The sequence below is a fragment of the Amblyomma mixtum genome, chromosome 3 (genome assembly GCF_055824585.1).
Source record: "Amblyomma mixtum isolate Tamu chromosome 3, ASM5582458v1, whole genome shotgun sequence".
Taxonomy (NCBI): Eukaryota; Metazoa; Arthropoda; class Arachnida; order Ixodida; family Ixodidae; genus Amblyomma; species Amblyomma mixtum.
This window is the reverse complement of record NC_143014.1, coordinates 408,713,201-408,784,097: the sequence shown is the minus strand read 5'-3', so window position 1 is coordinate 408,784,097 and position 70,897 is coordinate 408,713,201. Positions and strand designations below refer to the sequence as shown.

Sequence of the window (70,897 nt, the reverse complement as noted above, 5' to 3'; positions counted from 1 at the left end):
CTGCCCGTCGCAGAGCGCAACGCAGAGCTAGACGCACAGGCAAGCCTGAACACTGGACTCTCTACAATCGCTTAGACGCAGTGTGTCGCCGCCACTCCAAGCGCCTACGACGCCAAAGCTGGGCCAGACTCTGCCGCTCTCTTGACCAGCCTGGCTCTCCTGCTCGTGGCTGGCGTACCCTTTCTGCCATGCTCAACCCTAAGGGCCGAATTCTAAAACGCTCCTTACCTAAGACCATTTCCTTACCTTACCAAAGGAGGCCTTCATGCCCCCTAAACGTAAGGCGCCCTTCGAGGGCCACCCCGAATTCTGAAAGCTCCCTTCACGCCACTTCACCCTCCCTCACGTAAGGAGCCCTAAGGGGCACCCGGACCCTTCTGTTGTCGAGGGTATATGCTATAAATATGAAGAATATGCTAACATTTGACAAAAAAAACTAATTGCGTTTAAGAACCTACATTTATATTGATATATCCGGGCACAATGCGAATTCTACTGCTCACGTTCTCGCTGAAAGTTTTGAAAAATGTTGCACGCGGCGGAGAAACAGGCTCCTCTGGCAACAAGGGCAACACGTACTTGCTGTGTGCGCCGAGTGCGGTCGCAGGTCGTCGTGCCGTGCTCGGCCGAGCGTACTTCACCGAAGACGAGAAAGACCTCTATCGAGCTTGTAAGCAAATATAGAAATGCAGTGGAATGCAAGAAGACTGATGCCGTCTCGCTCAACGCGAAATCAAGAGCGCGGGAGCGCTTACGCTCGGACAACAACAGTATGCTCAACCGTGGCCGCCGCGATCTGCTCCGGCGGCGGCGCACGGCTCAACGTTCGCCCACGAGTAGTCGGAGAGCTGAAGAAGTTGTGGGACTGTTTGAAACGAAAGCTTAAAAAGGAGAACGCGAGGCAAAAAAAAAGAAGTGACGCGACGGGTAAGTTTCCGTTTCTTCTTTAACATTCCGTTGTGCAATGTTGCGGTGGCCGGCGCCGACCTCGCTGCTTGAAGTCGAGACCAAAATACTTTGAATATTTTGGAAGCTACTTTGAAAGCAAGGAGCGTTTGGTGCAATTTTTCAGTGCTGCTATCACCGTACCACGCATTTTGCTTGTAGTAGAACCTGTGTAATGAACGCAAAAGCTGAAATGATTACTAACAAGTTAACCACTGTACTACAGTCGCGATCATGATTACCTGCGACGCTCTGTCGGCCACCTTCTCCGGGTGTGCGTTCGATAGAAAATACAGAACCAGGCATGCGGGCACGCTGCTCGACAGCTATATTTAGAACTTTACAGCAGCACCCGACTCGCATCTATTCGTGACGTGAGCTCGTACCACCTGAAGCGTGTTGCGAGTCATACCGAGAGCGACAGTACATCGTATTGATGCTAAATCAAAATCGTTTTGCCGCTTTCTGTAACTTGCGGATACTCCAAATGCCTTACTGCTCTGTTGTCCTGGAATGCAGGCAGCTGTTCTGGAATGTGCATCTGCATGTGCTAGATTCCTCAGCCCATTTGTAAAGTCACAGTATTCTGAAAAAGCTCATGTGTCTGAAAAGGTAGTTGTAATGTTTTTTGTGGCTTATTTACTGTCTTGATGCTTTACATTAGATCACAGCAGCAAATATTTGCTGTGCACAGTGATGTGCTGTCAGTCTTTGTGCTTAAGACGCCAAGGAAGGAGGGCTACTTTCGTTCAGTGACATTTATTTGCTTGATTTGAGCAAGAACGTATTGAAATGCTTTATCACAATTTCTTGCAGAATACACACAAGACAGCCAAGCTAATGGCAGCCCAACGGATGGATGATGCGCTCCACAGCTCGCCAGCACCTGCTGTCCGCAATGCCAGGCTGGCAGCCGAAGTAGAGGAGGCAACTCCCCGGCCTACACGCAGCGACAACACAGGAATCGAGCCAGTGGTTCACCATCGGCAAAGTGGCCGTGTTGCTGCAGTGGAGGAAGCTCTGTCGACAGTACCTGAAAGCACGGCTTCAAGCTACAGAGGATGAGTGGACACAAAGGAGCATTGAACATCAATCAAGGCTGAAAATGATTGTAGACGAGCATGTGCTAAAAGAGCAGCAAAACACTGATGAAAGGCACAAAAGAAATGCAATTCATTAGATGAACATGCGTGTCTTGCGAGAAAAAGAAAAAATGCAGAAGCTTAAGCAAGCTGTACTTGCCAAGCAACTCGAGGCTTTCTCTGCAAAGCAGCACTGAATAAAATCATTGTACCTAGTATTGTGCCACTGTCATTCAACCCTTTATCAACTCTTTAGGTCATTTTAGCATTCCTGCAGTATTGTCAGTTCATGCTGATATTCACTTGCAATTGCAAAGCATTTAACACACAACTTTACCTCTAAGCAAAATCCGTCTCACTGCCAGCTCTACTCTAGTTGTTTGTGATGCATCGCTGAATAAGTCGTGGTCACAGCTGGGTGCCCAGAAGGTTGTCAGGGGGGCATGGTCTTGCGTCAACCTGTTCGGGCTCATCGCCATTTGGAACTGGGTCCCTCAGGGAACACGCAATGTTATCAGTGCTGCGCATGCCGTGATGATGGCAGCTGACTGCTCAGTCTTCGTTTTGAGCTTCTTTCCCAGGCACAAGAACCTCCTCTTCCACACTCCAAATGCTCGCTCTACTGAGTTCCACGTCTTAATATGGCTCCTGTTGCACCAACTGGGAGCATGAAAAATAACACATGCATATCACACACTGGTGTTGCAAAATTGCTTCTCTTGCCTATTCTGTGTGCAAGTTTGCGGGTTCCGGAGTGGTGTCATCAGAAAGGGCAAACATGCATATCCTTGATCTCCAAGAAGGACACCACATACTGCCTTTTGTTGGTAGCTCACCATCACTCGGCTGTTGCAGAAGATGTGGTTATCGTGAACAGAACTGGGCCAACTTGACACAACGTCGTAAAACTGAAGTTCAGGGCATGCGACAGCCTGTAAAGGAAACAAGGAAAGGAAGTTCAGAACACTGTGGCATGTGAGAGAGAGAAACACTTTACTTAGTGACAAATTAAGCACTCAGCAGCTCCTCGGCCAGTCGTGCCAAGGCTAAATGGGCAGCCAGCTATGCCAACCCGAGCCCACGCAGGCTAGGTTGACGGTAAAGGGCTGTGGGAAGTAGGGGCATTGCAAGGCTTGTGGCATGTGTGAATAATGCCAGGTATACATGAAACTGTAGTGCGCCCTTTTGCCTTGTAAACTACTCTGCAAAAGTGCGCCTACACCAGGCTCACAACATTTTTGTGTATGATGTTCTGTGCATGCACCTGTATGCTGTGTGTGATCTCTCACGTGAAAAGGAATAGGCTGTCAAAGCCAGACAGCTAAACGCCTTTCCATAGGTTCCCATATGAATACTGCTTGGCACTTCTGCCTGCTGTGGAATGGCAAGACACGCTACCACGCATAGCATGACATGCACATCCTTGAGGGATGTGTACCGTTGAACACTGCCGCAAACCTTCACACACCAAGAGGCACTTTTCTGGAGACACATTTCTTGCCAACGACAAAAATTGTACTAGATGTGAAATATCAGTCGATATTGGTATAAATCAATATCGATTGAGTGTTTTCTTTAAATTAGAAACCGAAAATAACGCAAGCCATATTCGACATCTGGCAAATCTGAAAGAAAAAGAGGCGATTTACCCTTTTAGAGAGCCTAAACCTAGTTGGTGCCTATACTGCGCATAAATACTGGTAAACAGCACCTGCAATATACACTTCCTTCACTTCTAAATGCATACAAATTTGCCAATTTCAACTTGTTTACCTGCACTCACCGTGAACTGCATTGCTTATACATAGACTGTGTTACAAAATGATTTTTTTTTCTTTAAACTGCACTAAGTGGTGTTTTTGCTTTCTCTAATTTGTACTGTTTTTTCATTGTGCTTGTTGTTGTACTGCTAAAAGGTACCAAACTTATGTAATGATGTTTGGATGACCATGTAAATTGCACATATGTACAAACGACAGGTAAGGTTGTTCTGGGTGTTAATAATGTGTTTTACTGTGACTTTTTTTTTTTTCGTCGCCTCTCACTGCTGCCCGGCATAAGGGGGCTGCGGCTCAGTCAAGCTGTCTATGACAGCTTTATCTGAAACTCCTCTGTCACTTTTTGGAGTCAGAAATAAAAATAATTGATTGATTGATTGATTGATTGATTGATTGATTGATTGATTGATTGATTGATTGATTGATTGATTGATTGATTGATTGAAATGTTACTTACCTGCACATTTGTCGAGAAGAAACCTTTCCTGCTCCTGTACACTTTAGCGTTGTCTCTATCGGGGCTTTTTGTGGGCATATGCGTACAGCCAATGCACACACTAACGCCGGGGAAACCTCCGATGCCGTAAAATCTTGTCATCGTCGGCTTTGTATCAGAAACACTCGGAAGGCGGACGTACTTCGGAAAGAGACGCACACAGATCATTTACGTCACTACCCAAATGCTACTGCTGACAGCAGGCTGAGAAATATTCACCAAATCTCCCACCAGAGTCTGCATCGCGCCACTTCCGTAAAACCGGTGCGTGATGAGGAGCTTCAAGTGCGGTCGGTAGCGGAGATCCTCTGTTGTCTGCACTCGCATGTATCTGTAGCTCTTGAAGAATAGCCAGCACACAGCTTGTTTGGAAAAGCGATATCGGGCCAAGAATTCCTGGTCGTTGTAGCGCTCGAGAGGGTACAGCCCATCGGCCAGACGCCGTTGTCGCGAAACCGCGGCAGCTCGTACACACGGCAGCGCAAAAGTTAACGCGCGCGGCGCAAAAACCTGACGTAGCTTTCAAAGCTGCCGTTCTGGGTGACGAACAGAATTGCCTGCATTACTCCCTGTTTCCAGCGGCACAGGGATGTAGCACCTGGACGAACTCGGGAACACCGTGTTCGGGAAAGCCGAAGAGCAACGGCCCGACGCGCACACATACGCAGCAATCAGGAAAAAAAAAAAAAAAAGAACACGGCGCTCATACGGCGCTCGCCCGTGCGCGGGCGAGCAGCACGGGCGAACGCCGCAAAAGAGCGTGCGCAAACGACCGTCCCGCGTGCAGAGTTTTGCAGAGGAGCTTGCCTTCAGTTAGAGGAGCGGGGTTAGGAAGCATGAAGGTAGCATGCCGGCTACCTTAGCGTAGGGAAGCACCAAGGAGCCCTTAACTTAGGGCCCCTTAGTAAGGGACGTTTCAGAATTGACAAAAGGTCGCCTTACGGTGTTTGAGGCGCCCTTAGTAAGGTAAGGAGCGTTTTAGAATTCGGGCCTAAAACTCCACATCTCCCAGTACTGGGTATTGCTGTTTCCCTTGGCATTTCGAATTTCGCGTTACCCAATCTCCTGGCAGACAACTTCGCTCCAACTGTACGACTCCTCCTGTCGTTTCTGTTCGCTTCACCACCATCTCAGCTCGTATAGCCGATGATGTTCTAGCCTTGTGCATGCAAGACTTCACCATTCATGAGCTAGAGACGTCCCTTTCGTCTCGGAAACGTAGGAGCGCCCCAGGCCCAGACGGAATAACTTATCAGATTATAAGGAATTTAGATACTAAAGAACGCGGTCGTCTCCTTGCAGACTTCAACTTCGTTTTCGCCAACGGAAATTTGCCCAACGCCTGGCGCACTGCTACAGTCGTTCCTGTGCTCAAAAAGGGCAAACCTCCTAACAACATCCACTCCTACCGCCCTGTCTCTCTAACCTCTGTGCCTGGCAAAATTATGGAATCCCTCTGTAGAGGGCTAGCATGCGCCATGTGTTTATTCCCCCTTCCCCCCTCCTTCCTTCGCGGCTAAGGAAGGGGGGCTTCGTCGTTGAGCGGGCCCCAGGGAGATATGTGGATGCGCGCGGTCTCATTAGGAGCGCCCATCTTTCTGTCGCCTTTGGTGTCGCCGCTGCAGAACCCGGAGAGCCCCCGGCGGAGGGGGGCGGCGAGGAGAGCGCATAGCGGGCAGCAGCCGGCAGCAAAGCGGGCTCACCCAAGCCTCCCATTGTCCCCTTTTTGGGGGAGGACGTGTGTTTTTCGCCGGGGCCGCTTTGTACCAGTGCACAAAGAACCAAGAGCGTAAAAAGGGCAAGCCGCCGTTTCATCTTACGCCGACAGCTCACCGCGACTTCACAAACACCACTTGCGGCCCAATTAAGTTTCGGACGCTTCGTTCGGAGGTCGACCGCTTTTCTTTTGAGAAGAGAACACTGCCGAACGAGGCGGGGTCCGGTGCGTCCGGATGAATGGGAGCTGTGGGCGGCGGTGCAGCGGGCTGGCGTCCGGGATAGCCCCGAGGCCCGACGACAACGCGGGCTCAAGAAACGGGCCGCGCGCAGAAGACGCCGCCGCACAGGGCGAGCACTGACACCTGCTTAATTGGGGACAGTGGCGGCCGCTTGACTGATGTCGCCGCCCCGACCCCGGAGGACAACTGGTGGCTTCGGCAGTCCATTGTGATCCGACTCTTATCGGAAAGTAGATCTGCGCTCCCGGGCGATGTTTGCGACAGTCGCAGCTGGGTTGGGGCCGACAATTGCCCTAGTGCCGGGAAGCGTCAAGGTCACGGGGACTGGGGAGACAAATGTACACGTGGGAGTGTCTTGCTATGTTGTTTTGTGCGTTTTGCTTCTTCCTCCTTAGGGGAGAGAGTTGGTCTGATATAGTGGGGGTTGTTCTTATGTGTTTTGCTTTTTCTTTCCATAGGGGAGAGAGTTTGTTTACTACGGTGGAAGTGTGGGGCGGAGCACGTAACCCGGGGGGCCAATCCGTATGTGTGTGAATTCTCGGAATGTACGGTGTTTTAAGGGAAAATGATGCCCTTTTTACAATATGTACATTTGAGAGAGAGTTATGTGCCTTAAGGAAGTTGGAGGGCGGACCACGCGGCTAAAAACCAATCGTGTTAAGGGTTTGACACGATTGGATGGTGATGAATGTGGGCCGGGCCCATGTGCCTTTAAAACTGGGTCCCGGAGCCCGAAACGGAGGTTCTGGGCTACGGAGACAGATGTAACGCATCTTCGGCTATGCCGGGTAGGGGCCTCCCCTAAATGTTAGCCAGTTCCATGTTGTTGTTGTGCTCACTGCTCAACTTGTATATATATATGTAAACTATTGTATATAAAGCTTCAATTTATATCCCCTGCAAGTTCTCTGTTGTTTGCAAGTATAATCTCCTATAGACCTTCAGCCTTCAAGTAATAACAAGCCGTCTCCGACGGGGCACCCCTGGTGCAAGGGAAAGAAGAAGAAAAGAACCTATTCGCTTTTGCTATCAGAAGGAAGCAAGAGCGAAACTTTACTGGCGCAGTCGACAGGATCCTGTTGCTGTCTGAAGAAAGCGCAGGAAAAAGGGAAGGCAAAGAAGGGGAGACGTCCAGACATCAACAAGTCGAGCATCGGCGGTTTGGGAGGACGAGGCGCAGGCGGAGAGTAGCTGCAGCGGTCGAGGAAGCCAGGTCCCGTCATCGGAAGTCAACTGCCATCGTCTCCAGTGGAGCGGCGACAGTCAAGGACACCGACGGCAAGTGGCAGCTGATCGCAGGCGGACAGCTTCAGGAGCAAGAGCCAGCAAGTGAGCGGCAGGGACCTCAGCGACAGTCCAGCGGCGCGTAAGGGCTTCCGGTCAGGAAAGCAGCGCGTCGAGGTGGAGACTCGACGATCACCTGCGGTTCAAAGCAAGGTGACGGCGACGGGCACCGGTAAAGCGGCGGGCGACAGCTCATCGCAGCGTGCGGAAAGCGGCTGTGGGCGCGACCCCAAGGAGCTGGCCATGCGGAACGACGCATCGAAACGGTGAGTTTCCTTGGTCGCATTGTTCACGTCCCGGTTAGTGTGTTTCGAGCCGTTAGGACAGTCGAGGAGTACGGAAGCGGTATGGAGGGCCATCTATGCCGACCCACACTCAATGTGAGGGACCAATTGGAATTATGGAAGGCGCGCTTAGCGGACCTGCAGGCGCAAATTGCAGAGCAAAATTCTGGGAAGGCGCTGCCTCAAGATTGGGAGGTGGTAACAGCAAAGCTTGAGCAGCTAGGGCTCGAAGTGGCTAAGGTCAGGGAGTCTAGAAGAGCTAGTCAACTAGCCATACAGAACTGCTCCGGGTCCCGAGAGGTGAGGCCGTCTGCGCTGGAGGGCAAATTGATATGCTTGTCCAGCGCAGGCCAAGAAAGAAGCAGGCAGGACGCTGTAAGCAGTCGGCCGGTAGGCAGAAACACCTCTTTTTCCGAAAAGACCGCAAAAAGTGCAGGAAGTGAGGACGAGGTTCCTGAGGGGCGCGAGAGTATCACAGATTTTCCGCCACTGCGGGCGGCTCGTAACGAAGGGGAGGAGCCAAATTCTGATGATCTGGGGGTAAGCGAGACCAAATTGACCGATAACAAACAGGACAGCGGTCAAATTGTTGCAGGCTTGATGGCGGAGGTTGTGACCTCCGACATGTCAAAAGAACGAGACGAAAACGGCCAGGCAGAAGCAAGAAGGGAGTCAGCTTATCGGGAAACTGAAATTTCAAGTGAAGGAAGCACCCTGATGGAACAGAGCGCCGCGGTATTAGAGGCAGTGATCGCGCACTCCGACGAGGAATCCGCTCAGATCAGCTCTACCCCAGATGAGGCCAGGGACGAGGGCACGAGTTCGGGAAGAAAAACCCAGTCTCTAGCAAGCTGCGAAAAAGAGGAGTCCGTTCGGCATGAAACGGCCAGCAACGAAAGACGGAAGATTGGCGAGCTAACGCCAGGAGGAGAGCTACCGCTGCGGCAACGGCACACTGTGCCGGGCATAGGGCAGGAAGTGCCCAGGAGCGTTATTGATGCCAAGAGCCTTTCTTCGGAGGCAGAGAATGAAGGTGGGCCTGCTGGGCCGACCAGGGGAAGTACCGCGCAGTTGTCGAACGCACCCAATGGGTGTCTGATCAGGTCAGGTGAGGACAGGGAGATGCGTAGGGACTGGCCGAAGGGCAAAATAGGGTCAGGTGACTGCGAGGAACCTCATGCCGTCTCAGACGAAGCCACGAAACCGGCAGGAGTAGATCAATCAGGGAGCGGCAATTTTAAGGTTAGCCCGTGCATTAAAGGTGCAGATGGCTCCAAGCGAGGCATAGTGCCAGGAGGCAGGTGCGTGGCTTTCACGCCGAAAGTCGGCGCGTGGAGCAATACGTTCCGTGCGGCAGTACGCCAAAGCAAGCGCAGCAAAACCGGCCGCAGTGGTATGGTTACTAGGCCGACCAGGGGCTACGCTCCTTACGCTTCGCGCGGTTTGTACTGGCACGCCGGAGAAAGCGTACCCTCAGGGGCATCACGTGCGCGGGGATTCGGACCCATCGCGGACCAGGATGTTTTCGATCCTGGAGGGCAGCAGCTTTTGAATTCTCGCCCCGTGGCGGCACCAGGCGCATGAGCTGAGTGACCGTTAGCCGTTAACCGTGTTCGTTGATAACACATCACGGCTCGAATGCACACAGGGACACTCGGTGCGACCAAGGAGGCTCACGCGGCCACTCGCGGACCTCATACGAGTGCTTCAGTTGCAAGTGTCTGTGTGTATGTGTGCTCATTCGCGAGCAGGACGGGGCTGTGCATGCAGGTGTAACTGGACGCGGCGCGACAGCGTGGACTTCTGTCAAGGCGCTGCATGTGAATGTGTGAAACGCGTACGCACGTGTGTGGCACTGACTGTAAGCACAGCCAATGGACCGGGACACCCGTACTACGACCACAGCATGCATGAAACGTTTTTACTTTTGAAGTGCGTGCTTAGTTTCGTTTTTGGGTTCGTTGTAGGTAAGCCACTAGCCCTTTTGTTTGTGTGTTTTATTCATCTAAGCGTGCTGCAACCCTTAGATGAATTTTGAGGGGGGCGTGTAGAGGGCTAGCATGCGCCATGTGTTTATTCCCCCTTCCCCCCTCCTTCCTTCGCGGCTAAGGAAGGGGGGCTTCGTCGTTGAGCGGGCCCCAGGGAGATATGTGGATGCGCGCGGTCTCATTAGGAGCGCCCATCTTTCTGTCGCCTTTGGTGTCGCCGCTGCAGAACCCGGAGAGCCCCCGGCGGAGGGGGGCGGCGAGGAGAGCGCATAGCGGGCAGCAGCCGGCAGCAAAGCGGGCTCACCCAAGCCTCCCATTGTCCCCTTTTTGGGGGAGGACGTGTGTTTTTCGCCGGGGCCGCTTTGTACCAGTGCACAAAGAACCAAGAGCGTAAAAAGGGCAAGCCGCCGTTTCATCTTACGCCGACAGCTCACCGCGACTTCACAAACACCACTTGCGGCCCAATTAAGTTTCGGACGCTTCGTTCGGAGGTCGACCGCTTTTCTTTTGAGAAGAGAACACTGCCGAACGAGGCGGGGTCCGGTGCGTCCGGATGAATGGGAGCTGTGGGCGGCGGTGCAGCGGGCTGGCGTCCGGGATAGCCCCGAGGCCCGACGACAACGCGGGCTCAAGAAACGGGCCGCGCGCAGAAGACGCCGCCGCACAGGGCGAGCACTGACACCTGCTTAATTGGGGACAGTGGCGGCCGCTTGACTGATGTCGCCGCCCCGACCCCGGAGGACAACTGGTGGCTTCGGCAGTCCATTGTGATCCGACTCTTATCGGAAAGTAGATCTGCGCTCCCGGGCGATGTTTGCGGCAGTCGCAGCTGGGTTGGGGCCGACAATTGCCCTAGTGCCGGGAAGCGTCAAGGTCACGGGGACTGGGGAGACAAATGTACACGTGGGAGTGTCTTGCTATGTTGTTTTGTGCGTTTTGCTTCTTCCTCCTTAGGGGAGAGAGTTGGTCTGATATAGTGGGGGTTGTTCTTATGTGTTTTGCTTTTTCTTTCCATAGGGGAGAGAGTTTGTTTACTACGGTGGAAGTGTGGGGCGGAGCACGTAACCCGGGGGGCCAATCCGTATGTGTGTGAATTCTCGGAATGTACGGTGTTTTAAGGGAAAATGATGCCCTTTTTACAATATGTACATTTGAGAGAGAGTTATGTGCCTTAAGGAAGTTGGAGGGCGGACCACGCGGCTAAAAACCAATCGTGTTAAGGGTTTGACACGATTGGATGGTGATGAATGTGGGCCGGGCCCATGTGCCTTTAAAACTGGGTCCCGGAGCCCGAAACGGAGGTTCTGGGCTACGGAGACAGATTTAACGCATCATCGGCTGTGCCGGGTAGGGGCCTCCCCTAAATGTTAGCCAGTTCCATGTTGTTGTTGTGCTCACTGCTCAACTTGTATATATATATGTAAACTATTGTATATAAAGCTTCAATTTATATCCCCTGCAAGTTCTCTGTTGTTTGCAAGTATAATCTCCTATAGACCTTCAGCCTTCAAGTAATAACAAGCCGTCTCCGACGGGGCACCCCTGGTGCAAGGGAAAGAAGAAGAAAAGAACCTATTCGCTTTTGCTATCAGAAGGAAGCAAGAGCGAAACTTTACTCCCTCGCACTCAACCGCCTCGAGTGGATTGCCGAAGCGACCCAAGCTCTCGCACCGGAACAGAGCGGCTTTCGTGCCTCTCGCTCTACTGCTGATTGCATCTCTGAAGTAGTTGCATTCCTTGAACAAGCTCGACACAATAAGGAGGGCGCGTATCTTTTACTTTTGGATGTCAAAAGCGCTTTTGACTCCCTCTCGCATGCCTCCGTACTTGACGCTGTACGCGCTCTAGGCGTGACGGGAAGGCTCTTCCGCTACATCCAATCCTTCCTGACTGACCGCTCCTTCCAAGTCAAGGCAGGTGACGCCCTCAGCACTCCTCGCTCCCTCACTTCTGGTGTCCCACAAGGCAGCGTTCTCAGTCCATTTCTTTTCAATCTTGTGTTGGCTAAGCTTCCGCGATGCATTCCATCTCTCCCTCACCTCCGTTTCCGCGTCCGCGTCTGCATATACGCTGATGACATTGCCCTTTACTGCCGCGGCCCCACAGTACAGGGGCGAGCCGTTCGTGCACACCTTCAACTTGCTCTTTATGCCGTTCGAGATTTCCTCTCCTCTGTCGGCCTAACCCTATCGCCCACCAAAACTGAAGCTCTCGTCTTCCACCCTCGACCTTATGCGCGGAGGCTAATTCCTCCCCTAACACTCGACGGCATCAACATACCTTGGAAGACTACTGCTCGCTACCTGGGCTTAACAATCGACACAAAACTCTCTTGGCTTCCAGCTGTGACTCGCCTAAGGAAGCAAGCGAAGCAAGTGGCTGCTGCAGCTAACAAACTATTAGCTAAAGGCGACGGTTGCTCACCAACCCTCGCACTCCGCTTCTACAACGGCATTGCAGTTGCCCGGTTTCTATATGCCCTCCCTTACTTGAATTTGAGACCTCGTCTCTGGCACTCCATCGATGCTGACCAGCGCAGTGCAATCCGCAGCTTCTTGCGCCTACCGCACTTCTCACACGTGGCTGCCACATATGCAGAATCTGGTACCTACCCTGTCTCCCTCCGCGCCCAGCGCGTTGCTTTGCATGCGATTGCGCGCATGAGAAACACATCCAGCACGGATTTGCTTATCTCCCGCATCCTCGCAGCGCCGCACTCAAAAATGGGACGCACACTTCGATTCTTCGACACCCACATCGCGGATCCTCCTCCCCGGGCGGCTCTACCATGCCCCCCCCCACCGCTTTGTGCCTCTAAATGTCCGCATCGACATTCCGGGCATTAGAGCTAAGCGGAACACGCCCCACTGCGCTCTCCGACAAGAAGCCGCTGCTCTAATTGAAGAAGAGCTTCGTGAGAGCACGCATGTTTATACAGATGGATCGGTTCTCGAAAACGGCTCCTCTGTCACCGCAGCTAGTGTCATTCCCAGTCTCCGCCTAACGAAGCAGTGCCGAATTCCGTTTCGCGCATCTTCCACTACAGCTGAACTCGCTGCACTCAACTTGGCTGCGGATTCTATCCTGGAAACCCCAAGCCTCCGACGCGTCGCTATTTTATGCGATTCGAAAGCAGCTCTCATGCTCCTAAGGCAACGTGTGCACCACCTACCTATCGTCCGGGCATTAGACCGCAAGCTACGCGCTGCTCAAGACCGCGGCGTCTCTATTTCCCTACACTGGCTCCCTTCACATGTTGGCATTAGCGGCAACGAGCGGGCTGACCAGCTAGCGAAGTCTGCACACGACGCAGACGTTCCTTTCTCGTCCGACGTCATCGCATTCGACGTCGCACGCTTGGCAATACACGAGTGTATTCTCAAAAAGCATCCCGACAGTCGCGTCGCCTCAGGAAGCCCCCCCCAGCTGATTCACTTCAGTGACTTCGGCATTCGTGAGCGCGCGACTCTCCTTAGAATGCGCATAGGTTGTGTTTGGACAGCTGAGCGCCTTTTCCGCCTCCGCGACACTGGCACCCCTTTCTGCCAGAATTGCGGTTCCATTGAGACCCTTGTGCATATCCTCTGTGACTGCCAGTCTCTCGATGCCCCGCGACAGACTCTCCGCGATGGCTTTCGCGATCTCGGTTTTCCATGTACATGTCTGAATGACATTCTCTTTCCCAAAGGTCCACGCGACAAACTTCGCCGTGCATTTAACCTGGTCCTTGCTTTCTTTGACCAGACGTGCTTACGAGCACGACTCTAAATACTATTTTCACAGCGCGCATCTCTGCCCGCTCTCGCTCGCCAGGCCATCGCCTCGGCGCGCCGCTCCCACGGCTCCTGCGCGCGTCTCCGCTCGCATCGGATTCGTTCGATCTCTCCTCCAATGAGAGGCCGCGCCTCCCCGGAGGCCCCGCCCCCTCTTCTGGCATTTCTCTCTCGGCGCGCGACGCTCACGGCGCAACGGCGGTGATTCCCTCACAGAGGAGACAGTTGAACGCGCCGTGTCCCCACATTTCAAATCATTTTCACCAAGAACCACAAGAAGAAGAAGAAGGCGCGCGACGCGGCCGGTTCGGCCGCTCGCTCGCCTCGTCGACCACGCACCCCGCTTTCACCGCGGCGCCTACAGGCCCTGGCCGAACTCGTGCTGGGCAGCGTCTGATTCGCTCTCCCTACTTGAGACCCGCGTTCCCCTGGTCTCGCGTCTTGTCCTGCCCTTGGCCTTGCATCACCTGCCTTTCACCCGGACCCTTTACATCACTATCCTGTATATTCCTTCTCCCCATCGAGGCGCAACGGCGGTGATTCCCTCACTTAGAGGAGACAGTTGAACGCGCCTCGACCCCTCTTCCTACATCATCATCAAGAACCTCGCCTCGCCTCTCTTAACGAGCAGACGCAATTTATCCTGCTCCCGCAGCCATCAGCCCACTCTTCTAATATTATCTTGCAGCATTTTTTGTTATCGCTGCTGTATTTCTTAATTTCTTTTACCCCCTTTTTTTTTTTGTTGTCCGCAACGGACCATGGAGAAGCTGCCTCCAACTCCTAGCGCCCGGCTTCCCGGCCGCTACCATCGTCGCGCCGGCAGCGTCGGCTGCTCGCGCATGCTTCAACAACTTTACGTCGAGGCACAGAAGATTATCGAGTCTCAAGACGACGCTCGTCGCCTACTCTCTGCTGCTCACCGCTCCCCCAAGGCTGACAGCAAGACTGAGCCAAGTTCCATCACACGCAAGCCACTCAATGCCGAGTCGCAGCCAACTACTCAAGTAGCACCCGTCACTCCGACTGCTGCACTTCCAAACGTGTCCACCGCAAGTGGAGAAGACACAATAGTCTACTATTTTATGAGCCCCGAGGGCACTGAAATGGCACCTGCCTTCATCCAAACCACAGAGCCCATCGAGAATCCCTCTCAGTCCTCTCCATCACCGCTTCAACTCGCGGCAACCGATGCACAGGCGCAACTTTCCAGTGCATCCGAGAACCCCGTTACTCCACCTCCGAACTGCCAAAATGAAAAAGTAGAGGCCCTGCAACTCACACCTCAAGGCCAAGAGGATTTTCCTCCTCTACAGCCAAGCACTGCGCACCTTCAGAGCAGCCAAACGCCTCCTCCACAAGAAGGGAAGCTCGCTGTAGCAACGCAGACTTCCCCTCCCAGCCCTCGCCCTGGCATCAGCTGTTCTGAAGCCAAAGAAAAGAACACTTTCACCACCTCCACTCCCACAATAGTGGATGCCTTCTCTGAAGAAGATTACCTACAAGCCAAGCGTGGCCCCCCTCAGCAGGATCCCCCCTCGCCCCCTCGCCCCTCAGACGGCGAGAACGAAGCTCTCCCTTCCAAAGAGCAGGGTCGCAAACCAGACAAAAGGAAGAAGCGCCGTCTCGCCTTCCGTCCTTTTGAGCAAACCAAGCCCAGACAGGCACCCCCTTCGGGAGCTCCAGACATCGCCCCCCCCTCCACTGGTCGCTTTTCAGCGCCAAGGCCTCAGGAGTGCAGCAATGCGAAGCCCGCTACTGTTCTCTATTTCCCTCTGGGAAACAAAGGGACATTTAAGAACACTTCGCGCGACGTACTTGCCGCGCAACTATCCCACCTTCCTGGTGTCACAGCAGTGCGTGTCAACATCAACCGCAATGTTTGCGCCGTCGACGCCCTTTCGACAGCCGATATAGCTCCTCTCCTCGCCGTGGAAGAGATTTGCGGCGTCAAGGTGCGCGCCAAGCACCTTGGCCCCAAAACCTGCACCGGCGTCATTTTTGGGGTTGACCGCGGCCTCTCCGAGGAAGATATTGCAGCTGGCCTCGACAGCAAGGTCCCCGTCATCAGCTGCACACGCAGTGGTGCCAACATCATTGTCCGCTTCGCTGGCATCGAACCCCCACAAGAGGTGGCCCTATTCAAGCTCCGCCGACGAGTCCGCGCCCGTCTCCCTCGCCCGCTACAATGCCACAGCTGCGGCATCTTCGGGCACACCACGGCAACTTGCCGAAACAAGGCTCGCTGCCTTCGCTGCGGCGGTGACCACGCCACCGATAACTGCGACGCCCCGAAACCACGCTGCGCTAATTGCCGCGGCACGCACGCAACCATCGAGCCCCGCTGCCCACGCTGGCAACACGAGCGACAAGTTGCCATCGTTCTCGCCACGAGCGAAAAACATCTCACACGACAAGAGGCCGATAGAATTGTCCGAGAACGGCAGGGCAAGGAATCCACCTCGCTCTCACCGCCAGCAACTGCTGCACCTAGCAGCCAAGCCCAGCCCAGCGCTCTCAGCTCTGCGCAGCGCACAGATTCAGCTGCTGCACGCAACTCGGCGCCTTGCGCTCCTCCCACCGTCGCAACCACGGGCCGCTCCTTCCGCGACGCCGTCTTAGGACCTCGTGCTGCTCCATCAACCTCATCGTCACCTTCCGACCAGCGTGACACGATCATCGCCGCACTCACTGCGGCCGTTCAGGCGATCATCGAGGAGCTCCCGCCGTCATCAACCGCGCGCAAGTTGTGTGCAGCGGCCTTGGCCGCACAACAGGCCTTGAGCCAGCATGGCTAACCAGCGAACAATCCCCCGGCCGCGCATAAGGCAATGGAACTGCCGTTCCTTGCGCCGCCGTCACGCTGAATTGGTTCAGCTCCTTCCGCGTGTTGAGTGCGACATTCTTGCATTACAAGAAACTTACGCACGCGCGGAGGAGCTAAAGATACCTGGCTACATAGGCTACAGTAGCCCCACTCCCTGCATTCTCGATTCATGCACGAACTCTCCATGTGCCGACTCTGCTCACCCGCATCGTCCCCCTCGTGTTGGCATCTATGTGCGCGCTTCGCTCCCACATACCCTTATCGATCTCACGGACATTTCCACCGATCGTGTCGAGTGCGCAGCTGTCACCGTTCGCATGTCCGGCCACGACACCTCTGTTGCATCTGTTTATGTCCGCCCTCCCACCTACAACTGGGACGCCCGCTTTGTTACAACTCTCTCTGCCCGTCTGGCTAAAGACCAAGTGATATGTGGTGATTTTAACACTTACCACACCACCTGGGGCTCCCACATAACCACCAAAAAAGGCCGCGAACTTATGGACGCCATCCATGCTGCAGGACTTTTTCTTCTGAATGACGGAAGACCCACTCGCATCGGCCCGCACAGCAATCCTACGACCATCGACCTCACCCTCGCCTCAACCGGCTGCTCGTACTCCTGGCACATCGCTCCGGATACGGAGGGCTCTGACCATCTCCTAATTGACATCATCCCTTCCTCTCCATCCTCACCACTCATGAAAACCTACAGTGTTGTGCGGTGGTCTCATTTCCGCGCACTCTGCGCCAGTGATTGTCGTGATGAAGACTTCTTCTCGCATATAAACAAATGTGCCCTCTCAGCAACTACACTGTGCACTGTGCAGTTTCCATCACCAGTGCCTGACATAAAACTCCTTAATCTTCGTGCTGCTCGCCGCCGAGCCCAACGAAGGGCACGCCGCACAGACAGACCAGATCACTGGACGCTCTATAACCGCTTGGATGCCGCCTGTCGCCGTCATTCCAAGCGCCTTCGCCGCCGCAGCTGGTCCAGACTCTGTGCATCACTCGACCGCCCCGGCTCGCCTGCACGTGGTTGGCGCATTCTGTCTGCGATCCTCAATCCCAGAATCCCACGTCACCCAGTCCTGGCCATCGCTATCACACGGCGCATGAGCAACGCAGACCTTGCCAACATCCTCGCAAATCACTTCACAACAGTGGTGAGTGGAGCAAATTCATCCCCAACTACTGCTCTCCAGATCACTATCGTGCCAGCGCACATAGCAGATGATGTCCTTACTCTCTGCATGGAAGACTTTAAAATGCATGAGCTGGATAAATGCATCGCCACCAGGAAACGCAGAAGCGCACCAGGTCCCGACGGCATTACATATCAAATGATCAGGAACCTTGACAGCAAAGAACGCAACCGACTACTCGCTGCTTACAACCGTATTTTCCAAAACGGTGAGCTACCTGACGATTGGCGCACTGCCACCGTTATCCCAATTCTCAAGAAGGGGAAGCCTATCAACAGCATTAAATCTTATCGTCCAGTCTCCCTTACCTCAGTTCCTGGGAAGCTCCTGGAGGCGCTCGCCCTGCAAAGACTTGAGTGGATCGCAAACGCTTCCAACGCACTCGCTCAAGAGCAAAGTGGCTTCCGGAACTCCCGCTCGACAGCCGACTGTATCATAGAGCTTGTAGCTTCCCTTGAACAAGCCAAGCACGACAAACAACGCGCCTACCTCCTTCTCCTCGATGTGAAAAGTGCCTTTGACACACTCTCACACACTGCAATATTGGACTCCGTTCGCTCTCTCGGCGTGACGGGAAGGCTGTTCCAATACATACACTCCTTTCTCACTGGCCGCTCCTTTCGCGTCAAAGCTGGCAGCTCCATGAGTACACCTCGCCCACTAGTTGCTGGGGTGCCACAAGGCAGCGTTTTGAGCCCCTTTCTTTTTAATCTAGTATTGGCCAAACTACCAGCTTACCTCCATGTCACAAACGGCTTTCCAGTCCGCTGTTGCATTTACGCGGACGACATTGCGCTTTACTGCTCTGGACCTACCCTACAGGGACGAATAGTTCGTGCTCAACTCGAGGCTGCACTAAATGTAGTCCACACTTTCCTCCGTTCTGTTGGCCTCTCTCTTTCGCCAACCAAAACAGAGGCTCTCGTCTTCCACCCACGCGCTGCTGCACGAAGCATCATTCCCCCTCTCCAACTCGATGGCACCCCCATCCCATGGAAGCCCTCTGCCCGATACCTTGGCCTCATCATCGACTGCCAACTCTCGTGGCGCCCCGCAGTCACCCATCTCAGGAAGCAGGCAAAACAAGTCGCATCAGCCGCCAACAAGCTCATCGCGAAGGGCGGCGGCTGCTCTCCTACACTTGCTCTGCAGTTTTACAACGGCATCGCAGTTGCTCGTTTCCTGTATGCTCTGCCATTTCTTGACATTCGTCCCAACCTTTGGCGCAGCATAGACACGGACCACCGAAACGCCATCCGCTGTTTCTTTCGTCTCCCGCACTCTTCCCACGTTGCTGCCACTTACAAAGAAACATCATCCTGGCCTGTATCTCTGCGCGCCGAACGAGTCGCTCTAAATGCCATACGCCGCATTAGAGGCACAACAAGCACTGACTTGCTCATCTCCCGCCTACTTAAAGCGCCGGACTCAAAAATGGGCCGCACTCTGAGGTCTTTCGACGCCAACATTGCAAAACCCCCTCCTAGAGCGCCTCTACCACCTGCTCCGCACTGTGCAACACCACACGCCGTCCGCCTCGAAATACCTGGCATTCGAAATAAGCACAACACCTTCCTCTGTGCCATGCAGCAACACACTGCGGCGCTCATTCACGACGAGCTCCAAACCAGCACACACATATACACGGATGGCTCTGTGGCCCCTGGCGGCACCTCTGTCACTGCTGCATGTGTCGTCCCTGCTCTCAATCTCACCAGACAATGCCGCATTCCTTTCCGCGCCTCCTCTACCACGGCCGAGCTCGCTGCTCTCAACTTGGCTGCAGATGTCGTACTAGAACGACCCTGGCTCAATCCAGTCGCCATACTTTGCGACTCGAAAGCTGCTCTCATGCAGTTAAACCAACACCACACCCGTCATCTCCCCGTGGTACAAATTCTCGACCGCAAACTTCACGCTCTCAAAGATCGCGGCACAAACGTCTCGCTCCACTGGATCCCCGCCCATGTCGGGATAACTGGGAACGAGCGGGCTGACACCCTGGCCAAACGGGCTCACAGCCAGGATGTTCCCATCTCTTCAGATGTCACTAAATATGACACCGCCCATCTCGCCATCTACGAGGCCGTCCTTTCTCGACACCCCGACGAGCGTGTTGCTTCACGCGGGCCATTTCGCCCTCTTCATTGCGCCGACTTTTCAGTCCGCGACCGAGCAACGCTCCTTAAAATGCGCATTGGCTGTGTGTGGACGGCAGAACGACTTCACCGCCTTCGTGGCATTGGCGACCCCTCCTGTAAGGAATGTGGTAGTCTGGAAACCCTCTCACATCTCATCTGCGACTGCCCAGGCTATAATGGCCCCAGACAGTCTCTACGTGCTGGCTTTCGCGACCTCGCTCTTCCTTCAGCATCCCTTGTCAACATCCTATTTCCAGATGGCCCGCGTGAAAAAACACGACGCGCCTTGAATCTCGTTCTTCGTTTTCTTGAAGACACCACTCTAAGAGAGCGTTTATAGCTCTCTAAACATCATTATAGCACAATACAATTCCCTATTTCACGCAAAATTAACCTACAGCCCTCAATTTCGAGCGCTCGCTCTCCCATTGGCTCACACACGCACCCCTCAGCCAATCAGCGATCTCGCGTCCCTTGAATGCTGGATTTCGGCATATTTTCCTCTTTCCGCCTTATGGGCGAGATTTTATCTTTCCTTTGCCTCAAATTCCTTTCACCATGGCCCTTTTCATCGCTATCTTTTCCATTTCATGCATATTAAGCCCACAGCCCTCGATTTTGAGCGCTTGCTCTCCCATTGGCTCCCTCGCGCGCCTCTATCAGCCAATCGGCGACTGCGTCTCCCACCGGTCCGCGCGTGTCCCGTGAATGCTGGATTTGGTCAAATTCTCTTCTTCCGCCTTTTTGGCCGTAATTTTATCCCTTGCTTGCCTTCATTGTCATTCACCCGGACCCTTTTCATCACTATTCTTTCATTCCACCTTCCCCAAACACGGCGCAACGGCGGTGATTCCCTCACAGAGGAGACAGTTGAACGCGCCGTGTCCCCACATTTCAAATCATTTTCACCAAGAACCACAAGAAGAAGAAGGCGCGCGACGCGGCCGGTTCGGCCGCTCGCTCGCCTCGTCGACCACGCACCCCGCTTTCACCGCGGCGCCTACAGGCCCTGGCCGAACTCGTCCTGGGCAGCGTCTGATTCGCTCTCCCTACTTGAGACCCGCGCTCCCCTGGTCTCGCGTCTTGTTCTGCCCTTGGCCTTGCATCACCTGCCTTTCACCCGGACCCTTTACATCACTATCCTGTATAATCCTTCTCCCCATCGAGGCGCAACGGCGGTGATTCCCTCACTTAGAGGAGACAGTTGAACGCGCCTCGACCCCTCTTCCTACATCATCATCAAGAACCTCGCCTCACAACAGCGTAGGTTTTTCTGGGCGGTGGAGCAGCGACAAGGGGGGTGATCTCGATGGGGAGGTGATCAGAGCCCTCGGTGTCAGGAGAGGTGCACCAGTTCACATTCACATTCATTTATTCCACATTTATCCTGGTACAGAAAAAATGTGAGGGCAAGGACTAAAAGCTGCTAGTTAAGCAGCTTGACTAAGGCCCTTGCCCCCTTTGATGGCAGCGTACAGGGGTTTAAAATCACACAAAAAATTACACACAATGATTAGATTAGTTTCTGCAGAAATTCTTGCACTACAGCACAAAATACGATCAAATAATATTTTACGCGCGTGCACCAGAAAGCATTATACCGAGTCAACACACACACATATATATATATATATATATATATATATATATATACACATATATATATATATATATATATATATATGGGCGTGTTCAGATAAGAACGGTAATCGAGGTCCCATGACCATTTTTTGTTTTCAATGAAAATTTTATATATGATGGGCAAATGTGTCCACACAAAGGAATGAACCTTAGTTTTGCAAGAAGCTTCGTAGTTTTCTCGGAAAAAAATCGCATGTCACAAGAGGTGGAGAATATCGTTTTTAGCACTTCGCAATGTTGCAAGTTTGAAGCCTCATTCCATGCACAAAAAATTTTTTTGGCGCATCAGCATTTTTTCAGACCTTCTTCAGAACTTGTACAATCATAGAAAATAAAAAATGTTTTCTTGCTCTTTCAACCTTGCGAGTAAAAAAATTGCAAACTTCGCTTCTGGAGCTATGCGGTGAAAAAAGGCACTTTTCAGGGCAGCCTTAGGGCAAGATGCCTAAAGATCTTCCCACTGAATATTTTTCTCAGTATTTTTCAGCTGTTTTTACTCACCTCAGGCAAGTTCTGTTGCTCCAGACTTGACAGACAGTTTTCAGTACGGTCTCAAAACTGGCCGAAGTTCAAAAACGCCAAAAAAGTGACAACTTTGACTTGGGTTTAAAAAAAAACATCATCATCGAATTTTGTTAAAATTTGCCTGAATAATCCTCAATACATTATAACTTTAAGGCACTAGAAAAGTGTTGCATTATATTGTTTTAAAATACAAAAATAAACACAAAACTGAGTTCATGTTTTTGTTATATAGAATTGCTTATTACTGCCTCTTAGAAATAGTAGCTGTCAGAAATTTGATTTAGCACTCATTGAACGTGGTTACATTTTATTTACCCCAATATCCGAACCATTCTCAATGCTTATAGAGCTTCTATTCGCTTGTTAGCGGCGCCCTTAATGCGTTAATGCGTGAAAATGGGAATAAATTCGCTATTTTGCCTGATGCATAAGAATTGGCTGGTGGCGGTCAAACGTTGTTTGTATTCTCTAATTTATTCGTCGTAGGGTCTATTGGTATATATAATCGATTCTTTAAAGGTATTAGATCATTTCTCGGTTCTTAGAAAAATTTTTATATATAAAAGTTAATATTAATGCGTTTCTCAATTCGACGTTTTCGAACCTGCGTCTATTTACCTCTGTGTTCAATGGTTCTACAAGGCACTGTCGGGAGACAAAACGTCGTCTCCTGAGGGGAACGATTTATCTGCAAGGTTTTTAATCATGGGGAGTTTTAATCGGGAGGCAATTTAAAAATGGGATGCCGCTTCATGTGCACATTGCAATTCAGAAAATCGTAACAAGAAATAAACGCCGGCAGTTGATTTCGGTTTTGCGCACAGTATATTGTCCAGCACAAAACACTAACCATATCACAGTCTCTTTCATTAAGAAGCAGCGGTGGAGGCCACGTAGGATGCACTGCCTTAAGTTGACTGAGCGTACTTCCAGATGTGGAGCGTCTGAACTCTAGGCACTTTCTTTGCCAGTTTCCATTGTTCCTTCTTCACTTCGCGAAAGTCTGCAAGCTCCCTCTGTGGCAGCTCCAGAATGGTGATGTTCTTTAGTGTTTCTTGAATTGCGTCTACGAAGCCTCCGGCTCTGTGTATGGCCTCATTGGCAGGCTTCCGCAAGTTGTGGTTTGATGCTCAATGTTTCACTAGCCCACCAACGCCGTCGCAAGCATTTTTGCAGTGTCCAGAGGCCGAAAACATCAATATCGTCCGTTGACATTCACTGCGCTGCAGCTCATGGAACTAGTATTTATTCCTGAAGTGAGCGGGAGCCCCGTCGCTCAAATATATTATCTTGGTGTAGATTGGCGCGTTTTCTTCGAGATGTGCTTTGATTTTCGACAGAGCCAAGCATGCAAGAGCGGAATCATGAGACATACTGTCGAAATTAACGGCGTAGTTACCAGTCGATTTTCTTGACATGACAAAGCAGGTAAACACGGTTACCTGCTTTTTCTGCCAATGGTACGCTTGTACTCAGTCTGGAAGCACAATTGTTCATTTTTTGGCAAAATCAAAATGTAAAACAATTGCACCTCTCTTGCAGCTGTGTTTTTTCGTGTATTGCTCTTGCTTGCACAGATATAATATAGTTGTAGGGAATGCATTTCATGGCCACTCTTAGAAATTCTCTAATAAACGATGAAGCGGTCAGAGTTTTTTTAACTAGCTCACCGTATTCCCATGTAGCAATTAACACCTCATCCTCGCTGCTCATTTCAAAATTTTCCAAAGTGAAGATGCCATCATGTGGATAGTGGCACAATTCCTGAGGAAACATGACGCAGCATCACACCATCGAGCATCACAACACAACTTGCGGAAGCCTGCAAGTGAGGCCATACACACTGCCAGAGGCTTCGTAGACGCAATTCAAGAAACACTAAAGAACATCACCATTCTGGAGCGGCCACAGAGGGAGCTTGCAGACTTTGGCGAAGTGAAGAAGGAACAATGGAAACTGGCAAAGAAAGTGCCTGGAGTTCAGACGCTCCACCTGTGGAAGTAGGTTCAGTCAACTGAAGGCAGTTCATCCTACGTGGCCTCCACCGCTGCTTCTGAATGGCAGAGATTGTGATCTGGCTAGTGCTTCGTGCTGGACAATATACTGTGCGCAGAACCGAAATCAACTGCCGGCGTTTATTTCTTGTTACGATTTTCTGAATTGCAATGTGCACATGAAGCGGCATCCCATTTTTAAATTGCCTCCCGATTAAAACTCCCCATGATTAAAAACCTTGTAGATAAATCGTTCCCCTCAGGAGACGACGTTTTGTCTCCCGACAGTGCCTTGTAGAACCATTGAACACAGAGGTAAATAGACGCAGGTTCGAAAACGTCGAATTGAGAAACGCATTAATATTAACTTTTATATATAAAAATTTTTCTAAGAACCGAGAAATGATCTAATACCTTTAAAGAATCGATTATATATACCAATAGACCCTACGACGAATAAATTAGAGAATACAAACAACGTTCGACCGCCACCAGCCAATTCTTATGCATCAGGCAAAATAGCGAATTTATTCCCATTTTCACGCATTAAGGGCGCCGCTAACAAGCGAATAGAAGCTCTATAAGCATTGAGAATGGTTCGGATATTGGGGTAAATAAAATGTAACCACGTTCAATGAGTGCTAAATCAAATTTCTGACAGCTACTATTTCTAAGAGGCAGTAATAAGCAATTCTATATAACAAAAACATGAACTCAGTTTTGTGTTTATTTTTGTATTTTAAAAGAATATAATGCAACAATTTTCTAGTGCCTTAAAGTTATCATGTATTGAGGATTATTCAGGCAAATTTTAACAAAATTCGATGATGGTGTTTTTTTTTAAACCCAAGTCAAAGTTGTCACTTTTTTGGCGTTATTGAACTTCGGCCAATTTTGAGACTGTACTGAAAACTATCTGTCAAGTCTAGAGCAACAGAACTTGCCTGAGGTGAGTAAAAACAGCTGAAAATGCTGAGAAAAATATTCAGTGGGGAGATCTTTAGGCATCTTGGCCTAAGGCTGCCCTGAAAAGTGCCTTTTTTGCACCGCATAGCTCCAGAAGCGAAGTTTGCAATTTTTTTACTCGCAAGGTTGAAAGAGCAAGAAAACATTTTTTATTTTCTATGATTGTACAAGTTCTGAAGAAGGTCTGAAAAAATGCTGATGCGCCAAAAAAATTTTTTGTGCATGGAATGAGGCTTCAAACTTGCAACATTGCGAAGTGCCAAAAACGATATTCTCCACCTCTTGTGACATGCGATTTTTTTCCGAGAAAACTACGAAGCTTCTTGCAAAACTAAGGTTCATTCCTTTGTGTGGACACATTTGCCCATCATATATAAAATTTTCATTGAAAACAAAAAATGGTCATGGGACCTCGATTACCGTTCTTATCTGAACACGCCCATATATATACATATATATATAACTCTATACACAAAAATTTATACATGTACATACTTCAAAAATGAAATCTGAAACACAGACAAATGTATTTATGCAGAAATGTTTCTCTAATTACAACATGGAAATGCCAGTCCTTAATCTATTGCTTCATACAGTTAAATTCCTAAAATATTTAACGAGTGCGGGTCTTGACGATGTTCTTATGTCCATGTCTGTGTCTTGAAGTGTGTTTAATAATACTGGCAAGCGATGTTCCAATCTATTAAAACCGTTATTTGTGCGCGAAAAGGGGACTAGCCAAATGTTTCTGTGTCTTATGTTGTAAGGAACATCCAAAGATTGTCTAAGATTGCACAGCGAGAGAAAGCATGTATTGGATTTTGCCAACGAGATTTTATACTTCATACTTAAGTTTAAATTGTACAGATGTACAGCAGGGACTATATTATATGTTGAGAAAAGCTCTGTTGTATGGCCATCATACGGTAAGCCTGCAATGTGACGGATTGCTTTCTTCTGCATTAAAAATAGCCGGTGTATGTTCGCCTTTGATGTCGTTGCCCAAACAAGGCTACAGTAATTGATGTGTGGGGTAAATAAGGCATTATATAACATTAGCTTTATCTTAGGTGGAACAATGTAACGAAGTCTGCACAGAACACCACAGGCCTTGGCCAAGTTGCGAAGCACATTTGTTACATGTGCATCCCAATTTAGATGTTCATTAAATACTACACCTAAGGTTTTCACCTCATGTACAGTATCTATTTTTTCTTGGCCTATCTTTAAACAAATACTGTAATCAAGAATTTTTTGCACAGGTCGAAATAGGACAGCCTTGGTTTTTTTCGTATTTATTTCTAATGAATTTACTTTACCCCATTCTAACAGTTTACTAAATGTAATATTACCTAAAGACGATAATTCACTAATGTCCTCTGACTGAATAAAGAAACTTGTGTCATCGGCATAGACTACAAATAATGCCTGGTTGCTTATTGTTACTATGTCATTTATATAGATAGTAAAAAGAATGGGTCCTAATATACTACCTTGGGGCACTCCACAAGATATATTGCGTAGAGCTGACGACTCCTCTTTTAGTGAAACGCTTTGTTGTCTCGCGGACAGATATGATTGTAAAAGGGCAAGAGGTATTCCACGGAATCCGTAATGTTCAAGCTTAGAATATAGGGTTGTGTGGTTAATTCTGTCAAATGCCTTGGAGAAATCTACAAAGCCGCCTAGTGTTAATTTTCGCTGTTCGAAACCTTTAATAATAAATTCCTTTTGTGTGAGAACTAAACTAGTTGTAACTTTTTAGTTGTAACTAAACTGCGGTGAAACAAGGGTCAGGTCGATGGCAGAGGGGCGTTTGCCCGGTGCGATGTGTGTAGGGCTACCGTCATTCAGAACTAGTAGTCCGGCGGTGTAAATCACATCACAGAGGCGGCGGCCGTTTACTGAGGTGGAGCGGCATCCCCAGGCTGTGTTGTGCGTGTTAAAATCACCGCAGATGACTTGATCGGGAGTGAGGCGTGCAGAGAGGTGGGCGACGAAGCTGACGTCCCAAGGAGTGTTGTTTGGTCGCACATACACACTCGCAACGGAAGTGTCACAACCGGTCACGCGAACTGTTATGGCGGCGCACTCGACACTGCTAACTAGTAGGTCACTCACCGGAATGAGGAAGAGAGGCACGCACATAAATTGCAGCGCGTGGTGCGCCAGGTGGATGAGTGGGGTCAGTGCAGGGAGAATCCGCGCACACATCACTCGCGCACTCCGTGGCACTGGTGTAAGACACATAGCCAGGTAGGCTCACTTCTCCCTCTGCCGCGTAGGTTTCCTGTAATGCGAGCACATCGAAGGAGCGGAGAGGGAGGGAGGAGGCAAGTTCTGTTTGTCGGCGGCGGAGGGAACGACAGTTCCATTGTAGTATCCGCGGCCGGGGCGCAGGTGAGTAGCTAGCCATGATGACTGAGGGCTTGTTGTGCGGCGAGGGCCGCAGCACACAGTTTGCGTGCAGGTGATGTGGGCGGCAGCTCATCGATTATCGCCTGAACTGCCGCAGTGAGGGCGGCGATGACAGTGTTACGCTGGTCGAGAGGTGACGATGGGGGTGATGGAGCAGTGGGGGGTCCTATAACAGCGTCGCGAAAGGAGCGGCCAGTGGATCGGACGACAGGAGGAGCGCCGGGCGCCGAGTGGCGTGCAGCGGCGGTTATACTGCGCGGCGCAGTGGTGGGAGCGCAAGGCTGGGCGCCGGAGTTCGGTGCAGTGGTTTCGGGCGGAGGCGACGAGGTAGGCTGTTTTCCTTGTTCTCGGACGATTCGCTCGGCCTCTTGCCTTGTCAGGTGTTTCTCCGAGGTGGAGAGAACAGTGGCAACTTGACGTTCATGTTGCCATCGTGGGCAGCGGGGCTCGATGGAGGAATGAGTGCCGCGGCAGTTGATGCAGCGGGGTTTCGGAGCATCGCAGCTGTCGTTGGCATGATTGTCGCCACAGCGGAGACAGCGGGACTTGTTTCGACAAGTTGCTGTGGTGTGCCCGAAGAGACCACAGTTGCGGCATTGTAGGGGCCGAGGTAGGCGAGCCCGGACGCGTCGACGGTGTTTGAAGAGGGCTACCTCTTGTGGGGGTTCCGTGCCAGTAAAACGAATGATGACGTTGGCACCACTACGTGTACAGTTGAGAATGGGGATCTTGCTGTCAAGGCCAGCGGCAATATCTTCCTCAGACAGGCCGCGATCAACACCGAAAATGACACCGGTGCAGGTCTTGGGACCGAGATGTTTAGCGCGAACTCTGACGCCACACATCTCTTCGACTGCGAGGAGCGGAGCGATGTCAGCTGAAGGGTAAGCATCCACAGCACAAACGTTGCGGCGCATGTTGACGCGCACTGCCACAACACCGGGAAGGTGGGAGAGTTGAGCGGCGAGTGCATCACGTGTTGAGTTAAGAAAAGTTCCTTTGTTGCCAAAGGGAAATACAGAACAGTAGAAGGCTTGGTGAGGCTGCTCTGTTTTGACGAGGGTGCGGAGAAGCGCCCAGAGGAAGAGGGCAGTATGCCGGGTTCTTCACGAGCAGGCCCTTGTTTGGGCGAGGTGTGCTCGAAAGGACGAAATGCGAGGCGGCGTTTCTTCCTTTTGTCTGGTTGCCGAGGCTGCTCTCGATAGGGGAGACCGTCTGGGGCAGTGTCCCTGTCTGAGGGGTGAGAGACGGGGGAAGGGTCGTGTTGTGGGGGAGCACCCTTGCTGTGTTGGGCGTAGTCTTCTTCAGTGAAGGCTACTGTTGGAGTGGATGTGATGAATGAGTTTGGTTTGCCTTCAGGAAGCCTGATGCCAGGAGCAGTGCTGGGAGAAGTTTGTGTGGCTGCCGTGAGCTTCTCTTCTCGTGGAGGGGGAATTTGCTGGCTCTTTTGTGAGGGAGCATTTGGAGGAAGAGGGGGGAAATCTTCTTGCCCATCGGGAGTGAGCTGAGGTGCGATGGCTTCATCAGCTTTGTTGTTTTCACGTGGGGAAGTGGAGGTATCGGAAGCAACAAGTGAATGTGGTTGCCCGTCGATTTCCGTAGCTTGAGGCAGTGGAGAAGAGGCCTGACAGAGGACCTCTAAGGGCTCCGTGGTGCGTATGTAGGCAGGAGCCACTTCGGATCCGTCGGGGCTCATGAAATAATAGACAATAGTGTCTTCAGTGCAGTGAGCGGACTCGTTCGGGAGGGCCGAAGTCGGGGTGGCGGGCGTTGTCAGCACTGGTAGTGCAGTCTCGTCGCTAAGCAGCTTTGGTGCGGTTGGACTGTTTTGCTTGTTGCTGTCGGCCGTGGGCGAACGTTGGGTAGCCAGAAGAAGACGGCGTGCGTCGTCCTGAGAGCTGATTATCTTTTGCGCTTCGTAGTAGAGGCGTTGTAGCATGCGGGAACAGTCTACGCTGCCAGCGCGTCGGTGCTGGCGACCGGGAAGCCGGGCGCTAGGGTGTGGAGGAGGATTCTCCATGGTCCGATGCGGCGGACAGTAAAATAAAGAAAAAGAGACTAAGAAAAAAGAAAAGACCCCATGGCGGAGTAAAAGACGCGACGTTAACGCAACGTAAGTGCTGGCGGGGCACTAGGGGGAACTAGAGATGACAAGATGAATGAATTCGACTGGGGCGCAGAGCAGCGGGAGCCCTAGAAAAAGCGTCCGAACGGTTCGATAGAAATGAAACGAATCGCCGCGTGCGAGCACGTTCGATTGAAACGAAACGAATCACTTACATTTGCCCTGTGCAAACATTGATTCACCTCTATTTTCGCTTTCCTACCGCTTGCAGTTTCCTTGCCATCCTGGGATCCAAGCGTCCCCTCTCTCATTGGCCCGCCGCTCCTCCAATCGGCGCCTGCGTCTCCCACGGGTCCGCGCGTCGGACGAGGGGATTCTTTGTCTTACTCTCTTAACGAGCGGTCGCAGTTTTATCCTGCTCCCGCCGCTATCAGCCCACTCTTCTAGTATTATCTTGCAGCATCTTTCGTTCTCGCTGCTGTATTACCACTCCTACCTTAACGTCGCGTAAAAGTCGCGCCTTTCACCCCACCATGGGGTCCTTTTTTCTTTCTTAATTTCTTTTTACCCTTTTTTTTTTGTTGTCCGCAACGGACCATGGAGAAGCTGCCTCCAACACCTAGCGCCCGGCTTCCCGGCCGCCACCACCGCCGCGCCGGCAGCGTTGGCTGCTCGCGCATGCTTCAACAACTTTACGTCGAGGCACAGAAGATAATCGAGTCTCAAGACGACGCTCGCCGCCTACTCTCTGCTGCTCACCGCTCCCCCAAGGCTGACAGCAAGACTGAACCAAGTCCCACCACACGCAAGCCACTCAATGCCGAGTCGCAGCCAACTACTCAAGTAGCACCCGTCACTCCGACTGCTGCACTTCCAAACGTGTCCACCGAAAGTGGAGATGACACAATAGTCTACTATTTTATGAGCCCCGAGGGCACTGAAATGGCACCTGCCTTCATCCGCACCACAGAGCCCATCGAGAATCCCTCTCAGGCCTCTCCATCACCGCTTCAACTCGCGGCAACCGATGCACAGGCACAACTTTTCAGTGCATCCGAGAACCCCGTTACTCCACCTCCGAAGTGCCAAAATGAAGAAATAGAGACACTACAACTCACACCTCAAGGCCAAGAGGATTTTCCTCCTCTACAGCCAAGCACTGCGCACCTACAGAGCAGCCAAACGCCTCCTCCACAAGAAGGGAAGCTGGCTGCAGCAACACAGACTTCCCCTCCCAGCCCTCGCCCTGGCATCAGCTGTTCTGAAGCCAAAGAAAAGAACACTTTCACCACCTCCACTCCCACAATAGTGGATGCCTTCTCTGAAGAAGATTACCTACAAGCCAAGCGTGGCCCCCCTCAGCAGGATCCCCCTTCGCCCTCTCGCCCCTCAGACGGCGAGAACGAAGCTCTCCCTTCCAAAGAGCAAGATCGCAAACCAGACAAAAGGAAGAAGCGCCGTCTCGCCTTCCGTCCTTTTGAGCAAACCAAGCCCAGACAGGCACCCCCTTCGGGAGCTCCAGACATCGCCCCCCTCTCCACTGGCCACTTTTCAGCGCCAAGGCCTCAGGAGTGCAATAAGGCGAAGCCCGCTACTGTTCTCTACTTCCCTCTGGGAAACAAAGGGACATTTAAGAACACTTCGCGCGACGCACTTGCAGCGCAACTATCCCACCTTCCTAGTGTCACAGCAGTGCGCGTCAACATCAACCGCAATGTTTGCGCCGTCGACGCCCATTCGACAGCCGATATAGCTCCTCTGCTCGCCGTGGAAGAGATTTGCGGCGTCAGGGTGCGCGCCAAACACCTTGGCCCCAAAACCTGCACTGGCGTCATTTTTGGTGTCGACCGCGGCCTCTCCGAAGAAGATATCGCAGCTGGCCTCGACAGCAAGGTCCCTGTCATCAGCTGCACACGCAGTGGTGCCAACATCATTGTCCGCATCGCTGGCATCGAACTCCCACAAGAGGTGGCCCTATTCAAGCTCCGCCGACGAGTCCGCGCCCGTCTCCCTCGCCCGCTACAATGCCACAGCTGCGGCATCTTCGGGCACACCACGGCAACTTGCCGAAACAAGGCTCGCTGCCTTCGCTGCGGCGGTGACCACGCCACCGATAACTGCGACGCCCCGAAACCACGCTGCGCCAATTGCCGCGGCACGCACGCAACCACTGAGCCCCGCTGCCCACGCTGGCAACACGAGCGACAAGTTGCCATCGTTCTCGCCACGACCGAAAAACATCTCACACGACAAGAGGCCGATAGAATTGTCGGAGAACGGCAAGGCAAAGAACCCACCTCGCTCTCACCGCCAGCAACTGCTGCACCTAACAACCAAGTCCAGCCCAGCGCTCTCAGCTCTGCGCAGCGCACAGATTCAGCTACTGCACGCAACTCGGCACCCTGCAACCGTCGCAACCACGGGTCGCTCCTTCCGCGACGCCGTCTTAGGACCTCGTGCTGTCCCATCAACCTCATCGTCACCTTCCGACCAGCGTGACACGATCATCGCCGCACTCACTGCGGCCGTTCAGGCAATCATCGAGGAGCTCCCGCCGTCATCAACTGCGCGCAAGTTGTGTGCAGCGGCCTTGGCCGCACAACAGGCCTTGAGCCAACATGGCTAACCAGCGAACGATCCCCCGGCCGCGCATAAGGCAATGGAACTGCCGTTCCTTGCGCCGCCCTCACGCTGAATTGGTTCAGCTCCTTCCGCGTTTTGAGTGCGACATACTTGCATTGCAAGAGACTTACGCACGCGCGGAGGAGCTAAAGATACCTGGCTACATAGGCTACAGCGGACCAACTAGATGTGCACTGGCAGCACGCGATGCAGTCCCATGCAGTGATCCCGCCCACCCGGGCGGAAAACCACGGACAGCGTTATACGTCAGAAACACGCTCCCGCATGTCACCATATCGGTTGAAGACACTGTCAACGACGCAGTGGAGTGTTGTGCTGTTATCGTTCCCATACACAACGCCGACACAGCAGTGTCAAGTGTATACGTCCGCCCAGCAACGCATTGGGATGCAAACTTCCTCATCGCGCTCTCCAACCGCCTTGGTCCTGACTCCGTCATCTGTGGTGATTTTAATGCACACCACAACAGCTGGGGATGTGCCAACACCAACCGACGTGGACGTGACCTCCTAGCAGCCGCCCTCCAGTGCAATTTAAACATTATAAACACTGGAAGCCCCACTCGTGTGCAGAGAGTGGGCCAACACAGTGCCATAGACTTGACTCTCACTTCGGGAAGGTGCTCCTACCAATGGAAGTGCGAACCGGACACTCAAGGCTCCGATCACCTTCCTATAGTGCTCGACCCCTCATACTGCGCTCGTCCAGCAATTCGCACCTGCAACCTTGTGAGGTGGGACGTTTTTCGTGGTCTGTGCAGTGCTCCTCATCCTGCCACTACAGACATTTTTTCACACGTTGCGTCATGCGCGCGTGCGGCAACCGTGCGCTGCACGGCTCCAGTGGGCACACCGGCGCCAGATTTAAAACTACTAAATCTACGAGCAGCACGACGTGTAGCACAGCGAAGAGCTTTACGCACCAAAAAGCCTGATCATCGGACATTATACAACAGGTTAGATGCTGCCTGCCGTCGTCACGCCATTCGCTGCCGCAGACGAAGCTGGGCCCACCTGTGTACCGCCCTGAATGACACCCGCCGACCCGGACGGGCATGGAAAATTCTCCTTGCTATGCTCAACCCCTCTGTACCCCGTTGTCCTGCCCTGGCTATCGCCATCGCACGCGGCCTCAGCGTGAATGCCCTGGCCGAGGCCATGCAGACCACTTCTCAACAACCAGCGGTGCGTCGCACAACATTGTTTTTCCAAGCGTACCCCTCCCGGCTGTCACCGGACGAACTGCGAGCGTCATCGACGAATTGTGCAGTGCAGAAATCGCTCTGCATGAACTCAATAATGTCCTTGAACGCCGTCGAAAGTGCAACCGCAGTGCTCCAGGAGCCGACGGCATAACTTATCAAATGCTGCTCAACGTTGACAGACAACAACGACCAGCTCTGCTCGCAGCTTTCAACGAAGCATGGAACACCGGCATCATTCCTGTGGAGTGGCGAAAAGCGCTCGTTGTTGTACCCATACTAAAAAAAGGAAAACCCGCTCGAGCACTGACATCCCACCGTCCTGTTTCCCTTACATCTGCTGCGGGGAAAACTCTCGAAGCTGTTGCACTACGCCGCCTGGAGTGGATAGCACACGCCCGAAATGCACTCGCCCCCGAACAGAGCGGATTTCGCACAAGTCCCTGCACTGCGGACTGCATTGCTCAGGTTGCATCTATCCTCGAAGAGGCCAAATCTAATCGCCACGTGGCCTACCTTGTCTTGCTGGACATACGAAACGCCTTCGACCTCCTGCCTCACGAAGCAATCATCTCATCCCTACACTGGCTGGGCATCAAGGGCAAACTCCTCCAATACATCAAAGCATTCCTCAGCGACAGGACCTTTCAAGTCCGCATCGGCAACACAGTCAGCGCCGCTCGCGCTGTCAAAACAGGAGTTCCCCAGGGCAGCGTGCTCAGCCCGTTTCTTTTTAACCTGGCACTTGCACAGCTTCCAAAATTCCTGCCCAGCACGCAGCACAAATTGCGCATGGCCATTTACGCCGACGATATTTCCATTGTTGCCTCCGGCCCCACACTTTATGGCCCAGAATTGCGGCGGGATCTCCAAGCTGCACTCGATGCCACAGTGGATTATCTTAACAGCATCGGCCTCTCTCTCTCGCCTGAGAAGACTGTTGCGATAATGATACACCCTCGCCCTGTAACCTGCAAAACCACCAGACCTCTTCTTCTCCAAGGCGTCCCCCTCGCTTGGAAAGCCAGTGGGAAATACCTGGGCATAACAATTGATGCCAAACTCACCTACAATGAGACTACAGGCAAGCTGCGGAATGAAAACAAACGCATCGCAGCAGTAGCAGCACGCATTCTTGCCAAAGGAAACGGCGCCACCCCCCTCCTACCGCTCCGTCTCTACGAGGGAATCGCTTCGGCTGGCATACTGTATGCGCTCCCTCTCCTCCGCCGTCGTCCAGCGCAGTGGAAACACTTGGACGTGGACCAGCGCAACGCAATCCGGCGATTCGCAGGCCTTCCACACAGCTCGCAAATAGGTCCCACACACACAGAGCTCCGAGTGTGGCCCATCTCACTGCGCGCTGAAATCACCGCTCTGAACCACATCGAGCGAATTCACCGTGCCCCAGGGACCTCTCATCTTCTCGCTGATTTGTGTGCCTTGCCACGATCACGCATGGGACAGGCTCTCGCTGCCTTCAAAGCCGCCGTCCCAACGGATGCTGCACCGGCGCCGCAAAGCTTCCCACCACATGTTAAGCCTTCCTTGGAAATCTTCCCATATCTAACAGGCGTTCGCTCTAAAAAACGAACACCACACTGCGCACTCCAACAAGAAGCCGCACATCGAATTGAGATTGACTTCAATTTGAGAACACCTCTCTACACCGACGGCTCGGTGACGCACGATGGCAATTCTGCTTCAGCCGCATGCGTCGCACCCACCCTTGGCATCGCAAGACAATGCCGCATACCTTTCTTCGCATCTTCAACAAAAGCCGAAATAGCCGCACTTCACCTTGCTGCGGACATCGTTATTGAGCACATTGAACTCACGAGTGTGGCAATTCTAACTGACTCGTGCCTCGCTCTCATGCAACTCCAACACCCGGAGCGCAACGCAACATGTGTGCAACGGCTGCATCATAAACTCTGTGCTGCCAGTGCTGCTGCTCGTACTCCAGTGGATTCCGTCACATGTGGGTCTGTCTGGGAACGAATCTGCTGACCGACTAGCTAAGCAGGCTCACTCCAACACCTCTGCTCCAATTTCGGACGCTATCACAGCCTTCGATGTGGCTCGGCATATCATCCGCCACAGAGTTTCTCTCTCCCATCCGGATCCACGCATCGCATCCGGAAAAAGTCCTCGGCCTCTCCCATTTCACGCATTTGGAAGAGGAGCCCTTCACGCCCTCCTGCGACTTCGAATTGGTTGCGTATGGACGGCAGAGCGACGCCAACGACTCACCAGAGAAGGCGATCCTCTATGCGAAGACTGTCAAGACATCGAAACAGTCGAGCATCTACTTTGCCAATGCCCTGCTCACGCCTCGGCACGCGCAGAAATGCGCGCAAAATATTCCAAACTGGGACTCCCATCGGACACTGTGGGCTCTCTGACTTTCCCGGAAGGCCCTTCCACCAAAGCGCAAAGTGCACTGACAGCCCTAGTCAAGTTTATTGACACCGCAGGGCTTCAGAAACGCTTATAGCGCAAAAAGCCACCTCTCCGTCACACGGGCTCTATTCCCCTCACGCCAGCACTACGCCACTTCTAGCGACGCTCCTATCACGAAGCCTCTGTGTTGTGACGATTCCTGTGCTGTGTTGTGATTCTTTGCGCGCTTTGCAAGCCTGCAGCCATCTGAGACTTCATTTTCTTTAATATTCCACTGTATACCGGCATCGCGCGCAAACTTTTTGCCCGCTTTCCGCGGCGCCCAGCATTATAGCGCCTTCTTTCCTATTGGCTCGGCGCTCCACCAACCGGTGGCTGCGTCTCCCGGCGGTCCGCGCGCCCTGCGGGGTCGCTCTACGCGCCTCCGCTCGTGCCGACTCGACTCCCAACCTCAAGCGGAGCAAGACGCTCGCCGCCGGGAGCTTGCCCGCTGCTCTCAGTGGGCCGTCGCTTCAACCACAGCCATGTCGGCCTCCCGCTCCACCTCCAGACGCAGCTCCAGCATGGGCTGCGACCCGAAAATGTTCCTGAGACACCTCGAGGACAGCGTCCAATACCTGCTTGCAGAACACAAGCGGAAGCAGCGCCTTTTGGACGCGGCCTCTTCCATGAGGAGGACCAGACCCCGCAGCCCCTCCCCACCGCCCAAGGATCCCGAATTTTCGCCTGCCTTAACAAGGCTCCGTTCTAGGGCAGCGGAATTCCTGAAGACGCCCAAGCCGGCTCCCGTGCCTCCACGGAAAAAGAAGACCAAGGGTAGAAGGGATCCCACACCAGAGGCATCTCTTACACTCAGCCAGTCTGTACTTAGTGGGCCTCTCCAGCCGGCTGCAGACCCGTCGGACGCGCCATCCACCACCTTACCCTCTCCACCATCATCAGACCCCCTTCCTGTGTGCCCCGACTCAGCCACATCACCCCCTCAAGACACCACCCTTGAGGGAACCAAGGACACCAGCCCAGGAGCCTTGGACCACCCCCCGACCGTCCACTCAGACGGAGATCACCCCTCTCCTTGGGCACAAGAAGACGAGGAGGGGTGGACAACCAAGAAACCCCGCAGACCCCGTCATCGCCCACTACGCCCTCCCCTCCCACCGGAGACAGTGGAAAACTTAGTAGGGACAGTGCTCTTTCGTCCATCTAATAAGGGCACATCCTTCCGAAAGTGCAACAAATTCACCATTGCTGCGGAGCTGTCCTCCACAGAAGGCGTCGCCTCCGTGAGGGTCAACCCCTCACGGAACATCGTAGCCGTAGATGCTGTCACCCCGGAGGCCATCACAGCTCTCCTAGCCCTACACACCCTGGCTGGCATTGCTGTACGAGCGAGACCTGCGGCGGACAAGGGCACCTCTACAGGCTTCATCCATGGCGTCCCTGCTGACCTGGAAGATGCCGATCTCCTACCAGCCCTGGAGTCATCAGCACCCATCTTGAGTATCAGGCGATCCCAGGGCAACGCCCTGCAGCTACGCTTCAGTGCGCCACAGCCACCATCCCATGTGTCGCTCTACAAGCTCAGGATGCCAGTGCGACCAGCCCTCCCACGCCCCATCCAATGTGGTCGTTGCGGCCGTTTAGATCATGTCACAGCCAGCTGCACCCTACCAACCCGCTGTCTTCGCTGTGGCCGCCACCACGAAACCAGCGCCTGTGATGCCAAATCACCACGTTGCACGAACTGCGGAGGACACCATTCCGCAGACACCCCCTCCTGCCCTCGCTGGCAGGAAGAAAGACGAGTAGCAGCAGCCGTGGCATCCGCCACCCAACCTGTCTCTCGGAGAGCCATCAGGACTAGCCTCCGAACCCAGGAGCGCACCTACGCACAAGTCGCAAAGGCCTCACCACAGGCACTCCAGCCTGTGCAAGAGTCCTCTGACCCAGGCTCTTCCCATCCCCAGAGGACCGCAACACCTTCCCCCCTGTGTGGTCAACTTGAGCATCTCACGGCGACCCTGGCTGCAACCCTTCAAGCCCTGACACTGCTCCTCCCAGCAGCTACCCAGCCATCACCAATCGTGGGGCAGGGGCCGCACCACACCAACCAACATGGCTAGCCGACCACTGGCTATCCCTCGTCCACGGGTAATCCAGTGGAATTGCCGTGCCTTCCGCCCCAGAAGAGCGGAGCTCATCAGCCGCCTGGAGGTGGATCCCCTACCCCCAGACGTCCTGGCCCTTCAGGAGGCCTACCTCCGTCCAGACGAGGCGCGGCTTCCGGGCTATGTGGCATACTATAGCAAAACCTCATGTCTCCTTAACACCTGCGAGGCGGACCCCTGCCATGACCACCTCCACCCGCCTGGAAGATCCAGGGCCGTCCTCTTCGTCCGCTCTACCCTCCCCCAGGCAGAAATCCCAGTGAGTGATGGGGTGGTGGCCCCTATGGAGTGTGTATGCGTAAGAGTCAGGCTGTCAGGTGTTGACACGGCTGTCGCAAGTGTCTATGTGCGTCCCGCAATCCCATGGGATGCTCAATCCTTGCCACAGCTGGTCAGCCTTATAGGCGGCGACTGTCTGCTGTGCGGGGACCTCAACGCGGCTCATCCGCGGTGGGGCTCCCGCAGGGCGGACCGCCGTGGCCGAGACCTGATCGCCGCTCTGCGTGGTACATCGCTTCATATACTGAACAATGGGGTTCCCACGTTCGTCCGGAGGGGTGGTGTCCGCTCATGCATAGATCTCAGCATCGTGTCACAACGGTTTGTATATGAGTGGACCCCCTCGCCGGACACGTGGGGTTCTGACCACTACCCCATCGTACTTGCCCCCAAACCTGGCAGGAGGGTGGACGGGCGTATCTGCAGAGTTGTTCACTGGGACCGCTTCCGGCAACTGCTCCACAGCCTCCCGCTCCAGGGAGACGTCCTGGCTCACGTAGAAAGATGTGCCACCGCAGCCTCCGTCATCTGCGAGGTCCCACCATCTCAACCTGTCCCAGAACTTAAGCTCCTCCAACTACGAGCCCAACGGCGCCAAGCTGAGAGGAGAGCCCTACGGACAGAGCGGCCTGAAGACTGGACCACCTACAACCGCCTGGATGCACAGTGCAGACGCACCCACAACCGCCGTCGAGCCGAGTCATGGGAGGGGATCTGCGCATCTCTCGTGGCCACCCGCAGTCCGGCAAAGGCATGGCGCCTCTTCCGCTCGCTACTTGCCCCCCGCATCCAGCTCAACCCACACCTGGCATTCGCTGTTGCAGAAGGAATCACCACTCAGGAGCTGGCGGAACGCCTGGCTAATGTCTTCTTCACCTCGGAAGAACCACCTCCCTTCACACCTGGTCCTCTTCCACTAGGGGCAATACAGACCCCTCCCACTCAGCTGGACAACATAGCTGCTATCTGCAACTCCCCATTGACAATGAGGGAGCTCTCCGCCGTCCTCCAGCGTTCAAGGCGTCACACGGCCCCGGGCATCGACGGTATCACATACCAGATGCTCAGGAACTTGGACAATCACCTCCAGAGCAACCTCCTGACCACTTTCAACACAGTCTGGCAGACTGGTCAGCTCCCAGCCGCCTGGAGGACAGCCTTGGTCGTCCCCGTACTCAAGCCAGGCAAGCCTCCAACAGCACTGTCGTCTTACCGACCAGTGGCCCTAACCTCCGTCCCGGGCAAAGTCTTGGAAGCCATGGCCCTCGACCGTCTAGAGTGGATTGGCCACCTGACCAGTTTCTTCCCGGAGCAGCAGTCAGGTTTCCGGCGTCATCGCTGCACCGCTGACGCCATCGGAGACCTTGTCTCCACACTGGAGGAAGCAAGGCACAAGAAACAAATTGTCTGCTTGGCTCTCCTAGACATCAAAGGCGCATTCGACCACATCCTCCACGGGGCCATTCTTGATGCTCTCACCTCCATGGGCGTCACGGGCCACCTCCTGCAGTATATCAAGGGCTTCCTGTCCGATCGTCAGGCCCTCGTCCGCCTGGGCACCACCACCAGTACGCCACGGCACATCTATCGAGGAGTTCCCCAGGGGAGCGTACTCAGCCCCCTACTCTTCAATTCAGTCATGGCCCTTCTACCCAGGCTCCTTCCACAGGACCTCCAGCTGCCAGTCCGCATAGCCATATACGCGGACGACATCGCTATCTGGTGCCAAGGTCCTCGACGACAAAGGGTCCAGACCATACGCAACGTCCAGCGGGCAATCGACATTCTTGCTACCTTCCTTGCAACAGCGGGACTAAGCCTTTCTCCAACAAAGACAGAGGCCATGCTCTTCAACAAGAGAGTGGGCGCCCGCTCTGGCACTACCTTCCTATCTATAGAGGGCCACTCACTTCCATGGAAGACAGAGGCAAAGTACCTTGGCCTCAGGATCGACAGCCGTCTCTCCTGGCGCCCTGCAGTTCAGCACTACCTCAGGCAGGCCTCGAGGGTTCATGGAGCCATCCGTTCACTCCTGGCAAGAGGCAGGGGCATCACCTCCAAGCTGGCTCTCCGCCTGTTCTCAGGCATGGCCGTGTCCCAGTACCTCTACTCCCTCCCACTCGTCCATCTCACAGAGGCCCAGTATCTGGCTATTGAGAGGAAGCAGCGGGCCACCATCCGCCTCTGCCTCGGACTCCCCCGTACTTCCCCCGTGGCTGCCACCCTGGCTGAGGCGGGCTTTTGGACCATGGAGCTCCTCTCCAGACGCACAGCCCTCCGTCATGTCGAGCGCCTCCACAACGCCACAGATGGCCGTCCCCTCCTCGATCGCCTCCGCACTAGGCCGCACTCCCGCATGGGCCAGATAACCGAAGCCTTCGATCAACTCGTAGGGGGACAACCTGAGGCAGTACCCCTCCCACCCCGCCCGGACCAGGGCCACCTTTACACGGTGCAGCTCTCCCTCCCCGGATCCCGTACCAAAAGCAACACTCCGCCATCTGGCCTCCGTCAAGAAGTGGCCGCACTCGAGCACGACCAGCCTGCCGGAGCAGTCCATCTCTATACTGACGGCTCTGTCATGCCTGGGCCCTGCCCGTCTACCGCAGCAGCCTGCACTGCCCCCTCCCTCGGCTCCAGCAGAAAGTCCAGGCTGCCTTTCGTCGCTTCTTCGACCACAGCTGAACTGGCAGCCATACACCTGGCAGCCGATATCCTTATGGACACACCGGAAGTCCGTGTTGCGGCAGTCTGGACTGACTCCAAAACTGCCCTTCAACTTCTCCAGAGACCCTCCAAAGGCACCCCCATCGTCAAGAGACTAGCGGCCAGGCTGGATGCCATCGTCAATAGAGGGACCACCATACACCTCTGCTGGGTCCCAGGCCATGCTGGAATACCTGGCAACGAGGCAGCTGATGCCCTGGCAAAAGAAGCACACAACCCCTCCACTCCACTCTCAACATCGTTGTGTCCCCTGGACCTGGCCAGGTCAATCACCGACCGCCACCTGCTCCTTGACTACCCCGACCCCAGGGTCGCTGAGGGTCACCCGCCACGGGCAGTCCCTTCTTTGGGTCTCACCGTCCAAGAGAGGAGGCTCCTCCTGAAACTTCGTGTGGGCTGCGCCAGCACGGGCTCCAGACTTCACCGCCTCGGCCTTACCCCTTCTCCAGCCTGCAGCTACTGCAACAGCCCTATGGAGTCCCTGGAGCATCTTCTTTGCGAGTGCTCGGCCTTCTCAGCTCACAGAAACAAATTGGCTGCAGGCTTCCGCCTTCTGGGTCTACCCTCCTCCTCGCAGGAAGATCTCCTTTTCCCTGGAGGATACCACCCCATCAAAGCCTTCCAGCTCCTCCTGACCTTCTTGACGGAGACAGGTCTCCACGGTCGTTTCCAGGCCTAAGGAGCACAGCGAGTGTCATACGACACACTATGCGGCGGCGCGCTCCTCTTCTATCCTCTCTTTTCTCCCCCTCCCCCCTACCACTATCGGCACGCTGGCAATGGGCGTGGTGGTCTGCCACCAGTATATAGGCTCGTGCCCTCCCCCTTTCCCTCTTCAATCCACTCACTCACTCACTAACTCCGCTCGTGCCTCTTCTCCCGCGACACGACCCGCGTCCGTCTCGTCTCCGTGCCCGTCTTCTACTCTATCATCTGTTCCTCCCGTCCCCAACCCAGTGCAGTGCAGCGATCGTGACCCCAAGAGGAGACAACCAGCAAGCACTGCACGAACTTTTCTTCATCAACCAAGAACCACATAGCGTCGGACGAGGTCACCCACCCTGCTGCCGCTCCGCGGCATACATTCAATTTTTCTCTGAGTGCGCGCATTTCGTGCCGTTGCCGCTTTGCGGCACTGAAGTGGTGGGCTGAAGTGGTGCGCTTCGCGGAGAGGGCCCCTTGGTGTGTGCTTCTGCGCCGATGTGTTCCACTCCCTCTCCGCCTTCGCTACCTCCTGACCCGTGCTCTATCCTATCTCTTTCATTCCCCTTCCCAGTGCAGTGCAGCGAGCATGACCCTTCATAGGAGACAGCAGCAAGCACTGCACGACCATTTCTTCACCCAACAACAAGAACCACTAACCGCGGCTCTCAACAGGCCCTTTGTCTGCGCTTACGACGAGGATGGAGACTACGTTCTACGACGCGCGCCCGGCAGCGGCCCGCCACCCTGGATTACTCAAGAGTCATCCATGGACATCTCGGCTGCGCCTCCTTCTCGGCGGTCTTTTAGCAGCAACAAATCTCTCCCCCTGCTCAGGAGTGGTCTTCCTAGCAGATTTTTCAGCGCTCTCGAACGGATTACCTGTATGCGTTGTATGCGCGGGTCTGCTGCTAGGATAACATGCCTTGTACTCTGGACGAACGGTGAACTCTCCCGCACGCGCTTTGTGTGCCTCCTGTTCACGCTGTCTTTTCCACTTTTCCCTGAGCGCGCCACTCTGGCCCGCTTCCACCTCATGCCCTCCCGGCTGTTCTCGCGCTGGCGGCGCCCGTTCCGGCGCATTCTCCGCGTTGCTCTTGGGCTGCGCGATGTCGCGGTGTTGGCCGCAGTCGTAGGCCCACACAGGGCAGGTCGGGCACGCACATCGCTATCTAAGAGCGGTAGTCTGCGCTGTCGTGTCCGCGGGTGGGCCGCCCCGAACGCTTCCTCTTCTGCTGCCGCCTGCGCTTTCTTCTCGCTCAGGGCGTCATTCGCTCCTGCGCGCCCTCTTCCTTGGCTCGCCCCCCTGGCGGCCTAACTTCACCGCGCGCAATTCCATTGCCCGCTAACCACACCTGCGGTAAACCACATGCGAGGTCTCTACCCGCATGACTAGCTTACTCGCGCGCCTCAGTGCTCGATAAGTACACAGCGCGATCGTATAGCCCGCTCATCTCTCCGGCCGCTCTATACTTTTGGACGAGCCACCTCTTTCATTTTTGACTCTCTTCGTCCCCGGGCGCTGCGCGTTTTGGCGATTCTGTGGGTGCTCTCGTGGCCGTGGGTGCACTCGGGGGTTGGCCGCAGTTGGCGGCAAACACGGGGCGGGTTGGACACGCGCTTCGCTATCTAAGGGCGGTAGTCTGCGTTGCCGTGTTCATCGATGGGCTGGCCCGGACGTCTCCGACTCTGCCGCCACCGCCACACTCCGGACCGTGTCTCGCTGCCCCTGCTATCCTGCTCTCTCGCTGTGCCGCGCTAGAGCCCTACTCCTCTTTTTGCGTGCATTTCATGCCCGCTGCCGCTTCCCGGCACTCCTTTCTTCGCATTTTTCCCAATTCTACCGCGCGCAGTTACTCAGGCCGCAACCGCTGAGGTGGTGGACTTCGCGCAGGGAGTCCCTGCGACGCGCGTTCGACTTGCGCACTTCTGCGCCGCATGGTTCCACTCCTTTTCCGCCTTCGCTACGTCACGATCCGTGCCCTATTCTGTCTCTTTCTCATTCCCCTTCGCAGTGCAGTGCAGCGAGCGTGACCCTCGTAGGAGACAACGGCAAGCACTGCACGAACACATTCTTCAACCAACAAGAACCACTAATCGGCAGTGCGTACCTGGCTCTCGTCTGAGTAACTTCACGCCTTCAACTGCGGGGCTCGTTCGCACGGCACTCCGTGGGCCCGTCTCCTCTCACGATCGCCCTCTGCGACTTCGGCGTGTGTAGGGACTTCTTATCCGTGCACGATCGTGTGTGTGCGCCCCGTTGTGGCATTAGCTGTTCGACCCCCGAGGCGGGATCAGGCTGCCCGTGTGCGCTGAGGACGGCAGTAAGCACGGCCGACCGCCAACCCGGATTCGTCTGGACCTCGGGGAAGGGTCCACCGCCTCGCTACCCTCTACAACGGGCACGTTTCTCACCAACGTGCGCGGGTGCGGCCTTGCTCTGGCCTTGTGGACATCGCCTGCGACTTCCTTCCTGCCCGACTAACCTGCCCAGTGCCCCACAGCGAGCCCGACCCGCTTCCACTGCCCTATCCTTTCATTCCCCTTCCCAGCAAAGCCCAGTTGCGGTGACCCCGCTAAGCGGAGGCAATTACAGGGCTGAGCTCTTAATTCAGTATATTTAATGCGATGTGTTTTGCCGTAATTTTTTGTAGGATATCCATAACGGCTCTGTAAAAGCTATCGTATTCTTCGTATCGAACCTATAAACGTTGTTTTGTTGTTTTTACCTCTTAACAGCCTGTCTCATTGCTGTCACGTTTTTAAAAATTTCAATACATCCTTTGATGGCGCGTGCCAGTTATGTGGGGAGGTGGCTGACACCTTCCACATGGTTTGGGCGTGTCAGTCAAACCCATCTATCCCCCCCAACCCCAACCCCACCAGAGAGGACTGGGAGGCGGCCCTGCTCGGCTGTCAGGACCTGAAGACCCAAAAGGCCTTGGTTCACCGGACGCGGGCGGCGTTGCTTGCCAATGGGGCCCCGGAATAGGGGCTCCACCTAGTATTGTTAGGGGAAAGGGCCAATAGGGCCTACCCCAATCACCTCTCTGTAAATATTTATTGCGTTATAAATGTTTTTCACCACCACCACCACCTTACCGGCTGCGCTGGGCATCGAACGGCCAGCCCCTCATTGTCATGACACGGTGATGACCTCGCGCGATCACAGAACCCCTGACAGCGAGAGCAGCGAGAGTCACTGAAACAAACTCTATGCACTGAACCAACTCGCGACAACTATGCAGAGTTGTGCACAAGTGTAGTAGAAGTTATGGGCTTCAAATGCCTAAAAATTACACCAAACGATTATGTGCAACGATGCAAACTAAACAAATTTTATCAACTCCAAATTTGCAGCTGCATAAATATTTTATAACAAAATTTAACATTTGTTTCAAAATTTAGACTGTTGCCAGACTTACGTGAATAACCTTGGTGGCCAGATTTCTAAACGAAAACTATCACTTCCCACTTTTACTAAAAATGCTCAGTGGCAACATATTATTTGCTGACACAAAAACCAATGTTCATGGAACTAAACTTTAGTTCCATTAACGTTGACAAAAACAACCTCATTTCCGCAGCAATCAAAACAGCGTAAGTTCCAATCTTACAACAAAGACATTGTTGTTGAGCTTTCGGATATTTTATGCAGTGTGGCCAGACGTTTGTGCTCATAATGGCAACTATTTCTATTCGCGGATATGTTTTGTGTTTTATAAATTCAAAATTTGTAGCTGCATAAGTATTTTATAACAATATTTAAGATTTGTTTCAAATTTCTTACTTTGTTGCCAGACGTACGTGAATAACCTTGGTGGCCAGATTTCTGAACGGAAACTATCACTTCCCACTTTTACTAAAAATGCTCAGTGGCAACATATTATTTGCTGACACAAAAACAACCTCATTTCCGCAGCAATCAAAACAGCGTAAGTTCCAATATTACAACAAAGACATTGTTGTTGACCTTTCAAATTTTTGATGCATTGTGGCCAGACGTTTGTGCTCATCATGCATCAACTATACATTTCTTATCGCAGATATGTTTCGCGTTACAGTAAAAAGTGTTATTTTATTTTCTCTGTTGTGAGGTAGAAATAATTTATGCAACATCTAGTCTAAATCTTAGTGAGTCATCTGCACCAACGATGTTACAGCGGCGCCTCGCATCGAGCGCCCGTACCGGTCCGACGCGGCATTTCGCCCTGCAGAGGAGCTGCCCAGCCCATATGACGTTTGCATGCGCCCAATCCACCGCTGCAGCTGACAGTAAGGAGTCATGGGTGGTATCGCCACGCAGCCATAGGACCTGGAAGAGCAGAAGACCGTCGTAAGACAAGCCTTCGAAGCTGGCACGTCCCGAGGGATCTCGGCCGGTTGACAAGGACGCGGGGGGGAGGGGAGCGGGGGGCAAGTCCACCCTCCTGCAACTTATCTGAACTAAATAAAGTTTGTCTATGCTAGCTCTGCGCGTAGCCCGTTCCAAGTGCTGTTAGCCCTCTATTACCAACCTGCAGAGTGTTCATTTTTCTTTAATTTTGCTGCGCTGCCTTACGGCCACAGCACATTGAATATTTTCTCTGACCAAGTCGGTCGGCGTTTTGAGGCCAAGAGAGAGGCGGGCGGGGAGCACATAGATCAGAACCCCAGAAGCGTGCACGGCGGGGTTCGATTTGCCAATCGCGGGTGTACTTCCGGGCGACGCGTAAAATTTTCTGTGTATGCAGGACCAAGCAAGCGACACGGGCGAAACACTTCACGCGACGGTGCTGCTCTAACAGCGCCCTACGAGGTCCACAAACAGTGCTAATTATTTACTGTCCAAAGTTCCTGCTATGCAACGCGCGGAGCTGGAGGGAAGCGGCAGAGTGCTTGCCGTTTGCAAAGAAAATGCATATTGCCACGTATCATTGTACTGTTTGTTCGTTCATGCTCAAGGCTGCAGGAAAGGGTCGTTATCACTTTTGTTCGTGACGCGAGAAGCGACCAGACTATCGATTGATCGCAGCCATGAAAGGCTGCATCTAGGTTTTTCCAGATTACTGTAGATGATCTTGACCTGTTATCTGGAAGTTTCCTTGCCGGCTTTAAATTGAGCGGTTCCGCGAGCGGCTGTCATTCGCAGTTCGACGATCGACGAGCGCGCTTGTTGCTTACGCCGCCGCCGAGTGATTTAGTTCTTTTGCGGGCGCAAGTCAGCCCAAATAAAGAGCTTCGTTTCCAAAACTGGTTGGTGTCTTCCTGACTGCTGGACTGTCGTCACTACAACGTGACAATACGAAGGGAAAACGAAATGAGCGCGCGCTGAGGCGCTGATTAACGGGGCGGGCCGTGCGTAGACCTGCGTCAGTGCTGCTGTGCTTACAAAGCCATAAAGGCGATCTAGTCGAGCAGACCACCCACTGAATACTCGCCGCAGTGAAATTATTCACTCCATTCTCCCAGTCGCCTGTCCCGGCGGCCGCCGGCGCACTCGCTCAACGCCGAGTTACCATGGAAAAAGGCCATTTTCCTTCCTCCATGATGCGCCGCGAGCATTGGGGGTAAGATCTAGTGCGGAAAACTGCTTTGTGCTCGCGAGCTGTGGCCGCCGTGCTTTCCAAAAGTCTGTGCTAGTTGTTCGCAGCCGAAAGGCGTCGTCGCGCGCGCGGAGGCGCAGAAAAAATGAGCGGCAGCACACCCGGACTGGATGTCGCCAAGAAGTGCTTCGTGCAACTTGGGCGCTGAGCAACGCCAAGTTCTCCTACAGCAGGTCTGGTTTGCGTAGACGGCGCTCTTCCGGAGTATTGGTGTAGGCCAGTCGTTTCTCCCTTTGTCCCGTACCAAGGCAGGACGCCCACCCACGGAGCCGACCGATACCGACAAGTGGCACGTCAGCATCTGCGGCGGGTAGCCTCATGGAGCACACGGCGTTGCAGCTGCGTCTTTCATTTCACCCGTAACTGCAGCAGCGGAAGTTCCGGTTACGTCACTCCAAAGAAAAATACTAAGAAAACAAAAGTTATGCCCCACTCGTTAATTAAAACTATTTGGAATTATATGTAAGCTAAAACGCTTCGTTCAGAAAATGTTTTCTGCAATACAACTTGCTCCCAGCAATCAACTTCCTACATCGGCTTAGGGGGCCTCGATGTGCACGCCCATCGGCTGCGCTTGTCGCGCCGCCTTTAGTGCGTTGAAAAAGAAAAGAAACGCAGCAAGCAAGTCGCGTTCGTTGTGGTGTGATTCGCAAGACTGACGAAGAAGGTACTTTTACTATTGCTATAAACATCTTTTTTTTCCTGAGTAAGAATGTTTACAGCAAGCAATGTTTACAAACATCATAGGGGGCGTTCTATAGTTGTCTATGCTACTATACGCCCTGATCTACGCTGTCGTCTGCTGCGGTACGTGTTTCGCTTTCGATTGCGCCGTTTGTTAACTTTTCACGTATGGCTGTGTCCCCGATACTCGGCCGGAGAAGCCTCGAGCCTTGGGGTACCGGATGCAGCCAAGCTTGGTCAAGCGAGGAGCGCCGGCGGCTAGCGTAGAGATGGCGCTACGCATGTAGGCGATGCATAAAGTGCATTGCTCGGAGTAAAGCGTTCATGAAGAAAAATTTTTTAATACCAACGTGTTTTAATTCCTACAGTGCTCCACACAATCGAAGAAACATAAGCGCGCAGTCGGTTTGTTTTCTTAATATTTTTGTTTACAGTGACGCAACCGGAACTTCCGCTGCTGCAGTTGCGGGCGATCGGAAAGACGCGAGGTTGTTTGACGCGTTGAAGCGAGCTTCCGCGGGATGCACTGCACGGCCGACTCGTTCGCTGACATAGCCGCGCTCGAGCACACCGCGGCGGCGAGGCAAATTGCAACGCCTACTGCTGCTGCTCTTGGACGTGTGGAGTGCATTCCATATGCGACACTTGAGGGGGCCGGGGTGGGCAGGCGTCTTTTACGCTACGCTTGTGCGGGGCTATTTGAGCGGGCGCGCTGTGGGCATGCGAGTATGAGGCGCACTCTCATAGCCACGCCCGTAGACAGTGATGCTTGTATTGGTGACCCTTTCTGTTTAATGTGCCTACGTCGGTGGTTCCGGGCTACCTTCCCAACGCCGCTCCGCAAAACGTGTACTCATACTCTTATACGCAGGCGACACTGCCCTGTGACGGTTGGGACCACCGGGCGAGGCAGTCCGCCTGCGCCAGTGCACGCAGGCAGCTCTTGCCGCAATTGATGCCCGTTTGCGTGGCCTCGGCCTCTCGCACTCTGCTGCCACGTCCGACGCCATGGCCTGCGTTTCGCGCTCGCGCGCGATAGACCGCCGCCGCTTGAACTCACGGGATTCCGCGGTCGTCGAGCCGCTCGTTGCTATACGTGGGTGTTGTCATCAGCAAACGCCTTTCCTTACGCCCTGCGGCAACGAAAGCCTCTTCACAGATGAGAGGGCTACCGTCGCCGTGTACTGAAGCTCACCGCGCGCTACCAGTACATTTGTTAGCAAACCGCGCTGCAGCTTTGACAACGCTGCAGCGTTGGGCTCTGCTCTCAATGCTCTTTCGCTCGGTTCGACGCGCAAACTAAGCTGGCAAAAGGTCGAGGTTCAACACTGCAAATCCCTGTGCGTAAACGTCGCCCTAACCACGAATCCGCAGTGCGCTAAGATGCTAGCCGTGGCTTGCGCGTGACCATTACTATTGTCGCATAGCGAGCTTTCGAATTTTTCGCGCCAATTGCTGCAGCCGGGAGCCGACGAGAAGAGTGTGTCCTCTCTTGTTGCGAGGAAGACACAGCTCCCCTGTGGAGCGACGCCGCGTGCGTCCCTCCACTTGCTCTCGCTAGGCGCGGTCGGATAAGGTAACGGTGTCGGTGTTTTGCTGTGCATTTCCGGCCGTGTTCTGGCGCCGCTTCCAGGGTCTTGCCATGCGGTGAGCTCTCTGGCCCGCGTTCCGCGGTATGCATTTGGGCAGTTAGTGCCTGTCGTCGCCAGGTTCGCGCACAACACACATACATAAGCGCGCGCGCATTCCGTCCCTACTCGTATACAAGGTTGCGAGCTGGCGCACACTGGGTGTTTTTGCGTATTAAGAGTAATTGTTTGCTGTCGGCATGTCTTGAAAGGATGTGTTCTTATTAGCTCCGGTAACAGCTTTCCCGACTGGTCTAATTATCCCCAAAAAGGGTCCTCAGAATGCTGGCGGAGCTCCTGTGGTTGGTACCGTAACGGCTTTTTGACTGGTCGAGAAAAGGTTCGCCAGAATGCTGGTGAAGTGTAAGAGCGGGTTTCTCAACAACAACGGAACTCGGGAGAGGAACTGCTGCCTCCCGGCTGCTGCTCGGGACCCCTGCTCCAAAGATACTGCACGCCCCGGGGTATGACTGACTGTTTTACTAGTGACCTGATATATTTTGTCTCAGTTTTTAAGTTTAACCAGTGACTCGCATGTACCTTTAATAAAGTTGATCAATGTATCTTATCCACGTCTGCTGGTCCCCTTCTTCGATGCGGCGGAGCTCTCGTCCCGGCACGGAAGCACGCTTGGCTACACTATACTGCAGGCGACGGAGGGGGCGTTGCACCACGTGGACAGCATCCTCCGCGCGCCGGACGGCGCCCGCTACTGGAGCGCTTGCGCAACTACCCATGGTCATGCTTGGGAGCAGCGCTGCTCGAGCACGTATGGGCAGCTGACCAGCGCCACGGCCGCATAAGAGCTTTGCCGCCTGCTCCTTCAGAGGTTCAGCCAGTCAACGTAGGCATCGCGGGAAAGCGCAGCACTCCGCTGTGCGCTGCGCAGCAGCTAGCCGGAGCCGCCAATACTGAGGAACTACGAGACCACCTCAGCCTCTACACTGACGGCTCAGTGGTAAGCGAAAGCTGCTCACATACAGCGGCGCCGACCATCCTGCACGGACAACAGCGCATGACCTACCTGGGCTCATCCACCACGCCGGAGCTGCTGGGCATCCGAATGAGGCTGGGCATATTGATCAGCCTTGCTCCGCCGGCGCCCAGGTGTGGTCTGCTGTGCGAGCCCCTTCTTTAGCCACCTGCAGACCCGTGGTCGCCGTTCCCCACGGCTGTGCGGAATTCGCGCGCGCCTGGAGCGCCTAGCGCAGCGTATATAGTTGTGCAGTTAGTGCGCTGTGGGCCCCGGCCACTGCGGAATTGAGGGCAACGACCAAGCCGACCAACTCCGACCGTCGCACACCACGCAAACCTTCTGGCTAGCTGCCTCTCGCCCTGGAGGACATGCATACAGGTCAACCGCGACCTCTTCCGACAGCTGCAGCGAGCCACGCTTCGCACGATGTGAGCGCTTGCTCACCGACACGGCTACAGAACGCGATGGTCCTTCGTGAGGCTGTAGGATGCGCGTGGTCCTACGGCAGACGATTGCGCAGCCGACTAAGGACGAGCGACGTGTATGGTGGATGTGGTGTGGTGGAAGCGCTTAAGCATCTGCTCCTTCGCTGTGTCGCGCCCATAGAGCCGCATCGCGAGATGCTGGTGTCCCACAGGACGCAGGATGTAATCCCAGACAACCTTACGCAGCTCATGCGGCCCCATGCAGGGCTGTGCGCGCACTCGTGAGCGCGCTGGAACTAAAGAACTGGAGCTTAAAATGCTGACAAGGCTTGACTTGTAAACTGAAATGCAGTCGTTATTAAAACGCGTGGAACAACTAGAACATAAAAATCAGTCAATGCCAGCATGAACCCCTTCCACAAGTTGTACTCGAAATGTGTCCAGCATTGAAGTAAAAACTGACGATCTAGAGAACCGTTCCCGCCTGTCCAACGTTCTTTTCTTATGGCGTTCCCGACTCGGTTTAGGCTGAAACTTGGTGTAAGGTCGTCGCGCGAACCCTCTTGTACATGTTTCTTTTCCTAGTGTTTTTTTAGACACCTGAACCCTGAGCCGCATCGCCGGGACGCCGGCCGTCGCGGGCGGTGGGCGGACTTTTGTTTGTCTTTTGTATGCTGTTCGGAGTGTTGTGTTTCGTACAACAGCCCCCCCCCCCCCCCCCGGCGAGACAGCCTGCGCGATCACCCGTATTTTGATGTGTTTGTTTCCGCGGGTGAACTCGCACTTCGCGTGGAGTGAGCATGAGTGTACTACTGCTTTCGTCGGGTCTTGTTCTGGCATTGACATGGTTAGGCGCCGTGTGTCTCGTCTCCGTAGACTGTGCTTCGCGCATCATTTAGCGTACAGGACTCCGGACGCCTTGGGCAAACCACACCGCTCGCGTCTGTTTCGTGTCTGGGTTTGCGTTGCTTTTCTTTACCGGTCGTCGTAGCCACTTGTCGTAAATTTGTGCTTCTGCGCGGGGATGGGTTTCCTAACATTGCAGACCGGGGCCCAGATGCGCCGGCATCCGAGCCCCGTCTGCGGTACATGCATTCTCCGATGCCGGGGGAAAGTGTCCTTGGGAATATGGGAGCGCAGAACTAATAATTGTTTCAGTGGAAGAAACGCAGCGACGGCCGCGAGCTCTGAGCGGGCGGCAGCTGGGGTCGGAGCTCGGTAGGAGTGCACTGAGAAGAGGCCAGGGTGAGGTCTATAGCTGAAGCGTGTTTGCCCGGAGCGATGTACGTTGGGCACCCGTCATTGAGAACTAGTAGACCGCTGGCACAGATGGCATCGTTGAGGTGGCGGCCTTTTGGTGTGGTAGCGCGGGAGACCCACGCAGGATGATGCGTGTTAAAGTCACCGCAGGTGACTTGATCGGAAGTCAGGTGCGCCGAGAGGTGGGCCACAAAGCGGACGTCGCAATGACGGTTGTTCGGCCGCACATTCACCGAAGCGACTGAGGTGTCGCAACCGCGCATACGCACTGTTACAGCAACACAGTGTACACTGTCGACGAGTAAGTCGTTCACAGGTATTAAGGAGTGCGGAAGAGAAACGCGCACATAGACTGCAACACGAGGAGAGCCAGGTGGATCAGAGGAGCCGGTGCACGGAGAATTCACGCATGTATCACTCGCACACTCTGTGGCACTGGTGTGTCCAACGTAGCCAGGTAGGCTCACTTCTCCCTCTGCGGCGTAGGTCTTTCGTAGTGCGAGCAGATCCAAGGACCGGAGTGGGAGAGAGGAGGCTAGTTCAGCTTGTCGGCGGCGGAGGGAACGACTGTTCCATTGAAGAATCCGCGGCCGCCACATAGGTTGGTTGTAGCCATTACAAAGGAAGCGGCGAGAGCCGCTGCACACAATTGACGCGCTGGAGAAGACTCTGGGAGCCCTTCCATAAGAGCTCTTACTGCAGAGGTAAGTACCGCGATGACAGTATCGCGTTGGTCATAGTGCGCGCAAGAAGGGAGGGACGGGGCTGTGTGCCCAAACGTTGGTGTGCCCAACGACGATGTCGCGGAAAGAGCGAGCGCCCGAGGATGAAGCCGGAGCATAGTTGGGTGCAGCGCCGGCGCGGGTTGCAAGTGGGGGAGCTGCTGAGTTGCGTGCAGCATCGTGCGAAGGTGTGACGTTGTCTTGCTCGTCAAGGTTGGCAGAAGACTTTTAATTTGTGTGCCGAATGGCCTCAATAGCGTCTTCTCTCGTGAGAGGTATTTCAGAAGAGGCGACAACAGTGGCGATGCGACGCTCTTCTTGCCAGCGAGGGCAGGGAGGCTCCGTGGAAGCGTGCGTTCCCCAGCAGTTCACGCAAAGAGGTTTGGGCGCATCACATTGCGATGCGTGATGATCGCCGCCACAGCGGAGGCAGCGAGGTTTCGCTGTGCAGACTGCAGTCACGGGGTACGTAAACATTTCAACGCATCCTTTGATGGCACGTGCCAGTTCTGTGGGAAGGTGGCTGACACCTTCCAAATGGTTTGGGCGTGTCAATCAAACCCATCTATACCCCCCAACCCCACCAGAGAGGACTGGGAGGCGGCCCTCCTCGGCTGTCAGGGCCTAAAGACCCAAAAGGCCTTGGTTCACCGGACGCGGGCGGCGTTGCTTGCCAGTAGGGCCCCGGAATAGGGGTTCCACCTAGTATTGTTAGGGGAAAGGGCCAATAGGGCCTACCCCAATCACCTCTCTGTAAAAATTTATTGTACTATAAATGTTTTTCACCACCACCACCACCCAAGATGCCGCAGCGGAGGCACTGCAATGGGCGGGGGAGCCGAGGGCGAACTGTTCGTCGAAGTTTGAATAGAGATATTTCTTGGCGCGGCTTTCTGCCGAAAAAACGAATAATGTCGTCGGCGCTTCGATAGCAGCCTAGGACCGGGGTTTTGCTTTGGATGCCTGCCGCAGTTTCTTCCTCTGTCAGAGTGCGGTCGACGCGGAAAATGCGGCCACTGCAGGTATGTCCGCCAGCTTCCTTGGCGCGCCATTTGATGCCGCAAATGGTGTCAATGCCGAGGAAGGGTTCGTGATTGGCCGTAGGGTTAATGTCGATGGCTACGACGTTACGGCGGAGGTTGACGTGCACAGCCTGAACTCCGGGGAGTTTTGAGAGCTGTGCAGCAATGACATCTTTGGTAGTGCCGAGGTAGTTAGCCATTCTGCCGACTGGGTGAAAAAGAATGGTGGGTGACCCAGTTTTCTTGGCTTGTTGGGAAGGCCTCGAAAAGCGCGAGGCACTTGGAGCGGCAGTAAGAACAAGGGGAACTTCTTCTGCGGCTTGTGAGCGGCGTTGCTGTTTTTTGCGCTGAGGCTTTGCGTTTGCCAGAGAGACGGGCCAGATTGTTGCGGAAGGGGGAGGGGATTGCCACCACGAAGCAGTAGGACCGTCGCTTTTGTTAGGATGCGCGAGGGTGGCGCGGTGATAGTCGTAAGCCGTGAATGCGTCTTCTGTAGCGGCCGGGGCTGTTGTGACGGGGGCAACAATAGCGTCTGGGACGCTGCTTTGTGTTCTACCCGAGTCACGAGCGCCTGTGTTGACGGCGGGGTTGGAAGGGTGAATGGGATGCTCTTGCGGGCCGTGTGAGGGCGTGTTTGATTCAGTGCAACTGCTGTCTTGGCTAGCAGTTGGCGTGTGACGCGCCTGGGAAGCCTCATGAAGTGTATCAACAGGGTTGACAACTTCTAGGGTCTCACCAATGTTGGCTAAAGTGAGGCCACCAAGCGTGGTGCTGTCAAAGCGGCGCAACCTGCGGTATCGGGTGTTTCTTTCACATCAGCGCCAGACACTCCAGGTGCGTCTTCCTGCTGCAAGGTTGCATCAGGGAGGCCAGCTGAGCAGTCATCTGGCTCGTGTGTGGATGATGGCGTCCGTCGGGTGGCACCGTTGACGAGGCGAGCTGCCTCTTCTTGGTACAGGGCGGTGGCCCGAACTTGAGCCTGATAGATTAGATTTTCTAACAGGCGGCAGCGACGAAGGCTGTTTGTCACGACCAATGCCACCTTCGTCAAGCTCGAAGAAGGCGGCGCCGTCCTCCATGTCTATTTAGACGCCGAAGACTGCACAAAAGAAAAATAAAAAGAAGAACACGGGGACATGACGTCCAGCCGTGTGGGGCCTACTTATAACTTTAAAGAAGTTAGCAGAAGCTAAAAGAAATCTATAAGAGCACGATATATGCTCGAAAAGCCGTGTATGGAGGAAGCAGCAAAATTTACCTGCTACTACTACTACTTGTGGCTACGGGGGGGGGTCGGGGGGGGGGGGGGGGTACGCTCGCTCTTTTGCCACCCTTTGACTGAAAAGACGACGCATTGAAGCGGGCGAGGTGGCTTGCGTGAAGCAACGCGGTCGTCCAGGTGTCCAGCAAGTTCACTTTCGTAGATGGAGAGGTGCGCGACGTCAAATTTTGAGACATCGGAAGAGATGGGGACATTCTGATTGTGCGTACAGTTAGCCAGAATATCAGCCCGTTCGTTTCAAGTTGTCCCGACATGGGCGGGGATCCAGTGGAGCGAGACGATTGTGCCGCGATCTTTGACAGCGCGAAGCTTGTGATCGAGAATTTTTACGACGGGCAGATGACGAGCGTGGTGTTGGTTTAGCTGCATGAGAGCAGCTTTCGACTCCAAAAATATAGCAACTGGGTTGTGCCACGGTCGCTCTAGAATGCGGCCAAGTTGAGAGCGGCGACCTCGGCAGTGGTAGAGGAGGCGCGGAATGGAATTAGACATTGCCTAGTGAGACTAAGGGCTGGGACGACACATGCAGCAGTGACAGAGGTGCCGCCGGAGGCCACTGAGTCGTCTGTGTGTATGTGAGTGCTTCCATGGAGCTCGTCATGAACGAGTGGCGCAGTGTGTTGCTGCATAGCACAGAGGAAGGTGTTGCGCTTTGCTCTGATGCCAGGTATTTCCAGGCGCACAGTGTGGAGCAGGTGGAAGAGGCGCTCTGTGAGGGGGTCTTGCAATGTTGGCATCGAGAAACCTCAGAGTGCGTCCCATTTTGAGTCCGGCGCCGCAAGTAGGCGGGAGATAAGTAAATCGGTGCTTGTTGTGCCTCTAATCCGTCGTATGGCATGTAGAGCGACTCGTTCGGCGGGCAGAGATACGGGCCAGGATGACGTCTCTGCGTAAGTGGCAGCAACGTGCGAGGAGTGCGGGAGACGGAAAAAACAGCGGAGCGCGTTTCGGTGGTCCGTGTCTATGCTGCGCCACAGGTTGGGGCGAATGTCAAGGTATGGCATAGCATAGAGAAATCTAGCCACTGCGATGCCATTGTAGAATTGCAGGGCCAGTGCGGGAGAGCAGCCGCCGCCCTTCGCGATGAGCTTGTTGGCAGCTGATGCGACTTGCAAATCCTGCTTCCTAAGATGGGTGACAGCGGGGCGCCACGAGAGTTGGCAGTCAGTGATGAGGCCAAGGTATCGGGGAGAGGGCTTCCAAGGGATTGGAGTGCCATCGAGTTGGAGAGGGGGAATTAGGCTTCTTGCAGCAGCGCGTGGGCGGAAGGCGAGAGCTTCTGTTTTTGCTGGCGAAAGAGAGGCCAACAGAACGGCGAAAAGTGTGGACTACATTTAGTGCAGCTTGTAGTTGAGCGCGAACTGTTCGTCCCGGTAGGGTAGGTCCAGAGAAGTAGAGGGCGATATCGTCAGCGTAAATGCAGCAGCGGACTGGAAAGCCATTTGTGACACGGAGGTAAGCTGGGAATATAGCCAGTACGAGGTTAAAAAGAAAAGGGCTCAAAACGCTGCCTTGCGGCACCCCAGCAATTAGTCGGCGAGGTGTGCTCATACAGCTGCCAGCTTTGATGCGGAAGGAGCGGCCGGTGAGAAATGAGTATATGTAATGGAAGAGCTTTCCTTTCGCGCCAAGAGAGCGAACGGAGTCTAATATAGCTACCCACTATCACACAAGTGTGTGGAAGGCACTTTTCAGGTCGAGTAGAAGGAGGTAGGCGCATTGCTTGTTGTGCTTGGCTTGCTCAAGGAAGGCTACGACTTTGGTAATGCAATCTGCTGTCGAGCGGGAGTTCCGGAAGCCACTTTGCTCTTGAGCCAGTGCGTTAGAGGCGTTGGCGATCCACTCCAGTCTTTGCAGGGCAAATGCCTCCATAAGCTTCCCGGGAACAGAGGTGAGGGAGACTGGACGGTATGTTTTAATGTCGTTCACGGGCTTCCTTTTCTTGAAAATTGGGATAACAGTGGCAGCACGCCAAACGTCCGGTAGTTCGCCGTTTTGAAAGATACGGTTGTAAGCAGCAAGTAGTCGGTTGCGTTCTTTGTTTTCAAGGTTCCTGGTCATTTGGTAAGTAATGCCGTCAGAACCGGGTGAGGAGGAGGACGAAAACTTTTATTTCTATTTACAGTGAGAGGTCGATGGGGCGAGCCGGAAGGGCCCGCCCCTTACAAACACTAGGAGGGATCCCTAGTCCGGGATCCCTGTAGCTTCCGCAGCGGCCTGGGCTCTAGCTACCAATGCCTGTTGGTCATGGAGTTCGGAGCAGCCGCGCAGGGCAGCTTCCCAGTCCTCTCGAGTGGGGTGGAGGTGGGGTAGGTAGGCAGGATTGGAAGGGCATGCCCACACCATGTGGTAGGTGTCCGAAAACTCCTCCTCACAGTGTGGGCACGCGCCCGAGAAAGAAGAATTGAAGTGCTTAAGTACTGCCGGGCACAGTACAGTATTGGTATAGAGGCGGAGAAGCCAGCGCTCCTCCACCCTGGTGAGGCCTTTACAGGGAGGGGGATAGAGAGCATGAAAATTTTGATAAAGAGAGGTGATCTCTTTAAAGGTGATGGCCGGATTGAAATTGAATTCCGGATCAGGCTGCGGATGAGGCGACGCCCGGTGAGTAAGCGCGCGGGCGGCAGCGTCGGCTGCCTCGTTCCCCTCAAGACCCGCATGAGCCGGAGCCCACACGATGGTACGATGGGTCGGAAACCCTGTGTATTCGCATGCGTGGAGAATTTTGAAAGCACGGTCTGGAATATACCCTTGCTCAATATTGCGGCAGGCGCCCCTGGAGTCCGTAATAATGACTCGAGACTCTGGATCTGCGGCGGCCAGTGCAATGGCGATCTCTTCCGCAGATGTAATGTTTGGGGCACGGAAAGTAAGGCCCTGAACTGTAGTGTTTTGGTGGATGACGGCCGCCGTGTACCAACCCCCATGGTGTGGGCCGGCCGCATCCACATAGAAGACACCTGGCTTATGGCCATATTGTTGAGAAATAGCCTCCGCCCGCGCGAGACGGCGACCATCATGGGTGTCTGCAGTCATGTTCTTCGGAAGGGGTCGCACCTGGAGTGCAAAGCGCCAGGCTTCAGGGATGCGGACCCGTTCTTCTGTATGTGTTGCGTAGGATATGTGTAAGCGGGTCAGAAGGCGGCTCCCCGCAGGTGTTTTGCTTAGGCGCAAGTATTGATTGTTAAGATGAGGTTCTCGTAACTCCCCAAGGGTGTTGGTCATCCCCAGACCGAGGAGACGCTTGTTGGACGTCGTTATGGGGAGGTCGAGCGCTCTCTTATAAATCTTGCGGAGAACTACTTCTAAGGCATTCTCATCGCATTTGCGTAGGTGGAGGTAGGGAGCCGAATATAAAATCCGGCTGGTCACGAATGCATTGGCCAGCCGCAGGGCATCTTTGCATCGTAGTCCCCCCCTTTTATTGGACACCCGGCGGAGCATCCGACCCACCTGGTCTCCCACCTTACGTAGCTTGTTTAGGGTAGTGTCTATCTTGCGCCTATGATGAATGAAAAGCCCCAGTACCCGGATCTCCTCGTGTTCAGGTATCGGTCCGCTAAGTAGGGAAAGGGCAATTTTGGTTGTGCACTTTGAGTTGGGGCGTATGTGCACAAATTCCGATTTGCTCGGGGAGCATTCAAGACCACAGCGACGAGCGTATTCGTCCACAATAGCTGCCGCTTGTTGCAGGTTGGTCTCGATGTCTCCAACCGATTGTTGTGTTGCCCAGAGGGTGATGTCGTCCGCATACAGAGCGTGCTGCACACCGGCGACCTCTGCCAGCTGGGTAGGGAGCTTCATCATGGCCAGATTAAATAGTAATGGCGAGAGGACAGCTCCCTGTGGGGTCCCTCGTGTGCCAAGTTGACATGGGCCATATTCTGTGTCTTGCAGCCGGATATAGGATTGGCGATCTGTAAGGAATTGTTTGATATAATTGAAAGTATTGCGCCCACAGTCTGTTTGCGACAAGTGGGATAGGATGATCTCGTGGGTCACATTGTAGAAAGCCCCCCGCAGGTCAAGTGCGACGACTACTTTATCATTGCTGGGGTGCTCGACGGGGTCGAGAATCTACTTGTGAAGTTGCAACAGGACATCTTGTGCGGACCGGTGTGGGCGGAAACCGTACATGGTGTCTGTGAAAATGTTTTGCTGTTCCAGGAAAGCCGACAATCTGTCGCGGACCATAGTCTCCATCAGCTTCCCCACACACGAAGTGAGGGAGATGGGCCGGAGGTTGTCGGTGTTAATGGCTTTACCTGGCTTGGGAATGAAAGTTACTAGTACCGTTTTCCAATCTATGGGGAGTTGTGTGCTTCCAATCCAGATAGTGTTGAAGTAATCGAGGAGAGTTTCGTAGGCGGGATCTGGGAGGTTGGCAAGAAGCTTTACCGTCACCTTGTCCCGGCCTGGTGCTCTACCTCGCTTCATTTTAGCCAGGGCCGCTTTTAGGTCATGGAGCTGGAACGGTTGATCCAAATCCGCGTTCTCGGAACCTGCATACGAGTACGCCTGACCACGGGGATCCTGGTGTATACTCAAATATTTGTCGCGGAGCGCATCGGCCAGTTTGGCCGTGTCTCCAGTGAAGTTATGTATTGCCCTTTGAAGCTGTTTTTGTGTCTCAGTACGGGTTTGTGCCGGATCAATAAGGGCGCGGAAGAGGCGCCACGTACTCCGACTCGACATTTGTCGAGCTGCAGTGTTGCATCGGTGCACCCAATTGGAGTCGGCGAGTTGGGCCGCGTATTGTGCCGCCTGTTGGGTGATATCCGCGATGCGAATTTTGAGTTTCCGATTGTGTTTTTGACGACGCCAGCGGCGGACTAGGCTGTGTCGTGCCTCCCAGAGGTGGAGGAGGTGGTTATCCACCTCCGGGCTCGCCTCTGAGAGTTGAACATTTTGCTCGACTGATTTCAAGTGGGATACTAGGTGTTGGGACCACGTTGAGTATCCTTGGTCCATTATCGATTGAGGATTGGTGTAGCTGCTCCTAAATTTGGTCCAGTCGGGTAGTTTTGCGGTCTTGTGAGCGGCTTGGTATGGATTGTAGTGGTAATTATGCAGTGGTCGCTACCGAGGGATTCCTCGGTGTTCCTCCAATCTGCATAGCGAATATTTTTCGTAAAGGTGAGGTCCCGACACGTATCGCGTGTAACGGAGTTACCTATCGAGTGGGTTGCGCGGGATCCGTGTGAAGAGTAAGGCCCAGTGTGGAAACAAGCTCCGCCAACTTGCGTCCGCGTTTCTCTTCACGTGTGTACCCCCATAAGGTGCTGGGAGCATTAAAGTCCCCAACGATTATGAGGGGATCCCGATTCGCGACCTTCAAAGCTCGGCTGAAGACATCTGCGAATGTAACATTTGGTAGCTTTGGGGGACAGTAAATGTTGAGTATGTGCAATGGGGGGTCCTGTTTGCGTAGCGGAAGGATCGTCACCATTACATAGGAGAAATTAGCGCTAAGATCCAGGTCAACCTGGGAGGCCGTGTAATTTTTATGTACGCAGAGGCAGCTCTGCGCATCCTGCTGGTACACCGTGTAACTGGCAAGGGTGGCGCTATTTCCTGGCTCCTGAAGGGCCACCACAGCAGGTAATTCTGGGAAAGTTGTAAGGAAAAAGCGTAGATCGGCTCGCTTTGTGTGTGCCTTGAATCCGCGACAGTTCCACAGTACAATTTGAATAGGGATCGAATTGCTTCGCGGATGCTTCCTATTTCTAGGGGCGCCCGCCATGATCAAGGGTAGAGTTGTGAGTTTGGAGAGAGGAGGCTTGAGGGCCTGTGGCTCCAAAGAGAGGAGCGTTCTCTATACTGGGGATGGCACAGGGGACCTCTTCTTCTTCTCTGGCGATTCGACGCCTAGACGCTTTGAGCTGCCGGCCTGCGAAGGTTTTGAGCGGGCCAGCGCGCTTGGGAGCGCTGGTGAGTTGAGCGAACTGAGCGGTTATGAGGTTTGGGATAGATGCCGCAAGGTGGCTAATTTTGTTGAGTGCCGCCGTAAGTGTGACATTGATTTGCGTTTCCAATGCGGATATTCTGTTGTTAACTTGAGTTTCGAGCGCGCTCACTCTCGCCTCGAGTGCCGTGAGGGCATGTGCAGCCTGTCCTGAAGGGGTTGAGTCGCTTTCCATTGCCTCTGCTGCGGGTGAGGCAGAGGTGTGGTTGGGGGAATTTTGGCGGGCCTCCGCTATTGCGAGGCGCTTTTGAAAATCTGCAACCTGCTCGCGGAGAGCAGATATTTCTTTCTGTTCGGCAGAGATTGTCCGTGGTTGGGATTGGGAAGGGGGAGGGAAGGGAGAAGCTGCCCTGCCCGCGCCGCTCACCTGGGAGTGTTGCTTGACAACGTTTGCCCACGTCTTGGAGCCGACGTTCTGGGGAGGTCCGAGGGGCTTCGCTGCACCGGCTTGATTCGGCGGTGGCGCAGCTGGAGGTTTTCCCTGGCTCCCGGTAGAGGAATTCACAGGCTGGTCCATGGCTTGGTCGGCAGCCTTAGCCTTCAGCTTGTCCGGGCGACGCTTGCCACGCCTGCGTCGGTTCCGCTTCGATTTACGCCCGCGATCGGCATGCGGGGGCTGGATAGCGCGATATTTAGCCGTACACGCAGGGCCCCCGTGGCATGGGCCCCGCCGCACACTGAACACTTTGGGTTGCACTGGTGAGGGGCCCGCACCCCCTCAACGAGTAGAGCCTGCTGTCCGCACAGGCCACACCGGTCCAGCCTCTGGCCGGGGCAGGCGTCCACGCGGTGGCCGACCACACCGCAATGTCGGCAGGCTGGAATGGTTCGCTGGTAAGGCCTAATTTGTACAAGCTCCGAGTCGTAGTGCACGAAACGTGGCTTCTCTATTCCGGCGAAAGTCAGTCTCGCTTTGTTGGATGTCCCAAATTTACGCACTTCCATGATGGTGCCGTAGCGCCATTGTAGCCTAGTACGGAGCGAGTCCGTAGTTTCAGAGTTACGGACGGTAATGACGCCGTAGCAGACGTCCTTGCCGTCTTGGCGCAGGTGCCCCACAAGGGGGACCCTCCCGTCGGGTCCATTAAGTTCAAATTCGCCGATGATACGGTCGGCTAGCTCAGGTTTCGCAGTCTGAACAATAATGAGGTTTTGGTCTCTTACCGGTATTATGGTAAGGTCTGTTGCGGGTTGCGTGCCCAGGAGAGCCGTGAACGCCCGGCCGTAGCCGGTCTCCTGGAAAGTCTCGTACAACGAGACGCGGGTCCGGGGCTTGATGACGACGACGTAGTCGTCTGGAGCAGGCTTGGGAATTACGGGCGGTTTCCACTTCGTGAGCAGTCGCCGACTGCGGCCCGCCGCGCGCGGGGCGGGTGACTGCTGGTTTCCGGCGTGAACGCCGGCCGCGTCTACGGACGCCGGCTTTAAAGCCCCACCTCGATGGACACTTCCCAGGCGTACACGCGAAGCGCCTGCGCGCCCAGCACGCGCCGCGACGGGCATCGAAAAGTGGCATTCACTTCCATGCTCCTGGTGCTGGCTCGCTCCCCCTCCCGAGCCGACTGAAAGAATGGCAAGCAGTGAACAAAAGATGTTTGGGGGGCGCTGAAAGGACGAATTAAACCGCGAAGAAAAGTTCGGGGAACACGAAGCTATGAAGAAAAGAGTCCTCGAGAGCCCCGCGGTCCTCCAATTGTTGTCAACCGGACCCCGCTTCCGACGCGCGCGCTAGCGCCCGTGCGCAGGCGCCGATATCTGACATGCACAGATATCTGCGCCCCGCTCGCGCCTGCTTGCGCGTCGCGCCTCGCGCATGCGCAGACAGGCTCCAGCGTACGCCCGTGCGCGTAGGCGCTCCGCCCGTACGCCTCGGAAGTGTCCATCGAGGTGGTGCTTAAGGCTTGGTCTTGCGCTCGGCGCAGCACTGCGGCGTTCAATGCGGCGCTGCGAAATCTTGCCGATTCTGGGCCTCCGGTTGCCGCTGGGGTAACCGTTGCCGAAACTGGGCCTTCGGTTTCCGCTGGGTTAACCGTTGTCCAGTGCATGTTTTCGGGGTCGTAGCCTCGGCAGGAGATTTGCGCAGCAGCCATACTGGCGTCAGTGGCCAGAGGCCCCGATGTGCCGGGTACCGGTTCGGCCGTTAGGCCTAGCCGCGCCACCGGCCCGATCGGGCCATGTGTTGCCCGAAAAAGGGGTTTAACAGCGCCCACCTTGGGAAAACCTGGTGTCCAGATGTTCCCGACAGCTTTCGGTGCACGTTGGGGATGATCTTGCTAGGGTCAGGCGGAAACTTCCGCTGCTCCTGGAGGCGATGCATTTATCTAGTTCGTGCATTGGGAAGTCTTCAGTGCAGAGAGCGAGCACATCATCAGCTATGTGTGCTGGTACGATGGTGATTTGGGAAGTAGGAGTTAGAGGAGATGTTGCTTCACTCACTACTGTTGAAAAGCTGTCAGCGAGAATGTTGGCCAGGTCAACGTTGCTTATACGCCGTGCGATAGCGATGGCCAAGACAGGGTGACGCGGGGTTCTCGGGTTGAGGATGGCAGACAGAATGCGCCAACCACGCGCAAGGGAGCCTGGGCGATCGAGTGATGCACAGTCTGGCCCAGCTGCGGCGGCGAAGGCGCTTCCAGTGGCGGCGACAGGCCGCATTCAAGCGGTTGTAGAGAGTCCAGTGGTCTGGCCTGTCTGTGCGGCGTGCCCTTCGTTGGGCTCGGCGGCAAGCAGCACGAAGGTTAAGGAGTTTTATGTCAGGCACTGGAGGTGGAAACTGCACAGTGCACAGTGTAGTTGCTGAGAGGGCACATTCGTTTATATGCGAGAAGAAATCCTCGTTGTGGCAGTCACTGGCGCACAGTGCGCGGAAAAGAGACCACCGCACAACACTGTAGGATTTCTTGAGTGGAGAGGAAGGAGGGGTGGGGATGATCTCAATTAGGATGCGATCAGATCCCTCAGTGTCCTGGGCGGTGCGCCAAGAGTACGAGCAGCCGGAAGAGGCGAGTGAGGTCAATGGCCGCAGGATTGGTGCGAGTGGGACTTCCGTCATTCAGAACAATAAGTCCTGCAGCATGGATGGCGTGCATAACTTCACGGCCTTTTCTGGTGGTTATGTGGGAGCCCCAGATAGTGTGGCAGGTGTTGAAATCACCACATATCATTTGGGGTTGAGTTGAGTTGAGTTGGGTTTAGTGGCGCATAAGCAACTAAGGCTATCATGCGCCAAGCTCAGGGTATGGAAAATTCTTTTAAATAGCTGTTATACTAAAGTCTAAATGAACGGCGGTGTAAAGGGCCTAAAAAGTTAATTCGTGCGACGTAGTAAAAATATAAGACAGAATTTTAAAAGAGACTTATGGTAAAAGCTTTAAAAAGGGTTGGCAACCTCAGCAGCCATCCTTGGCTGTGCAAGGATCTCGAGGTCCCCAACCGATAGAATAGTGACCTCAGCCATCTTCTCTAGACGAGAGGGTGGCTGAGGTGTGACTCAAAAAAAAAAAATTCGCAAGTTGTAAAAAACTGACCATTGTTCAGAGTTTCGAGACAACGTTGGCTTCTTTTAAAAAGTTAAACACGCTTGACTTATCAATAAGAGCTTCTTCACCTAAAATCAATGACGGATGAAAAGGGATGTGTTGGTTGTAAAACGGGGTAAAAAACTTGTTTCTGAGTGTTTCAAGTTCTATGCATGAGATTAAAATATCAGTTATTGTGAGTTCATCTCCGCATCTTTCACAGGTAGGTTTGTCTTGTTTTGTTAGTAGAAAGTTGTGGGTAAGGTGTGTGTGTCCAATACGTAAACGACATAAAATAACTTCAAAAAAGCGTTCCTGATGTGTGCATGATTTCCATTCCCCTAATATTGGTTTTGTTAAGTGCAGCTTGTTATTTATCTGACTATTCCATGTGCTCTGCCATTTGTTCCTCAGTCTGCTCTGAACTAGCTTCATAGAATCATTATGTGGAATGCTTATGTTCTGTATTTCTTTGTTGCGGGCTTTAGCAGCGCATGCGTCCGCTCTCTCAGAACCATCAATTCCAACATGGCTTGGAACCCAACATAATTTTATGTTTTGTCCTTGTGTTATGATCCTTGTTATGTTGTGTATGACAGAACCTAGTGATGGCATGACTGCATTTCTGGACTGTAGTGCTTTCGGTACACTGAGGGAGTCTGTGTAGATAATACTGTTTTCGATGTTCTTGCTTATTATTTTCTCCGTAGCAAGAAACACAGCATAACACTCAGCTGTAAAAACCGATGCACACTGAGGAAGCCTTACTATTTTTTCCCAGTTCCCTTCCACTGCTGCACTTCCAACATAACCTGTAGTTTTCGATCCGTCTGTGTAGAACTCGGTGTAGATATCATATTTTTCCTTTAGTGTAAGGAACTCTTGTATGATGTGTTCTGCTGGAGTTTGTCTCTTGTTGAACTGTGTAAGACTTATATCACAGACCGACGGAAAACTGTACCAAGGGCCAAATGCGTCGCCACGTTCTGCAACATTTGGTAATGTTTCTGATAAGTCAAGTTCTTGGCAGATCTCCTCAAACCGCATTAGTAAAGGCCTGGTTGCTTGGGGCTTATTTGTAAATATTATTCGAGAAGGGCATGTTGTGACGATTGAATAACACACGTGTTTTGTTCTCGACCTTATTCTATGAATGTATGAACATGTAAGTGCTTTTCTTCTATTTTCTAGTGATGACGCATTTGCTTCAACATGAAGGCTCATTACCGGAGACGTTCGGTATGCTCCACAAGAAAGGCGGAGACCTAGATTATGAACTGGATCTAATCTTTTTAGATATGAAGGCCTTGCCGAGCCGTACACTACACTCCCATAATCTAGACATGAGCGCACTACAGAACGGTAGATATGAAGTAGGCATGCTCTGTCCGATCCCCAGCGTGTCCTTGAGAGTACTTTAAGGATATTCATTGCACGGGAGGCTTTTACTTTCAAGTTGTTTATGTGCGGCAGAAATGTCAGTTTTTTATCAAATGTTGTTCCTAAAAATTTATGTTCTTGTTTTACCGGTAGTGTAGCTCCATTTAGGTGTAAGTTCGGATCGATCTGCAAGCCTCTTTTAAGCGAGAATGCAACAGCCACTGTTTTCTGTGGAGAGAACTTGAATCCATTTTTGTCTGCCCAGATTGCTAGCTTGTTTAATGTGACTTGTACCTGCCTCTCACACGCTGACAGGCTGGAGGACGTGCAAGCAATCTGAAGGTCGTCGACATACACGGAATGCATAATAGAGTTGGGAATTATTTTCGCTATCGAATTCATTTTCACGACAAAAAGAGTTGTACTTAGGATACAGCCCTGCGGTACCCCATTCTCCTGGACAAAGCTCTTCGAAAGGGTTGCACCCAGGCGCACCTGAAAAGATCGGTCCGACAGGAAATCCTTCAGGCAGTTCAACATCCTACCCCGGATTCCAAGATCTGCCAAGTCGCGTAGAATCCCGTATCTCCATGTGGTATCGTACGCTTTCTCCATGTCGAAGAAGACTGCCAGACAGTGTTGTTGGTGTATGAACGCCTCTCGGACTGTGTTTTCTAAGCGGACGAGATGGTCAGTTGTCGAACATCCTTTTTTAAATCCGCACTGGTGTATGTCGAGGAGTTCACGTGATTCCAGAATGAACATTAGCCTAACTTTGTGCACACTTTCAAATGATTTTGCTATACAACTTGTAAGAGCTATGGGCCTGTAACTATTAGGGGAGGTGGTCGGCTTTCCAGGTTTTAAGAACGGTACGATAACTGCTTTTTTCCAAGCCTCCGGCATCTTTCCGGTCACCCATATCTTGTTGAAAAATTGCAAAAGTGCCCCTACAGCAGCTTCGGACAGGTGGGCAAGCATTTCATAGTGTACATGATCTGGGCCAGGTGCTGTCTGTTTACCGGAGGACAGTACGTTTCGGATCTCCTGAATTGTAATTAATGTATTGTATGTTTCGTTTGTACTACCAGTCATTGGAAGTTTCTGCTTTTCAGTTGTGTTTTGTGTTTTAAGAATGACTGTGTGTAGTGTGAAGAGCTTGAAACGTCAGAGAAATGTTGTCCTAGTATGTCAGCCTGTTCATCTATACTTGTTTGTGTTCCAGGGGCTGTTAGAAATGGTACTGTAAAGGGAGAGAATTTTCCGTCTAATTTATGCACCTGTTCCCACATCTTTTTTTAAGTAATTGAACAATTGATAGACGATACATAGTTTTTCCAGGAGGTCTTCTCGGCATCACGCCGGATGCGGCGCGCATTGGCTTTCGCCTTTTTAAAATTTACAAGATGCTGATGCGTTGGGTATCTCCAGAAAGTCCCCCAGGCTTTGTTTTGTTTCTTTTTTGCCTCCTTAAATTCTTGTGTGTACCAGAATTTATGTTTATGTTGTACGACTCCTGAGTATTGGGGAATACATTGGTGCGCAGCAGTAATAATACAGGTTGTGAACCATTCATTCAGCTCATCGACACTAAGCTCATCCGAAAAAATCTCCTCGAGAGTGACCATGTCTTTAAATAGCGCCCAATCTGCTAAGTGTAGCTTCCAGCGACGTGGTTTGCTCGGGATGACTTTCGGTGATGATGATAAACTAATTATTGCAGGCAGGTGGTCGCTTCCGTAAGGGTTATCGAGGACGTCCCATTTAAAATCAGTAAAAACAGATGGAGAGGTAAAAGATAAATCTAGGAAGCTCATTTTTCCTGAACTCGGAGAGCAGTATGTTGGTTTCCCTGTGTTGAGCAGGCAGACGTTATTGCACAAAATAAAATCTTCTAAAATATGCCCTCGGTTGTCAGTTTGATCGCTTCCCCAAAAAGAGGAATGTGCATTAAAATTTCCTACTACCAGATATGGCTCTGGTAACTGTTTAAAAAGTGCCTCTAAATCATGAAGTGTTATAGTGAGGTGTGGTGGAAGATATATAGAGCATATTGTTATTGTTTTATAAGCAAGAACGGTAACTGCAACTGCTTCATATTTTGTTTTAACCTTGATTTCACGCGTTGCAACTCCACTCTGCACAACAATAGCAACGCCTCCTGAGAGCCTGTTAGCCTGCTCTCGGTCGCACCGAAATACTTTATACTTCTTTAGGATATTCTGCTGTTTGGGACCTAAGTTTGTCTCCTGTAGGCATAAAGCCACAGGGGAGAGTGTGTTTAGAAGTTCCTTTATGTCCGAATAATTATTTAATACTCCACGGCAGTTCCAGTGTATAAGGAAAGCCATGTTGGCCAATTTTGGGGAGTGTAGTTAAGAAATTACGATACTGGTTTTGAGGGTGCCATTACTGGGCTCTTATCTTTTCTTTTTCTTTCAAGAGAGCTGCGCCGCCGCTGCAGCGGAGGCGAGCTCTCCATAGTCAGACGGGCAGAGAGAGTTGTGACAAAACGGACGTCCCAGTTGTAGGTGGGTGGGCGGACATAAACCGATTCGACTGAGGTGTGGTAGCCCGATATGCGAACAGTGATAGCTAGGCACTCGACACGGTCAGTGGGAATGTCCGAGAGATCGACGAGAGAATGCGGGAGCGAAGCGCGCACATAAATGCCTACACCAGGGGGACGATGCGGGTGAGTAGAGTCGGCACATGGAAAGTTCGCGCACGAATCGAGAGTACAATCGGTGGGGCCGCTGTAGCCTACGTAGCCAGGTAGGTGCAGGTCCTCTGCGCGGGCGTATATTTCTTGCAGCGCAACAATGTTGTAAGGCCCCAATGAAAGAATTGAGGCAAGTTCGGCTTGGCGGCGGCCGAGTGAACGACAATTCCACTGCAGTATCCGCGGCTAGAGCACAGTTCGAGCGTTATTCAGGTTGAGCGACTGATTGATGTGCAGCGAGAGCCGCCGCGCACAGTTGTCGTGCTGGGGAGGTCGGGGGAGGTCGTCCATAAGAGCGCGTACAGCAGCGGATAGTGCACCAATAACTGCATCGCGATGGTCAGGTTGAGGACGCGGTTGTGCAGGTGCAGATTTTCGCGCACCCACTAGCGTGTCTCGGAAGGAGCGGCCTCCTGGTAAGAAAGGAGGGGCGTGTGTTGGTGCAGCCGCAGCCTCTTCTGGAGCGGCAGGTGATCTGGATGGACGGGCAGTACGGCGCACAACTTCAGAGGCTGCACCATCTCTCTGGTGACCGGGGGCTGCGTCAGTCTTCCCGTGGTTTTGACGCACTGCCTGAGTAGCCTGCTGTCTGGTAAGACGATGTTCGGACGCATTCATTGCGATCGCAATGCGTTGCTCTTCCTGCCATCGGGGCCAGTGAGGTTGCGTGGATGCGTGTGTTCAGCGGCAGTTAACCGAGTGAGCTGCACTGGGAGACATGGTGATCGAGTCCGCAGCGCAAGCATCGCGGTTCGTGAGTGCAGGAAGCGGTAGCGTGCCCGAGGCTGCCACACTGGAAACACTGGAGTGGTCTGGGTAGACGGGCACGGACAGCGCGGTGTAGCTTGAATAGAGAAACTTATTCTGGAGGTTGCGTCCCAGCAGAGTGAAGGATCACATCATTGCCATTGCGAGTGCAGGCCAGCACGGGAACTTTGCTTTCAATTCCGGCCATGATGTCATCGAGTGTGAGGTTCCGGTCAGCGCGAAAAATTCGACCTGTGCAAGTGTTGCCGCCAGCCTCTTTAGCGCGCACTTTCACGCCACGTATGTTACCACGGCATCTACCGACTCTGGCCGATCTCGTTCACGGACGCGAAGCCTCGCTCTCCTTACTTCAGGCCCGGGTTCACCTGGTCATGGGTCTTGGGTCCATGGCCCTGCCTCATTTGCTACCTTCACCCGGACCCGTTCCATCACTATCCTTTTTAATCCCATTCTCCCACCAGGACGGCGCAACGAGGATGATTCCCTGTGCAAGAGGAGACAGTTGAACGCGCCGCGTCCCCCTCCCCTTCCTTCATCGTCACCAATAACCTCACCTCCGAGTATTGGCTTGGACATCAACCGGCGCCTTTCCGTCCGCAGCGCGGCGACCAAGGCCTGTTTGCAGATGAAAAGGATCACCGCCGCCGTGCACAAGCTCACCTCTCGAGGCCAGGGCACCTCGCAGCAAGCCGCGCTGCGTCTCTACAACGCCGCAGGTTTATGCACTGCCGCTCGTCTCGGTGCGGAAGGAAAGGCTGGAGAAAGCTAGAGCTACAACATCGCAAGTCCCTGCGCGTGTGCCTCGTCCTGCCCAGAAATTCCCAGTGCGCCGCAACACTAGGCGAGGCAGGAGCGTGGCCGGTGCAGCCCCAGCAGCTCGCAGCGCACTCAATCCCATAGGCTCCACCGCGCACCAGGACGGCGGCTCGCTGCAACAGCGCTCGCGCTCGCACCCTCGTTCACGCATTGGTGCGGGGCTGCTCGAATACGAGCAATTAACAGAAGGCTTGCCCCCGTACGGCACCTGCGTGCCCTGGCCTGCTGCCTCGGAGGTTCAGCGAGATATCGTCGGCATCGCGGGAAAGCGGAGCACACCCCTCTGTGCTGTGCAGCAGCTAACCAGGGCCGTCATATACGAATAATTACAGGACCATCTCCTCGTGTTTAGAGACGGCTCAGTGGTTCGAGAAAGCTGCTCGCTCGCAGCGGCCGCCACCATCCCTGCCCTGCTACTGCACAGCCAACAGCACACAAACTATCTGGGCTCCTCCACCACGGCGGAGCTGGTGGGACTCCAGCTCGGGCTGGAACTCGTGCTCACCGTCGTACCTCCGCCGCCCAAGTGTGCTGTTTTGTGTGACTCCCGCGCCGCCCTCAGCCGGGGGCAGAACATCGGCCGTGGTACCCCGTTAGTGCGCGCAATTCGAGCGTGCCTTGCGCAACTGGCGCAGCTTGGATGTGTTG

General features: G+C 53.7%; 2 protein-coding genes across 2 annotated transcripts; one reads left to right on the top strand and one right to left on the bottom strand.

Moving 5' to 3' along the window:
- The first annotated feature begins 14,349 nt into the window (after positions 1 to 14,349).
- On the top strand, positions 14,350 to 16,386 carry LOC149357557 (uncharacterized). The gene has a single exon (XM_089576615.1). It carries the CDS (start codon positions 14,350 to 14,352, stop codon positions 16,384 to 16,386), a length of 2,037 nt encoding a protein of 678 aa, XP_089432741.1.
- Positions 16,387 to 27,298: 10,912 nt separating this feature from the next.
- Positions 27,299 to 54,877, bottom strand: LOC149357556 (uncharacterized). The gene is made up of 3 exons (XM_089576613.1): positions 54,800 to 54,877; positions 53,747 to 54,151; positions 27,299 to 28,066 (listed from the first exon to the last, which is right to left on the bottom strand). Exons 1-3 carry the CDS (start codon positions 54,875 to 54,877, stop codon positions 27,299 to 27,301), a joined length of 1,251 nt encoding a protein of 416 aa, XP_089432739.1.
- Between the last annotated feature and the right edge of the window lie 16,020 nt (positions 54,878 to 70,897).

Excerpts from the sequence above, each read along its gene's own strand:
- LOC149357556 (XM_089576613.1), bottom strand. The coding sequence starts at position 54,877 with ATGGAGGACGGCGCCGCCTTCTTCGAGCTTGACGAAGGTGGCATTGGT. Across the intron at positions 54,152-54,799 it reads AGCCTTCGTCGCTGCCGCCT|CCTCAGCGCAAAAAACAGCA; the intron begins GTTAGAAAATCT and ends GCAAACGCAAAG. Across the intron at positions 28,067-53,746 it reads CTCTGACAGAGGAAGAAACT|GAAGATATTGCCGCTGGCCT; the intron begins GCGGCAGGCATC and ends GGCCTGTCTGAG.
- LOC149357557 (XM_089576615.1), top strand. The coding sequence starts at position 14,350 with ATGGAGAAGCTGCCTCCAACTCCTAGCGCCCGGCTTCCCGGCCGCTAC.